This window comes from Oryza sativa, chromosome 3 (genome assembly GCF_034140825.1).
Source record: "Oryza sativa Japonica Group chromosome 3, ASM3414082v1".
Taxonomy (NCBI): Eukaryota; Viridiplantae; Streptophyta; class Magnoliopsida; order Poales; family Poaceae; genus Oryza; species Oryza sativa.
This window is the reverse complement of record NC_089037.1, coordinates 17,444,095-17,513,841: the sequence shown is the minus strand read 5'-3', so window position 1 is coordinate 17,513,841 and position 69,747 is coordinate 17,444,095. Positions and strand designations below refer to the sequence as shown.

The 69,747-nt window shown below is 44.3% G+C and overlaps 8 protein-coding genes and 1 pseudogene across 9 annotated transcripts; 5 read left to right on the top strand and 4 right to left on the bottom strand.

Moving 5' to 3' along the window:
* Positions 1-4,079: 4,079 nt before the first annotated feature.
* On the top strand, positions 4,080-5,191 carry LOC4333102 (uncharacterized). Its single transcript, XM_015773814.3, has one exon. The coding sequence runs from the start codon at positions 4,140-4,142 to the stop codon at positions 4,998-5,000; it is 861 nt and encodes a 286-aa protein (XP_015629300.1). The 5' UTR covers positions 4,080-4,139; the 3' UTR covers positions 5,001-5,191.
* Positions 5,192-9,140: 3,949 nt separating this feature from the next.
* Positions 9,141-11,361, bottom strand: LOC4333101 (uncharacterized). Of its 2 annotated transcripts, none has more exons than XM_015773674.3 (3): positions 11,269-11,361; positions 10,227-10,308; positions 9,141-10,152 (listed from the first exon to the last, which is right to left on the bottom strand). In XM_015773674.3, exons 1-3 carry the CDS (start codon positions 11,278-11,280, stop codon positions 9,437-9,439), a joined length of 810 nt encoding a protein of 269 aa, XP_015629160.1. In that variant the 5' UTR covers positions 11,281-11,361; the 3' UTR covers positions 9,141-9,436. The 2 variants fall into 2 exon arrangements, with proteins under 2 accessions (XP_015629160.1, XP_015629162.1); XM_015773676.3 differs by lacking the exon at positions 11,269-11,361 and adding an exon at positions 10,477-10,702.
* Positions 11,362-14,569: 3,208 nt separating this feature from the next.
* LOC4333100 (uncharacterized) lies at positions 14,570-19,062 on the bottom strand. The gene is made up of 3 exons (XM_015776957.3): positions 18,738-19,062; positions 15,362-15,459; positions 14,570-15,053 (listed from the first exon to the last, which is right to left on the bottom strand). The coding sequence occupies exons 1-3, from the start codon at positions 18,799-18,801 to the stop codon at positions 14,820-14,822; spliced, it is 396 nt and encodes a 131-aa protein (XP_015632443.1). The 5' UTR covers positions 18,802-19,062; the 3' UTR covers positions 14,570-14,819.
* An 11,666-nt stretch (positions 19,063-30,728) lies between these two features.
* Positions 30,729-34,536, top strand: LOC136355643 (serine/threonine-protein phosphatase 7 long form homolog; annotated as a pseudogene).
* Positions 34,537-35,613: 1,077 nt separating this feature from the next.
* LOC4333099 (uncharacterized) lies at positions 35,614-37,392 on the top strand. Its single transcript, XM_015772871.3, has one exon. It carries the CDS (start codon positions 35,804-35,806, stop codon positions 36,962-36,964), a length of 1,161 nt encoding a protein of 386 aa, XP_015628357.1. The 5' UTR covers positions 35,614-35,803; the 3' UTR covers positions 36,965-37,392.
* A 6,055-nt stretch (positions 37,393-43,447) lies between these two features.
* Positions 43,448-43,978, top strand: LOC136355642 (uncharacterized). Its single transcript, XM_066308471.1, has one exon. It carries the CDS (start codon positions 43,448-43,450, stop codon positions 43,976-43,978), a length of 531 nt encoding a protein of 176 aa, XP_066164568.1.
* Positions 43,979-47,112: 3,134 nt separating this feature from the next.
* LOC4333098 (zinc transporter 2-like) lies at positions 47,113-50,421 on the top strand. Its single transcript, NM_001417842.1, has 4 exons — positions 47,113-47,650; positions 48,297-48,355; positions 48,472-48,601; positions 49,745-50,421. Exons 1-4 carry the CDS (start codon positions 47,158-47,160, stop codon positions 50,137-50,139), a joined length of 1,077 nt encoding a protein of 358 aa, NP_001404771.1. The 5' UTR covers positions 47,113-47,157; the 3' UTR covers positions 50,140-50,421.
* Positions 50,422-56,115: 5,694 nt separating this feature from the next.
* On the bottom strand, positions 56,116-59,304 carry LOC4333097 (uncharacterized). Its single transcript, XM_015773044.3, has 3 exons — positions 58,899-59,304; positions 57,322-57,534; positions 56,116-56,607 (listed from the first exon to the last, which is right to left on the bottom strand). Exons 1-3 carry the CDS (start codon positions 59,169-59,171, stop codon positions 56,557-56,559), a joined length of 537 nt encoding a protein of 178 aa, XP_015628530.1. The 5' UTR covers positions 59,172-59,304; the 3' UTR covers positions 56,116-56,556.
* Positions 59,305-60,782: 1,478 nt separating this feature from the next.
* LOC4333096 (ATP-dependent Clp protease proteolytic subunit 6, chloroplastic) lies at positions 60,783-64,102 on the bottom strand. The gene is made up of 9 exons (XM_015773146.3): positions 63,980-64,102; positions 63,825-63,859; positions 63,068-63,137; positions 62,723-62,927; positions 62,496-62,561; positions 61,746-61,886; positions 61,481-61,534; positions 61,253-61,345; positions 60,783-61,154 (listed from the first exon to the last, which is right to left on the bottom strand). The coding sequence occupies exons 1-9, from the start codon at positions 64,045-64,047 to the stop codon at positions 61,107-61,109; spliced, it is 780 nt and encodes a 259-aa protein (XP_015628632.1). The 5' UTR covers positions 64,048-64,102; the 3' UTR covers positions 60,783-61,106.
* Positions 64,103-69,747: the final 5,645 nt, after the last annotated feature.

Here is a 69,747-nt window from a genome sequence, read left to right as displayed (position 1 = left end):
CTACTCTTGTAGGCATTGGATTTGAACTCGGCTATACTACAAGAAGTTGCTTTCTCCGGAAAATACTTTTCATTGACCAGTTTACCTAGAAACAAAAAAGTGTAGAATACAGTATGAAAGCATTGTTGATGACATGAAAGGTACAGATGAGAAACTAGTTGCTGGACTAGCTGTTGGTACACTTTAGTGTTGTTTACATTATATATGACAAGTTAGTTGTCAACAATGGTCCATTGCGCACTTAGTAACAACTTTACAAGATTGCTCCAAGTTTCTTAATCTACGTCACATACATTAACACCGGTGACCCAAAAAGCAGGATGAGGTCCGTTCTGACCTCTTTCTTTAATTTGCTATCAAATGTTTGATACCCAATCTTGGAGAAGTTTGGTGCTGACTTGTGGCAAATGCTAGGTCACAAAAAAAATGACTTGTACGTAGTTTTTGTTCTTTAGCAGTTCCGCGGCGAACGGCGTCCACAGATACCGTAGCAATGCCAAAGCGTGTTGAAGCTAGCTATAGCGAGTTATCTTAATTAATCAGATCGATCGATGAGGTCGTAATTAATAAACAGAGAAAGTACTAAATATTAATTAGCAGCTGCGTCGTCATGGGTAGCAGGAGCATGCGTTCCCACCTCGATCTGACAAATGAGGAGAAATTGCAACGAACAAACATAGGAGTACATCCTAGTGATTGATCAATCATGCAAATGCGTCTGACTGATGACGTATCAAGTGGAAGGAAAACGCGGCGAAATTTCCACGCGGTACATCGTCCTGTCCTACGGAGTAGAATCCTAGTATACCACCGTTGATTGATCTTTCTCTGTTTAATTTTATTTGTCGTTAAAGGGGTGTTTAGGTTCAGGGACGTAAATTTTGGCGTATCACATCGGCTATTATATAGGGTGTCGCATAGGGTGTTTGGGCACTAATAAAAAAATATAATTACAGAATCCGTCAGTAAACCGCGAGATGAATTTATTAAGCATAATTAATTCGTTATTAGCAAATGTTTACTGTAAAATCATATTGTCAAATCATGGAGTAATTAGGCTTAAAAGATCCGTCTCGTAAATTAGTCGTAATCTGTGCAATTAGTTTTTTTTAGCCTATATTTAATATTTCATGCATGTGTTAAATATTCGATGTGACATGGTGTAAAATTTTGGGGTGGGATCGAAACACCCCCTAAGCAGATGTTACACTGAGATAGAAGGTGAGACATACTTCCTCTGTTCCAAAGTAAGCAAACGTCGTACTGTGTAAACACAACGAATCTACTAGTATATGTCATATCATGTTGGTTTATTCTAGGACGGGGATTATTAATTACTACGGAGAATATCCGTCCTTGGAATATTATATTTTTTTCTACACGAATCCAAACAAACAACTATACAAATTCACGTAAAAACTTAATGTTTTTTTTGTTGCAACTTGTAAAATTTAAATTTGACCTTGCATATTTGTGGAATAATTTATCACATATTAATATATCTTGTTAATATTTTTTTAAAAAATTTCATATCCATTTGAATGATATTCAAATAACGAGAGAATATTCTCACACGAGTTTAAAATAGTTTTGTTTTAAGACTAAGGCTGCGTTTGTTTGGGATGGTTGGGAACCAAACTCCTCCACACGGAAAACGGAGCAATCCATTAGCACGTGATTAATTAAGTATTAGCTAATTTTTTTTCAAAAATAGAACAATATGATTTTTTAAGGAAAAAGTACGAATTACCCCCCGAAAGTATTGGGTGAGTACGAATTACCCCCTAAACCTGGAAACCAGTCATTTTTCACCCTCAACTATCGATACCGGACGAAACCCCCCCCCCCCCCGAGCAGCTTCGCAAGCTGTTTTGGTCTACGTGGCAGTCCAGTCAGCAATTATTTTCTTTTTAAATTAGTGGGCCCCACATGTCAGTCTCTCACCCTCTCTTTTACACCACACCTCTCTATCTCTCTCCAAAATTCTCTCTCTTCTCCCTCCCTCACCTCGAGGACGACGGCGGGTAGAGCACGGGGCGACGAAGGGGACGGCGGAGCTCGAGGGGGCGGAGGGGACGGCGTAGGACGGAGCTTGGGGGTGGCGAGAGGAGGGGACAGTGGAGGGGAGGCTAGCGAGACAGGCTGGGATGCCGGCGAGCGCCCGCGGAGGGGATGCGGCGAGCGCGCCGAGAGGAGGAGGCGGGCGGTGCTTCTCTCCTCTCCCCCGCCGTCGCGCCGCGCCGCGCGGCGCTCCTCTCCCCGAACGAGCTCGAACGCGAGGGGCGTAGGGAGGCTGAGAGATGAGGAGGCCGGACTCCCCCGCGGCCGCTGCCTCCAGCCAGATCCCAGCGAGCAGGTGTCGGGGAAGAGTAGCAGGGCACAGCGGTCGTCGTCGGGCCAGAGGTGGTCGTCGCAGCAACGACGATGGTTGGGCTCGTCGTACTTCGGCGGGAGTGGCTCGAACGACGACGACGGGGGGGGGGGGGGGGATGACTCCGACGACTCTCCCGGCCTCACCGCCCCCTCGCCGGCCTCCTCCCTTCTCGGCTCGCTCCCTGGCCTCCTCACCTCCTCTCTCTCTGGCCTCCCCCGCTCCGGCCGCCCTGCTATTGCCGGCATGCTTCGGCCGTTGCCGCTCCGCCCGTCCCGCTCTACCACTGCTGCTTCGCCCCACCGTTCTGCCTACGGCTTGCCACCACAGCTGCTCCACCTGTGGCTTGCCACCACCACCGCTCTGGCCATCGCTCTGCCGTCTCAGGGAGGCCAAGGAGGTGCCCGCTGCCGCCGGCGCGCGAGCCGCAGCCGCCTGCATCTAACGGGAGAGAGAGAGAAGGGGGTGAGAGGGAAAGAGATAGAGAGAGTTGATATATCTGACAGGTGGGCCCTACCCTTTTTTCATTAAAAAAACTTGCTGATCGGACTGCCACGTAGACCAAAACCGCTTACAAAGCTGCTGGGGGGTTCATTCGGTATCGATAATTGAGGGTGAAGAATGACTGGTTTTCAGGTTTAGGGGGGTAATTTGTACTCACCCAATACTTCAGGGGGTAATTCGTACTTTTTCTTTTTTTTAAACAACTTTCGAATAGAAACTTTTTGCAAAAAAAGCGCACCAAAATAGTAGTTTGAAAAGCGTGCACGCAAAAAACGAGAAAAGGGGAGTTGGGAAAAGGGGAAACTAACTGAGCCTAAGGTAGTATAGTATGACTGCATTGATAAATGTTACCAAGTAAAAAAAAAATACTTTAATACGAGAACGATAATAATTTAAATGCTAAAACGACAATTGAATTGAAACTAAAACCGACATTCTCCCTCTGTCGCAAAATGTAACAACTTATAGCAAGGTTTGTATCAAAATATAATAATTTTTTTCACCAACATTCTTTTCTCAATCAATAACAACTCTCCACCATTTAATTTTTTTTACCTACCTCCACTTCTGAATCAATTGTAGTTTTTTTTTCTATTTAATTTTATCTATTTCTCATACGGATGGAGGGAGTATATACGAATCTACCGAAGCGGAAGTAGGATTGAAAAAAAAGATGGTCTCTCGCTTGAGGGTGCGTGGAGCCTAGAGAGAAGACCGTGGGTTGACCTCGGCAAGCGAACATGCCGCGTTGCCATGTGATGTGTGTGATGCGAAGCCGAAGCCTGTGCTCTGCTCTACCGGCTGCTCTCCCTCCGTGGACGTGGACTTGGTCCGGTCTTCCTTCCCTTCCCGGGCGGCCTCGCCAGAAAAGACTCCACTCCAGCAGTCCAGCTCCTGCGCCCGGTGGGCCCACTAGACTTGGCTGATCGGGACCGGGACCCACCCAGACGTGGACGCGCTCACTGGAGTCCTCGACTCTAGTCTGACTGTGAGTTGTGTGACTCGGACTCGCTCTCTCACCCGACCCAACTCATCAGTCGTCGCTTTCAGAAATCTTTCATTAGAAAAAAATAAAATTCATCAGTCGTCTCCTCAGTCTTCACTATACTATTCCTATTACTAATAACAATCTCAAGGAATATTTTGTTTTTCTCTATACTATTAGGAGTACTATATATAAGGGAGCACAGTTGCAGTTAGCCTCGGCAGCTCAGCTCGATCGAGTAGTGCTCATCCATCTGCAGATTGCATCGATCGATCGACGATGGAGGGGAAGGCCGCCGTCGTCGCCAGCGCCGCTCTGCTCTCCACGCTAATCATCCCGCTCCTCCTCCTCTCGCAGCACCAGCCGCGCGCCATCGCCGACCATCTCTCCGCCGGCGCCACCGCCGCAACGCTGTTCGACGCCTTGGCGCGACTCCTCGGCCTGCTCAGCCCGAGGAACCACATGATCCTGCTCTGCAACGCCATCCTCCTCCTCGTCCTCAGGGACGCCGGCCTCCTCGCCTGCCCCGCACCACCTGCGCCTGCGCCTCCGCCTCGCCACCACGCCGCCGCCGACGACGACGCCTCACCACCTGTCGCCGCGAGTTCTGCTGCTTCCTCTCGCCGCCGGCCCCAACGACCGAGGAGCAGCGCCGCCGTCGTCGTCTGGCGCCCGAGCAAGCTCGCCGTGGTAGACGTGCTGCACGTTGACGACGAGGACGACGGCAGCGATGGCGATAGGCGGCGGCGACGTCGTCCAGCACAGCGCCACGAGCCGGCCATGGCGACGACGATGGCGCCGCCGCCAATCGCGCTACCGCCGGCGGGGGAGGAGAAACAGAGCTACGACGGCCTCGTCGACGACGACGATCATGTTTCCGCGGGAGCGATCGTCGTGGTGGATGATGATGCCAACAAGATCAGCTCCCCTGTCCCCGACTCCGATCACCATCGCTACTCCGGCGAGGACACAAACGGACGAGCCGACGACGAAGAGGAAGCCTTCGACCAGTGCGGCGGCGGCGACGACGACGACGATGTGGACGACATGAACAGGAGGTTCGAGGAGTTCATCGCCAACACAAAGAGGAAGATGCAGATGGAGAGCCTCCAGCTACAGCTAGTCATGATGAAGGTTTAGAACAATAAATAAAAAAAACTTTTTTTCTTTTTTCCCTCTCTTTCCAGGGAGAAAAAAAAAAGAATTGTAGGAGAAACTAATAGTGCTTGTACTTGTACAGTACTACCGGCTGCATGATCACTGTACAAACTTTTTGGATTTTGTTCACTGATGAAATTAAAACCAAACCGCCTAGTTTGGGAATGGCCGAATGAGAACTTGGTCCCAATTTTGATCTCCTATGATTAGAGACAAATTAATTGGCAATAACGAACAGAGCATCCCAAGCAAAATACACAAAGCAAGTAAATTCACTGTCATGAGAAACAAAAAATACTATGAATAACAAAGTGGCATTTAAAAGTGAGTGAACTCACATCTTATTTCACATTAATTGCCTTTTTCTTTTTAGTATCACTTCATGTGGGATTGTCCAGCAAGAGTCCATATATGATTAATTGCACACAGTCCATTTGCTGTTTGATAATACAGGAATCAATCGATTCGTTGTAGACCTTAAAACGGCACTAAATAACATGATATCACATCAACGTGAGACACAATCATGACAGTTTTTCAAACTTTGCGGTATGCTAAACCACAAATATAGCTATATTTTTTATTTATCTTTTATCAGCAGATGAAAAATAAACTAGCACGCGAGCTCTTATTTACATCCATGGATGTACCCAACATTGACAATACAAACATATCTATGGTCCTACATGTGTACGACCGATGGTTTATATGAGCAAGAATTACCGTTAGCTTAAAAAACGTGCACAATAGAAAATGAGAAAGTTGTATTTTGGAGTTAAAGAAGAAGAAATGAGATCATATGGTTTAATTGGCTAGAGGGCGACATAAATCTTTTTTTTTAGAACTACACAAATCTAACTTCAATAATTATTTTCTAAACTAGGAAGTGAGGTTTTTTTTTGTTAGATTACCTTTTTTTCTTCTAAGTTCAACTAGCATGGTGACCCGCACAGATTACGCGGCTAGCATCATTATGTTTTCTCTTATATAATAGTATATGTATTTTCTTAATTTATTATTAAAATATACTTTTATTCTAATATTTCTTATTTTTTTAATTTGGAATGTCTATTATTTCTTAATTGTACTCCCTCCGTCCCAGTATAGTGGACTTCCTAGGAGTATTTCATTATGGAAGGTATACTCTTCTTCTAATATTATTTATTTTTAATTCCGATTTCAGTTATTTCTAAATTGTATTTCTATAATGACTCTATAATCTTCTTTTAATATTTTTTTAATTCCAATTTTTCGTTATTTCCAAATTGTATTTATATATGAACTCTAACCTAATTTTAATTTTCTTATTTTTTAATTCTGATTTTTCATTAATTCTAAATTTTATATCGGCATGGACTCTAGTCTCATCTTACAATATTCCTTATTTTCTAATTCTGAATTCCAGCTATTTCTAAATTGTCTATATGGACTATAGTCTCCTTTTCTAATATTCCTTATTTTTTAATTCTAAATTTCAGTTATTTCTAAATTGTATTTCTATATGGACTCTATTTTTCTTTTTCTCTGATCAATATGAGAATTTCTAGACCGTGAAAGCGAACGTGGATGCTTATTTTTTCTATCACTTTAATAAGTTAATAGATGGGGATGCAAACAATCCCTGCCTGAATTTTCAATTACATGTAATGCAACGCGAGGCCTAACTCGATGGTACTTGAAGGGACGATGTGAAGCATTCCTTGGAACATTTTTCTTTTCCTTTCTTTCTTTTAGGATTTCAATCATATGCAAAAATAAATCATTTGACCCTTTAGGAACAAAAGAGTGACACTACTAAACTCCCAGGTTATTTCTATAGATTGCCTCAATTTATATGAATTTTGGAGGGTTTTTAACACAAGGTCCAACTTTATGAAAACTTGTTTCATATCTTTTCTCACTCCGAATTCCTTTACTCTTTCCCTTAATTATTATCCAAACAACATATTTGAAATCAATCATATGTTTTATGAATAATAAGGATCCGATAAGCTATGGCACCTCAATCTTTTTTTAATTTATTCCTGTTTTTTATACGTTCCAAAAGGAAATAGTTATACATTATGCCCAGCGAATTAGACAAAAAAAAAACAATCGAATTGCAAAAACCACTGTTCGAGATTCGAGAAAGACATAGCCAACCCTAAAAGATATATACTGGAGTAGTCGTGTGTGTTTTAGCACATTTACACGTGGTCGATTTCCTAGTTAATTTTTTTCTCTGTCTTTTGTTAGGAGGAGGAAAAAAATCGATATAGCTAAGTAGCGTCGACTTGGGTTGACTTTGATGAACCTGACCATACAGATGTTTGGTGCATTTGCATCATTGCATGTATCCAAGGAGACCATGGATACACATGCCTGGTGCAGATCGATACAAAGATTTGGGCTGAATTCTAAGGAATAATTAATTATTTGTTACTCTTATAAATAATGATAAAGGATTTACCATTGAACCCATATGTCATAGACGCATCTTAAAGTGACAAAAAGTTAAATGTTTCGAATTCTAAACATAAGTTCGCCTATTTTTTTATTTATCGTGAGCACACGTGTTTCGTGTTTAAAAATTTTCTTTAAAAACAATAAATAAATCTAATTTTAAGTTTATAATATTTTATATTTAAATATACACATTTCGTTCTCCGTGCCTCAAGTTTCGAACAAAGCTACTAGGAATTTGTCCTCTTGATTCGATTGGCAATGTAGTTCTAGGAATTTGCTGCTCGCCTGCTCGGGGCCACAGAGGGTTACGGGCTGGGCTGGGCTATGTCTGGGAGCATAGCAGACAAGGCTGCAGGAACCAAGCAGCACAGCATCAACAGCAGGTTGGCAGGCAGCCCATACACAGCCTGGCAAATTAAGTCGCAATTCCGTCCTCTCGACCTGTTTCCGAGAGCACCCAAAATTCCATCCCTAAAATTTATTTTTTTAATCCTAAACATAATTTTAGATGTGAAAATATTAATCTCTCCAAAAGATATTTTAAAATTAACTTAAAAAAGACCCACCCATTAGTATCAACAGAAACACAAAAAGAAATCGCTCCACCATACCTTCCCTACGCACGATCTCTTCTCACGTGTCATCCTCTTCCTTTGCTGTGCAAAAATTGTGAACGAGTGCCTCCTCACTTATGAAGAACGAGAAAGAAGGAGAAGGGGATTCCAATTTTGAGACACATATAAGGAAACGATTGGAGCAAGGTTTTTTTTTTAAGAAAAAAAGCCCAAATTTTTGGATTGGGCTTCAATTAGGGTTTGATTGAGGCCGTTCATATTAAATTTGAGTTGTTTCATACAAGATTTGTTCTTAAAAAAAACATGCTCACTCAAGACACTAATAAGTGATGTTTTAGACGTCATTAACACATAATTGGGAAAAAATATGTGGTAGAAACTATATATATATTGAAAACCTGAAAACTACCATTAGATAAAAATAGACATATGAGATTTGTCCATGTCATCACGAGTAAAAATTTTACTCGTAGATTTACTCTCATGATGATATGGACGAATCTTAGACATCCATTTTTCTTAGTTTTTCACTACATATTTTTTCCCCATATAATTTGAACCATTAACTATATCTTATAGATCTGAATAGTTTCATAAACAAACCATAATATTACAAAAGCTTTGGTTACAACATTTTTGGTCATGTTATTTTCATATGCCTAAAACCCATGTTAAAAATATAATTACAGTCAAAGTTATCTCCTATTAACGGTATGGAGTTTAAATGATGTATTTATTTGTAACTGAAGGGAGTACTTGAAATATATAGGGGTAGTTCAAAGTAGTAACCTGTTTGTTTTAAAAGTTTTTACAGTCATTGAGAAGTTATTGGAAGGTATCATATTTTCTAATGTAAACTCCGGTACTAGAAGGTTCCATATTTAGGTACCTCTTGTTATCCCTCGAAGACTGTAAAAATTTTTATTTGTTCTAGGAAAGTGGCATGGCGGCGTGTTTGTTATTAATTTGCGATTTTTACAAAATCTTTTCTTATTAACTAGATAATGCTTTAAATCCATTTTAACTTTTTAATAGTCCATCGATTGGTTTGTGCCCTTGAATAATTCTCACAAATACTTCATACAATCAGCATTCCGTTTCATTAGCACAAAAGAACACTCTTTTAAATAAAACATTGTACAAAGTCAAAATCTGATACAGCTTTAAATTAAAAGAAACCCTGATTGCATACTTGTTTTCATCATCATAAATACACCAAGTTGAAAACATTACATTACACAGTAACTCTACACACATGGTACTCAGCTAGCATTCTCTTGTTCAAATTTACACATGATGATATAAACGAACCGATCATGCATACACATAAATTTTTTTCCTTTTTTTTCCTTTTTCACACAAGAAGACTCGTGGCCTCATCGGTTTTGGTTCGTCACGTCACATGACGCTGCAGCCGGCCGGCTCCTCGTCGTAGTACGGCGGCTGGTACGGGCTCCGGCCGCCGTACCCGTACGCCGGCGGCGGCGGCGGCTGCCCGTAGTACATGGGCCCGCCGCCGCCGCCGTAGTAGCCGCCTGCCGGCGGCGGGGCCCACCCCGCCCCGTACGTCGGGGCGCTGTGCCCCCACTCCAGCGGCGCCGGCGCCGATGGCGCCGGTGCCGGCCAGATGGACGGCGTGGCCGTCGCCTGCACCGTCATCGGCATGGGCGCCGGCGCCATCGCCGCCGCCATGGCCATGCTCGGCGCCTCGGCGCGGCGGCCCTCCATCCGCGCGAGGGCGCCGGCGGCGTGGTTGGTGGTCGTCACCACCTTCGGCTTCCTGTTGTCGTGGTGGTGGTGGTGGCGGCCGTCGTCCATGTCGTCCGCCATCTCGAACTTGACGTGCTTCTTGATCATCTCCGGCTTTCCTCCGCCGCCGCCGCCGCCGCCGCCTGCGCTGCCGTCCTTCCCGGCCGGCTTGTTGGCGTGCGCCTTGGCGCCACCGCCGCCGCCGCCTGGCATGGGTTTGGCACCACCGACGACGCGAATGTCGGTGATGACCTTGCCGGCGCTGGAGCAGAGCCTGTCCGAGACCTCGTCGGCGTCGAACGGCCCCGCCACCGTCACCGTGTTGTTCTTCTCGTCGTACGAGATGGCCTTGATGCTCGCCTTATCTACATACACACAGTGATTAATTAGGCCAGTTCATGGATCAAGAAATTACAGTGTGATTAATTTGGGAACTAACCTTGGAGCTTGCAGAGGACCCTTCTGATCTTCCTGTAGCATCTGTCACATTCAAGATCCACCATCATCACAATTGTAGACATCTGAGGTGAGATCAACAAAGCAGAGATACAACTTGTTAGTATGACGACACAAACATATGTGGGTGATTAATCACTGTAACAAGAACACTAGACCATCATGTCCAATGAGAAGTAGAGAACAACAGTAGGCAATGCTAACTAAGATACAATTTAATTAGCCCTTTTAACCTGTCTGAAAGTATAGAGTTCTATGATGGTACTACTATTCTTTAAGATAAGTAGAAGAATTTTTTTTTGGAAGGTTAGAAAAGCAGAGGAGTTTCTTTTTCCCTTTCTTTGAAGGTTATAGAAGCAGAGGAGTAGACATCACTACATCAGTGAGCATTAATCCTAGCTATAGCTAACTCAAAACTGATTGAGGATTACAGCTGATTTGCATTGCACGAGCCACACATATCCATTCCCCTGATGTGCAGTTAGGTTGTTGGTCAATTTATCTTTAAAGCGCAGCACAAACAGAGGGAGAAAGAAAGAAAAAAAAGTGTCGGTTTGCTTGCTCTCTACTTCACTTGCCATTATCCTTTAAGCTGTCCCGACAAAAAAGCACTCACACGGTCATACATACAGTACTTCAAACTGAACCTGATACTCTAGTTGTGGAATCAGAAGTTGATAACTGCCGGAATTCCCAACCAAGATGAGTCGATCGAATCGAAATACAAAACACACAAGAGATTTAATTAATTATATATTGGACGAGAGGTTGTACGTCTTCACTCTGCCTCAGCTGTAAGTATGCTACTGTATATCATCTATCCATGGAAGAACAAGAAGATGAACTGGGCAAGTACTACTGGCACACAGAGCCGCCATTGCAGAGCTGAATTTGGAACGCACAAACCGATCGATCGATAGACGACAGTGCAAATTTGCAGCAAATTAAATCAAGAAATCCACAAGAGGAAGGCAACCACCAACTCATAATAATATACATCAGGGAGTTAACTTGCAGGTACCTACCTTGCCTGCCATGGATTATTCTCCCAAGCTAGCTTCTCTCAGTCACCTCGCTGTTGGTGAGACGAGGGAGGAAGAAGAGATGAGGAGGATGACAAGAAGAGAGAGAGGAAATGGTAGGGCTCGCTTTTTAAGCTGAAGAGAAATGGCAGCACAGCGCAGCGGATGCACGCGGCCGCGCAGCTGCACGCATCATTGCGCATGATTAGTTTACGCTAAACCACCCTATAAAGCGTAAATTTCAGAGGCCACGTGTACACGGAGACAGATCAAGATAGGCCATCGCCTTCGTCTCGCCCGTTACATACAACCAGCTGCGTGTACGTACGTAGTACGAGCCGGAGCTTTATACATGTCGGCTACGGCTCTTTTGGGTGTTTTTTTTTTCTTTTGAACGATCAGACACAATTCGAACTACTGCCTCCGTTTCAGGTTATAAAACTTTCTAGCATTGTCCACATTTATATACTCCTTCCGTTTCTAAATATTTGACACTGTTAATTTTTTAGCACATGTTTAACCGTCTGTCTTATTTAAAGACTTTTATATGTATACATATAAATATATTTAACAATAAATTAAATGATAGGAAAAGAATTAATAATTACATAAATTTTTTAAATAAGACGAACGGTTAAACATATTTAAAAAAGTCAACGGCGTCAAATATTTAGAAACGGATAGAGTATATGGTAACGAATCATAGACATATATGTGTGTCTAGATTCATTAACATCTATATAAATGTGGATAATAATTGAAAGTCTTGTAATATGAAACGGAAAACGGAGGAAGTATATATGTTGTATATCCACCGTACGATGCCGAAATTAATATGTCCCCATGGCTAGGATGTACCGTAAGTTATCCATGTAGGCTTCAATACAAGAGCTCGTTCTAAACAGAGGCGGGAAATGGCTAATTAGCCAATAGCCACACATGAAATGAGAAATATATGATAAATTTAATATGACTCCATTATAAAGAATTAAAAAATGTATTTGTTTAATTTTTTAAGCAACTTCTATAGAAGGTTTTCGCACGAAATATACCGTTTAACAGTTTAAAAAAACATGCTAATGAAAATCTTGAAAATAAAATTTAAATTATAGAGCTTGATTTTAGAGTTAATTTTAAGGTTTCTGTTTATTTTTCAACTTTTAAACAACTAGAACATATATAAATTAAAGTTTTACTATTAATGGTTGCATAATTCCTTTTTCCCACGGCTATATCAACCGTTGATGAAATGATCAGAGCATAATTGGTTGAACCCTTAATTAGACATAATCGAATAAGATAAGATTGGATCAAACGCGGGTTATGGAGACAAAAATGCCGAGATACAGGAAAAGCATGTACACGCAATCATCTGTTCATCTGCCACCCTGAATTAAAGTAACTGCCATTGAGCAACCCATCAAGCTGACAAATTAAATTATGATAAGCACTACTCCAAAATCTTTGTAGTGGGCACTGACGTCAATGGACCAATTCTACTACTAGTGTTGACCTGTGGAGTGGATGCTAGTAGCTAGTAGGATTAGGAAGATAACCACCAGAACATCAATAGAAGAATAAAATTACGAAAAAGAATGGGAGAATTATTTAAGAGAAAATTGGTTCCATGATAGTAAGTACTACCTCCGTCCCAAAATAAGCGCAGCCGTAGATATCCGTGCCCAACCTTTGACCGTCCGTCTTATTTGAAAAATTTATGAAAAATTTAAAATATTTAGTCACACATAAAGTATTATTCATGTTTTATCATCTAATAGCAATAAAAATACTAATTATAAAAAAATTTCAAATAAGACGAACGGTCAAACGTTGAATATAAATAATATAAAACTGCACTTATTTTGAGACGGAGGAGTATTAATTAAAGATTGGAGTGGTGCAGGAGCCAGTAGGCATGCAGCTTTCATGGGGAGCGGTCTGGGGGTGTGTGTTGTTGGGTTGTTGGGCACTAATTATTATCTTTAAGCCTAACATACCAATCTATCTTTGTCGTTACGATTAATTAATTAACTTTGCTCTATGCCTAGTGCATATTTATGCAGGAGTACATAATTACAGATCGGTGCATTTGTTCTACTACTAGCTAGCTATTGTTAGTGTCAAAGCCTGACGTAGCATCGATTTGATGTGCCGGTGCCGTTTCGCTCTCGGATGAAGACATACATGAATTCTGCAAATTTTACCGTTGATGCGGCCTCTCCTTTGAAAAAGCTAGGAACTTTTTAAAATTTGAGAGCAAGTTTAAATGGTTTTCAAAAATTGCCACAAAATTGGAGTGAAATTTCTGCGTGTGTGTACCACACAAAAGCACCAGACCATCAACAGCCTGCATGATGAAAAGCTTCAACCAAACTGTACGAATCTCGCACTTGTAGCAGCAGCCAACAAACCTATGCATGTAGCTGGACTGTGTATAGTACCCAAAAACCTTTGCTTACAAGCGAGCGATCCAACACGTCTTGTGCGTTGCTCAACGACCGCTGCTTTTGTATGGTGTAGTATGTACACCCATCTCTGATGCTATCACACCTATGCAAAGCAGCAAAGGTTACAGCTTCTAACATGATTGTAGCAGCTGTGCTTGGGGCTTAATTAATCACCTCTAATGTGCTTCAATAGTGGGGTAACAGCGGATTAGCTTTCACATAGCAAATATATTTGTTTACGAGTACAATAAAACGTTTTAGCAGACGATACTACATTCATGCTGCCGAATATGCTGAGTTGGTAAAAAAAATTAGTAGAGAGAGAGTGTGTGAGCCAGCGACTAAATTAGTGTGTGACCCACGCTCCAAGGCGATGGATGCAGCACCAGAATTTTTTTATTTATACATTTTTATTAAAATATTTAAAAAATATTTTTTTTTGAAAATTTACAAATCTAGTCGTCTCTCATCCTTTGGGAGGGCAAGCCTTAATTTGTTGTCAGCCAATCGAGAGAAGCAAAACCTCAACATTCATGTGGGAACTTTAATTAGCATCAACGAGCAGAACGCACGTAGCGTAATCTTGAAACAGCTTTACGTTCCAATCGTTGCTTGTCCTTTGATTTCGATTCCTTCGCGATGACGTTGAAGAATACAACCATCCATCCGTGCGTTGCGGTCCATGGCAACCCATAATCATCGCCAAAATTAAAGAGCACCAAAAAAATAACAAGTGAGATGTGACAATGCTAGAGATGACGACGATGATGTATTAGGCACATTAATCATGGCAATGACAAACGGAATAGACATGGATCTGCTTTGTAATGCTCCAGATACCTGTAGTGTCGGCGACATCCGGAACAACACATATTTTTCCATTCGAAAGAAAATCAGCAAACGCATTGCTCCAGCCCAGAGTAGCAAACAGACGGTACGTACATGGCCACAGTTCAGGTATACATGCCGCTGCAAGATAGGTTGTCCTAATTCCAGCAATGATATCCATCACACCGACAAATCGCGTAAATTTGGCTTCGTCAAGCTGTGTTGATATAGGAGAGAGAAAAGTTTCACAGGGAGCAAGCCTCAGTGGAGAGGAGAAGGTCAAGTGGATCTCTTGTAGGGTTCCTTGACATGGTGGCCAGCATTGTTGTAGCGGTTGAAGTTATTGCCCCCTTTGTTGTCCCGGCCAGTTCCAAGCACCTTTTGATCAGCTTCCTTCACCTTGCTCTTGTCGCGGTACCCAGTGGCAGCTGCTGCAGTGTCCTCTTGCTTCTTTGCTCGAGATGGCGGTGCGCCGTGCGGTCCAAGATATATCTTCTCGGTATCCTTGGTAGCCTGTAGGGGGAAAAAAAGATTATCGTATCTAAAGTTGGGGGAAAGTAAAGACAAATACATGGTGATTATGTACGAGTGATGGCCAGAGTTTAGCTTTGAAGCTGCTCTATAAAGTATAGTGGTCTTATTGCATCCAACTCTACTTTCTGTTGGGGCAGGTATGTTTCCTAAAGCATGGCACAGTCTGTTTGTCACTGTACAGTGTGGTTAAACCTTGTTCAAGGCGCAAGGAAATAAAGATAAGCCTGTGTTTGCTATTTTGCTTTGGTAAAGGGATAAACAAAAGAATAGTGTGATGTGAAAGAGACCTTTGGAGGTGGTTGAGGACGAGAAACCTGTGCAGCTTCCCAATCACCAAGATCAGATTCTTCAACACTCAAGCTTGGTATCACAAAGCCATCATTATCTGTGACATTACGCACATGTAAGAACATTTTCCTCAATACTGAACTGGTGATTGATCCTCCAAATGAAAGTATAATAATGTCAGGAGCAATTGACAAAGAAAACGTAAAGAAGCCTGGAAACGAAGGGGTGCAGACAAATCCAAAGACAGATGAACTTGAGCAACCAAATCAGCCTAAAGAAATCACCTAACTGATAAGAGAACTAAGAAAACAAATGCAACTAGTAACAAGATCTAGCAAGCAGAATCTTGGGAGTGGAAAGAACAGCTTCAGGGTAGGAGGCATAGAAATTAGAGATGCAGCCCATATTTCCACATTTAGTCAAATGCTACACTGCTTCATCATCTTGCCTATCAATTATCTTTGCAAAGCCGCAAAATATTATCTAACTCTACTTTTCATGGGAATATCTAACTATTGTTCCTGTGAGATCTGATGTCTAAAAGGGCATTTAGGTACAATTGAAACGGCATAATAAATATTGTAAGAGCAATTTCAAATGTGTTTATGTTGGTGACTTTAAAACGTGCCATTGGCTATAGCCTAGGACAATGAGATGGATTAGTTGTGTTTGTCCAACATTATGTCAGTCCACATCAAGGAATCTTTGGATGAGTTGACATACAGTTCCTTGTATTACTTGTTACTTCTTGGCTAGAAACTTGGAATCTGTGCCACTGTGCCATACCATTCAAGTAATGTATAGTTTAGTCCTTTCTAATGTGCCTCATTATGGCTTCTATTGTCACGGGCTAGTATAATAGATGAGGAAACGCAACATAAACTATATTTGAAGCTGGTTACAAGATGTGGCCCTGGACCTCGATGGCGTGGCGGAGCCATCATAGGCACTGCGTGGAAGAGGCAGGACGCAAGCTCAGCATAACCTAATCTCCAAGCTAAGCAAAATAGGCCGATCTTCAGCTTATACAATGCTGTTGCCAGCCACATTATTCTCAACTGAAAACTAACAAGCCCAGAAAGATAAAACTAACTCAATCTAATCCTGAATTTGTGCTGCGTCATTGTTGCCACATTTGTTCTGGTGCCGACGATAAAGGAGTCCTCACCTGACATCTGTATACATGCCGTCATGACCATAGCTTAACTATTGAGCTCACTAACATAAATTTCAGTTCCCCTATCCTAGATATGAAACTGCAATAATGAATATCATATATTACACCATTTATTATTCCTGGGCAATTCATCTAGTCATCATTGCTCTTGTCATTCTTTCTTAATCATGACTGACTAGCTGGTGTGGTTTCTACTGCATCAAATATCAAAAGCAGCATTAACATTTTTATAATTTATAATGTAACCCAAAAATTTAGGTTTCAGATGTGCAGCTCAACCATTTTCAAGGTAAAACCTGCAAAACTTATCAAACGAAACCACTCAAGACACATGAAACCATTTTTAGTTCTTTACAAGAGATCTTTGACCTGTGTCCCCAGCAACATGGATTGATAGAGCATACGTCACTCTTTGGTCTGAGTAATTATTTGATGAACCTGGTTTGGAGAGAAACTAGAAGATACAAAGTCTGGCACAATTGGAAGACCATGCTTGATTTTTTCTGTTCGTGGAGCTATGATTTTGATAAAGAACTACAACTAGCAATTTCAGTGATAACTATACTCCAAACTTTGTCACATAGTAACTAGAGATGCCACACCAATATTTTCTTTTGACTCAGACATCACTGAATGTTTTTTTTCTTACCGAGGTTCAGTTAAATTTATCTCCACTACAGTATATAAAAAGGACCTAGTGGTGGTGGCGGTGAGTCTGTCATCCCCCTACCACCTCATGAGTTGCCTTTTTCCTAAGAGAAATAGTCTTTCCAATGTAGAACTATTTGTCTACTATGATATGAATTAGTTTCTTTTTTAAAATTCATGCCATCAGTTTGTTTAGGTCTTTGGTTTTTCCACTACATTAGTGTAGTTTCCTCACATGAATCTGTAAGGCACAATAGTGACAGGAAGGAGAGAGATGGAGCAGATTGGCACTGAATAATGAGCAGGTAAATGAGCAATGACATGGAGAAGAAACAGTTCGATGGATAGACAGAAAGTTGGATTCTATTGATATTAGATGGGGATGAGATGAGAGATGAAAATGATAAAAAAATAATACATATGCAGATTAATTGCAGTTTAAGAATAAAATGAAAAATTCATAGTTTTAGATCAAGTTATTGAAAAAACTATCACGCAAGAGGTAGTGAGAAAAAAATGCTCAATGGAATCACAACAAAGGCAGCTATAAATTAAAGGTCACCAACATTAGTGTAGTTTTTTTCTTTGCGAAAATCAAGCCTATGTAAGATTCCGTACTGTCTGCAATGGCTATAAAAAACAGAGAACAGAACATCAACAAAGAATTAGCTGAAACATCAATTTTATTGTTACCAATAAGTCTAAATTATCCTAATGGACTGTATGGGTGAGAGGGTTTTTCTTTAGAGTTAGTTCAAATTTGAATCCAAATCCCCCTATCCAAAACAGGACTAAAGAATGAGTTGATGATAAAGCATCATAGTTCTTTACTGCTAACTCTTTTTTTTGTTGACCTTTCTGACCTATCATGGTCTTCAAGATTACTTAGAGTGGGTATATATCAAGGTATAATCATGAAAAGTACTTTGACAACAAATTAAGTGATACAAATCTCATACAACAAATCTAAATAACTTTAAACATGTCTGTAACTAGAATGGCTGACAGCTCAGATTATAGACTGCGAAGTAAAAAATAGAGGTATAGCAGATGACTAAAAAAAGCTCCCAAACCTTTTTCACCCGTTTATCATTGTAGTCGCAATTTAGATTCTATTAAACAGCTATTCATAATTTAGGTTCTATTAAACAGCTATTCGTAACTCAACAGAGCCACTGCATTACCTACAATTAAGTTTAAATAGGAGTAATTCCTTATCGGCACTATGAACAATTAGTAATAATTACCTACAATCACCTACGGGTACTTGCATATCTAGTCGTTGAAGCTAAAACTGTTAACCAAATCTCGCCATCTCTAATTGGTAATTACTAGTTATGGCTGTCTGATTTGATTGAGCCCCATGGCACCACAAACACAGCACAGACTAAATCACACCTCTAGTTCTTCCACATCCCTAAAACACCCGCGCATCAAGATTACAAGCCTAGATAAAGGTTTAAACAACAGGGAGAAAGAACGAGAGAGAGATGGCCGCCGCGGGTGACGGGGACTCGGGGAGGGGAGAGTGTGTTTTGGGGGCGCGTTACCCCAGTCGTCGTCGGCGGCGGCAGCGTCATCGGCGGTGGGGCGGTTCAGGTGATGCGGATCCATGAGATGCAAACGGACATCGAACTCCGGACGCCTCAGGGCGTGAGAGCCCGAGCTGCGAAGCTTCTTCCCCTCAGGTACCGGCGGCCGGGGAGGAGGAGGAGGAGGGCGGCCTGGTGTGTAGGCTCTGCCTGCCGGGTGCCGGCCGCCGGCGTGGAAGAAGGCCGGTGCCGGCTGCAGCGGCGGATTGGCGGCGGATGGGATGGGAGTAGATGGTAGTGAGGAGGGGAGGGGAAGCAAGATGAGATGGGAAGAGAGACTGCTGGAATTTGGAAACCGTGGGTCGTTTCCGATTTCTACCCCTGGCTTTGTTTTTTCTGTTCTTTGCGGATTCAATTTTTAAATGAATTTTAGCTATAATTTACAGCCCGTTCACCTGCCTTGAGGGACTTATTTCAAGTACATATCATATTATATCGGATGTTTGGATATTAAATTTAAAGTATTAAACACTAATTACAAAACCCATTCCATAACATTGGACTAATTCGCGAGACGAATATTTTGAATCTAATTACACCATGATTTTGACAATGTGATGCTACAGTAAACTTTTGATAATTATAGATTAATTAGGTTTAAAAAATTCGTCTCGCGGATTAGCTCTCATTTATAAAATTAGTTTTTTTATTAGTCTATGTTTAATATTCCAAATTAGCGTCTAAATATCCGATGTTACATGGGCTAAAAAGTTTTAGTCCCATCTAAACACCCCCTAAGGTTATTATTATCTACTCTCCTCGCAAAAAAAAACAAATCTAGAATTGATGGTTGTATTAAAATATATTATATCCAGTTATCTAATTTTATGTTTATTTTTCTAGATAGAGAGAGTGCGCTGGTAATGTTACCCTTCATCGGGAAAATTGATTTTGCAATGACATACATCCAATTAATCACGTGAATAATCCTAGTAAACGTGACATCTCTTTTTATCCATGTCTCTTCACTTGCTTATGTTGCTCATGTGAGATAAAGGATAGAGTGGACAAGCGTGTCCACCAGCAACGCTCGGGAAAATGCTCACACCCGAACGACCGGCGGGGTGGAGAAAAATCGGACGCTGTGCCACTGCAGCTGCAGCATGTAAAGAATCTTTTCTTTTCTTATTTCTTCAAAAGATTTTTTATCGTAAACTATTTATCTAATCTACGATCTGATTGCACCACTAAATTCGTTACAATTAAATCTTTACAACAAGACCACACATGATTATATTTCAAAAATATATTTTAATTTTTTATTGATTTTTTTAATGTTGCATGCGGTCTCTTTTGATGTTTCAACCAGTAGTTTTACAATGTTTCAGCTAGTGTACTCATGATGTTTCACTGTGTATGGATCAAATGTTGCAGTGGAACACGCCGTTGCAATAAATCACCCACATATTTTGGAAACCCTCTATTAAGGGAATTTGGTTTATTTTTTGTTCCGCAAAAAATGTTTCACCTAGTGCACTCACAATATTCCACTATGTATAGATCTAATGTTGTAGTGAACTGAAATATTTCATTGCAACAAAAAACCCACATATTTTGGAAACCTCCTATTAAGAGAATTCGTTTCATTTTTTTGTTTCACCAAAAAATGTTCCACCTAGTGTACTTATAATGTTTCACTATGTATAGATCTAATGTTGCAGTGAACTGAAACATTATTTCGCTATTTGCTGAAACATTGTTTTTAAATAAGGTGAAACAACACCAGATTAAAACGAGTGAAATATTTTTGATCTACTTAGTGAAACAATTCTGATATACCTGGTGGAACATCGTGCAACATTTAAAAATAATTCAATAATAAGCTATTTTTTTCACCGGAATATATCCATGTGTGGTCTTGTTTTGAAGATTTAATTACAAAGAATTTAATGGTGTAATCGAATCATGATTTGGATAAGAAATTTAAGAGAAAAATCAATTTAAAAGTAGTTTTGCACGTAAATCGGACGCTGACGTCATGCTGACGTCAGCGTCCGATTTTTCCCTAAAACATCGGACGTCCGACGCGTAGTTCTCTCCCAACGGTCGACGTCTAACGGTCTAAGAGAAGCCAGCACTTTCCCTTGCTCCTCCTTCGCTCCCACTCCATCTCCCTATGTCTTTTATCTTTTCTCGTGGTCGTCCCTCCTCCCTCCCAGCACCACTTCTCCTCCTTATCCGAGGACGGTTAGCCATGAGATAAATAAGAAGTGGTGCCGATAAGGAGAAGTAGCGCTAGACGGATCTATTTTTAGAGGAGTTTGAGACCTGCTAACTATCAACGTGTAGGAGGATCCGTGGGGTAGCCATCACAAAGGAGGAGCCATCACTGCCGCTCACCATCGAGAGGAGTCGCGGGGGATCTTCAGACTAGTGGTTGTCACTTAGTCATGTACGCTTGAGGAGACCGATGGAGCTCAGGAGATAGGGGTGAGCGTGGTCAGGTCCGGTAACGGAAGATAAAGATGGTGGCAGTATAGGCTAGTGTTAATGCCAAAATTTGGTACGATTCTTTAGTGGATTCAGTTAAGGAAAAGAAATCGATTGGTAGATGGACATATATATAGATAAAGCTAATTTTAAGGAGGAATCGTGAAGATCATGGCAAGATAGTTTCATATGTTTGATATATCTTTTTAAATAGGTAGGATTAGTTATTTCCCTTTTCTTATTAGGAAATCTTATATCGTATCTGATTTGGTCTTGTCCTAACCCGAGGGTATAAATATATATGCCTGTGATCTTTATAATATATCTATATATCAATACAATTATATTTTGGTACATCGCCAATCTTTCAATGGGTTCTTGTTTTCGAGCAGGGTTACGTCGGTTAAGTTTGATCTCCGTTGAGAAATCAAATTTGCTCATCAAGTCTCATTGACATGAAGATTCAATGAAAGATTGCATACAAGATTCCTTCCTTCACTAGCCTCTAGCTATTTTCCCAGCTTCAACCCACAGGGTTCAGACCTGACAACTCGCAACTCGTTTGGTTTGGGGGAATCGTTTCCAGGGAATGAGAGTTTTGAGGAGCATGGTTTTTAAGTATGTTGTTTGGATGGTGGACGTGCGAGTTTTTATGAGAGACTAGAAAGGGGAATTTAAGAACAATCCACTTTTTCAATATCTGAGTAGGATAGGTAATTGAGAGAAAATTCATTCTTAAGCACATCGGGATAAATATGGGATGTACATCATCACTTAAATTTTATTTCTCACCCAAACTCCCCTACTACTCCCTCCATTTCACTATATTAAGAGCAAGAATAATAATGGGCTAAACTTATTATGTGGAAGAGAGATACGAAGAAAAGTGAGGTGTATTGGCTTTAGGGTTTACCTTTTTTGTTTTCTAGGTAAAAACCATTCCCCGCCGATTTACTGAAAATAAACCAATAATTTTCTGTCAATACCGTACAAAAACCAATTAATACCAGCCGGGTTTCCACAAGCCGATGGTCGATTTTCTGCCAACACCTGGATCAGCTCCAATACCGTCCACTGCCTCTGTTTTTTTCTTTAGCTCAGCACGCCTCTGTTTGTTCTCCAGCTTCAGCACATGCATCGGAGATCGGACTAACTGGAGTTAGTCAGAGGGGTTGATTCGGTTGGAAAGTCAATCAGACTAGGCTGTATTCTTTGCCATATGTGTTATGTTCCAACTTCCTTTCCTTATTATTTTTTAGGTGCACGTTTTTCAAACTACTAAATGATACTCCCTCCGTCCCAAAAAAACAAAAAGATAAACCGTGGGTTCCCGTGCCAATGTTTGACTGTCCGTTTTATATGAAATTTTTTTATAATTAGTATTTTCATTGTTGTTAGATGATAAAACATAATTAATACTTTATGCGTGACTTATCTTTTTAATTTTTTTCATAATTTTTTCAAATAAGACAGACAGTCAAACGTTGGACACGGAAACCAGAGTTTGTTTTTTTAGGACGGAGGGAGTACGTGTTTTGTAAAAAATTTATATATGAAAGCTGCTTTAAAAAATCATATTAATCTATTTTTCAAGTTTTTTAAAACTAATACTTAATTAATTATGTGCTAATAAGCTTTGTGGGGAGAAAAAAATTTCCAACCATACATAACAAACACAGCCTTATAAAACAAAAAAAAAAACGATCCATCCGCTTTGCAACCTGGCATGGCATAGATCACGCCCGCAACGAGCAAAAATGAATAAGTTCACTTTGACTCCGACAACTATAGCTTCAATATGATTCATATCTATTAGATATCTCGACTCTCCAACTATTAAAACTAGAGCAATTTAACTCCCTAAGTAGTTTTGTAGAGTGGTTTCGCTGATGCGGCGCTTTGACTTAGTTTGACAGACTAACTCCACGTGTGGAACCCACATGGCAGTGATTCCTCCTTTTTTTTTTTCCTTTTCTTTCTTCTCTCTCTCACTCCTTTCTTCGCTAACAGGAGGCGCCATCGCTCCGCCTCATGGCAGGTCGCTGCGGCTCCGCTCGAGGCCGGTTCGCCACCATGCATCGGGGTTGCCCAACCGCGGCTCCTCCTAGGCAATCTTTTCGTGGCGCCCGGCTCACACCTCTCTCTTTCCCATCTTGCTCCCTTCCGGCCGCGGCCACTGCCCACCTCACCGTTGCCGCTGCGGCCATGGCCTGCAGTGCCACCCATGACACGGAGCGGGGACGAGGAGCGGTGGCTCTCCCCATCTCCTCCGACGCCTCCTGTTGAGCCATCTCCATCTCTACCACCGGAATTGTCCCACCTGCTAGCGCCCCACTGTGCAATGTGCAGGAGGTGGGCACCATCGCAGCGCCCGGCTCGCTCCTCCCCTGCCGCCACCGCCCACCTCCCCAACTGCTGTACTGTGGAGAAAACATGGGGTAGAGAGAAGGGAAGGATGGTAAGATATGTAGGCCCCATATGTCAGTAGGTCCCACAATATTTTTTCGTGAATGACAAATGTGTTCCACATATTTTTTTTATTCTAATACCACGTAAGCACCACGTTGGACGAATACCAGGTCAACACCACCACGTATGAGCCACGTCAGTGAAACCGCCGAAAGAGTTAAAATTACACCGATTTTAATAGTTAGGGTCGAGATAACCGGTATTACAGTTTAAGGATACGAATCAGATTCGGCCACTGGTTAGGGGAGTCAAAAGTGGACTTACTGCAGTAGAAAAGGAGAGGCCCAGTTAACCGGGCCGAAATTGCCACCTAAAGTTTGGGCCTAACTCAGCCCACTCAATACGGAGTAACTTACCGACTACGAATCAAATTTTTTTCATTTTTAGATTTTTTAAAAAATATTTACAGAAATAATCTATCAGCCAAAAAAAATTATAAAAATAGACCCTGCCGCCCACCACTTGGGCGGCAAGCTGACGTGGCAAATGGGGGAGGGACGGGCGATGACGGAGGGAGGGTTTTTTTTGCAGGAAAACCCTTGCCGCCCTCTGTTGGAGCGGCAAGGGGCCCCAATGCAAAAAAGCTAGCCGGGGCCGGCCATTTTGCAGGCGGCCCCTTGCCGCCCTCTGGCCGGGCGGCAGGCCTCGCTGCCTATAAAAGGCATGCCGCCCAGCCCCCAGCCCTCATTCCTCCCCCCACAAATCCAGTAAAAAAAAGAAGAAAGGGGAAGAGAAGAGAAGAAGGGGCGAAGCCCTGCCGGATTCACACGCTGATTTCAGGTAATATTCATAGATCGTATATGTGACTATTGAGTTAAATACTGTATATTTTTTAAAACTTTGTTTGAATAAATGCATTATATTTTTAGGGTTTTAGTTGTACTAATCTAGAAGTGCGTATTGTAGATATCGGTAACTACGTAGATCTGCTAGTTTGGAATCAGTACTTTACCGTTGCATTGGCATATACAAGAAGATATTACGTTGTAGGTGTTTATTGCATGAAAGAATAATATGATCTAATTATTTTGTTGACAGATATATCGAACAAACAAATATTCCAAGTTTACCATGGCCCAAGAAACGTCCGTTACGGGCCAACTGGGGTAGATATGTCAGAATTTATTGTATCAGAAAGGGGAATTGATAGACCGGCTGAGAGGAGTGTACCTTCTATAAAAGGATGGTTAATGAGGGGCTTGAGAGTTGATCCACAGACAAGTGACATAACAATCAATGTTATAGTAAGTCGGGCAACTGAGGGTTTTTATTGGGAACTAATGCCAGTTCAAAACTCTCGAGTGTGGAGATGGTATGTGGAAAATGCATTGCAACGCGGGTGGCCTCTAACTATGGTTCCATTTGTTCACCCAAAGGATCCAGGTGTGCAGATGAACATGGATGATGGCGAGGGACCAAGTGCTGAAGTAAATGAGACTTCTGTGGAAGAGGTCAACGCACGAGAGGACGGGGGCGTAGTAGCTCTAGTGGGCATTCAACCAGGTGGAGTGGCCGACGAGGGGGAGACTGTCGGTGCCATTGTGGATGAAATGGAGAGGGAGGATTCTGACAACGAGCGTGTAGAGGAAGGTGATTCGTCAGATGATGAGACGGATATTAATCTAGCAGAATGGGCTAGTGAGGATTTTTTTGGTTTGGTCGTCTCTGAAGAGGATAGTGTGAGATGGGAGTACAAAGAAAATGAGGTTATTCAGGGAGCGATTTATACTAGAGCAGAAGATATGAAGGAGGCGGTAAAACATTTTTTAGTGTCACTTCGTAGAGATTTTTGGGTTGCCAAGTCCAACTGGTTGCAATATGAAGTTCGGTGTGTTAAGGAAAAAGATGGTTGTCCCTGGAGAGTGCACGCTTATAAGGGAAAATGGAAGGATTATTGGACAGTGTCAGTTGTTACCAAGCATACATGTTTTCTACCTGGTGTTCAGAAATACCATAGGAACATTACATGTGCATTTGTTGCATCTGAGATGTATGCGCATGTCATCGATAATCTCACATATGAACCAAGGTCAATAATGCGACACATCGAAGAGACATACAAGTATACTATTAGCTATGCCAAGGCGTGGAGGGCCAAACAAAAAATAATAGAGATGAGATTTGGAACTTACGAAGCCTCGTATGACAATTTGCCATGCCTGCTTGGTGTTATCGAAGAAAGAAACCCTGGGAGCTCTTACGCGGTGAAGAAATTCCCCTCAATTGAACATCCTGGCAAGAGTGTGCTGCAAAGGGTGTTCTTAGCTCTACATGCATGCAAGATGGCATTCGTGAACTGTCGTCCTGTTCTCTGCATTGATGGGACATTCTTGACTGGAAAGTATCGGGGCCAGATACTAACAGCAATAGGGGTAGATGGGAACAATCAGGTATTGCCCTTGGCATTTGCTTTTGTTGAGAGTGAGAATACCGACAGCTGGTACTGGTTCCTGAAATTGGTTAAAACAAAAGTTATTGGTATGAGGCCAAATGTGTACCTGATACATGATAGGCACGCTGGCATTCTGCGAGCGATAGAAGAGTTGCAGTTTGGGAGTATGGAACGAGGATACCTTGGTGAGTGGAAAGATGTACAGAGTAGGTGGTGCATGCATCATATGGGAGCTGATTTCTTCAAGCAATTCAAGAACAAGGAGCTCATGAACATATTCAAGAGGCTATGCAATCAGAACCAGGAGAAAAAATTCAATGAGCTTTGGAAGAGATTAGATGAGTTGTGTCACACCCTGAAGTTCTTTCCCAAGCCTAAATTGAAGTTGTAAATGGTCTCAAGAAAATACTGGTGTAAAAGCAAGAGTAAACCATAATAAATCAATGCAAATAATAATCGGAATTGGCATGTGGAATTTTTTCTTGAGTTCTACATGTCGAAATACGCTAACAAGATTTTTAGTGGAATTTTCAGAGCTCTAGAAATAATTTTAATCAATTAAAAATTGAGCACAAGCAATATTTAATCCCAGGAAAATTCATTTCCTTATTTTTCTTTTTTCTTTTCCCTTTTTCTCTTTCGAATGGGCCGTCGGCCCATTCTCTCTTCTCTCCCCCTCCCCACTAGGCTGGCCGAAGGCCACGGCCCAGCCAGCCGCCCGAGCCCCCTCCTCTCTCCTCGGGTCGCCGACAGGTGGGGTCCACCAGTCGGGCCCGTCTCCCACCTCCAGCCGGCGCCACCGCGCCCCGCTCCCGCGTCTCCCGGGCCACGTCGCCCTCACGCCCGCGTCCCCCGCGCCCACTCCCCCTCTCTCCCGCCCGCGCCCGCGCTCGAGACGGCCGGAATTCAATTTTTGAATCCTGCCTCTCTCTCCTCCCCACCCCTCCCCACTCCGCCGGCGAAATCGCGGTCTCCCCGGCCACGATCGACCCTCGTGGGTCTATATAAAGCACCCCCGTTCCCTCCTCTCTCTTTTTCATTTTGCAATCGCCCGCTCCCGTGCACTCCACCGCCCTAGCGTCGTCGTCCTCCTCTCTGCCGCCGCCGCCGTCGCTCCGGTCGCCGCTAGCCGCCGTGCCGAGCCGCGCCGTCGACGTCATCACGTTCGCCGTCGTGCGGGCCGTCCCGTCCACCCCTCCTCCGTAGCAATCCGCCGCCGGAACCCCGTCTGTGCCGCGCGCCGGTGAGCTTCGCCGTGGCCGGCGCCTTCGGTCGCTGCCCTAGCCATCCATGGTTTCCCTCTCCCTCACTAACTCATCCCTTTTGATCCCTTAGGTGGTCCCGGAGCTCGTCTCGCCGTCGCCATCGCCCTCCGTCGCTCGCCGTCGTCGATCGTCGTCAGTGAGGCCCCTCCTCCCCTTTCTCCCTCTCTCCCGTGCCGCTTAGCCACCGCGCCGCCGCCTAGCCGCTTAGACGCCGCTATCGCCGCCCGCGTCGCCGCGACGCCGCCGCCCTCCGCCGCCGATCGGTCGCCACTGGTCGCCGCCTCACGTCGCCGCTGCGTGCGCGCCGCGCTGCCACGCGCCATGGCCGCCGGGCCGGCTTGAGCCGTGCCCGCGCGCACCGGCCGCGAGCCGCATCCACCGTCCGATCTACCGGGCGGTAGATCGGGGCCGTCCAACCCGGCCTCCCGCGTGGCTGCCGCGTGGCCGCCGCGTCGGCGCCACGTCAGCGCCACGTGGTGCACCGCCCCTTTCCCAGTCCATGGACCCGATCCACCATGGACCAGCGCCCGCAGCCACTGCCATGTGGGGCCCACATGTCGGCACCGCCCCTCTCTCTCCCGGGATTTATTTGTTGCGCAATAAATCAATTAAGGATTTTTCTATTTTTAGTAAAAACACAGTGAATCTTCTAAAATTCATATCTAATTCATCCGAGCTCCGTTTAAGCCCATTCAAGTCTCAGTAAATCAAGAAAAATGCATAGAATCTATTAAAAATGGTTTTGTTCTCTGTTTCAGTAGTCTTATAGCCTGTTTGTATTGTTTGCTTTGTATGTCGCTTAGATTGCGGCTCTCCCGACGCTCCGGTGTACTTTGAAATAGTTGCCGAGGTTCCTCCAGCAGCAGAGCAAGGCAAGTCATGCTTGTCACTTGAACATGTTGATCCTATATTGCAAATGCTCCATTGTTTTCCTTCAAATACTGCATTGTTTTATAATATTACCATGGGATGTTTACCTACTATTATAGCCATGCTATTTTGTACCATGTTCCTTTGTTAGTTTGGACTAGGGATTGCTTAGCCATGCTTAGTTCAACTAGCACACAATGGAGAAAATTATATTAATGTATAGACTTCAGGATCTAGTGTTGATGTTGGATTAGAGCCACCGTCCTGGTGTCGCTTCATTAAAATATGTTAAATGGTGGGCTGTGGGTGCATGGTTTTGCTAGTCGCGCCCATGGCACTTAAGGACCAGTTCGCGGGAAACCCTGGAAGAATTCCTCGTACTTACCACAAGCCAGCGTGGGCAACGGCTGGGCTTGTAGTGTAGCTTTCCTCTAGCTAACGCATCCAGGCAAGGGTGGGCGTGATGGAGTTTGGATGGGCCCTGCGACGGCCTATGCGGCTTTCAGATTCACCTAGGCACGAGAGGGGACTGCCCGCTGCCTTGCGAGGAGTGGGGGTGAAACCTGAGGTGTGGTGTGCTTGGTTAGAGGGGGTTATGCGAAGGGTCCTGTCACGGCCTCTATCCGGTATGTCGTGGTGGCATGTCGGCGCACGGAAACATGTTGTGGGGCTGTGTCTTGTGGGTACAGTTGTAAACCTCTTATCAGAGTAAAACTATTTGAATAGCCATGCCCGCGGTTATGGGCGGTCAACCAGATTCACCGTGATTAGTTTCACCCTAGTCTAGTCTAATGGAATTGAATAGTATAGGTGGGTGGTTGGGCCTGTTGCAACGTGGTATAGCGTTGGACAGTGGATGATTAATATTGATTAATTATTATAATTGTTTTACTACTTTCAACTACTGTTTATAAATGCTCGCTTTATGCAAACGAACCTCTATAGCTATCCCTTGATAATTCCCTGCATCATACCCCTATTCCGGTATGACTTGCTGAGTACAGTGGGTAGTACTCAGTCTTGCTCTATTTTCCCCAAACCCCAGAGTTTGAGTATGCGTCAAATGGTGGCTTCTCCGAGGAGTAGGCTTCGTCCGTGCCGTCGATGATGCCTGTGGAGTGGTGATCCCGCTGCGGTCCAAGTCAAGGCTTAGCTCCAGTTATCTTTTAATTTTCCGCTGTATTTATGTAAGACTTTATGATGTTTGTAAGACGTGGATCTGTATGTCAACTTTATCGTTTGTGTACCCCGGCCGGTCCTGGACGGGGGTTTTAATACACATTCTGCTTGGAATCCTATTCGGGAATTTCTGGGCGTGACAAGTTGATAGCCAAATGCAGTAATCAGCGTGCAGCGGCTCCATCGACCACCGTTGCTGACCCTCCTCAATCTCTTGGACCTCTCCCAACGGATAGTCCAACATTGGTTAGAAGAACTGGAGTGGAGATTCGGAAATTTTCTCAGTGGATTCTGCATGAACCAAAAGAGAAATGGGCCAAGGCGTATGACACAGGTGATGCTAGATATGGAATAATGATAACAAATTTGGCAGAAGTTTACAACTGGGTGATGCACGGTGTCCGTGGACTCCCACTAGTTGGCATAGTGGAGTTCATTTTACAAGGGACATGCAGGTATTTTAGGGATCGGTTCCAGGCAGTTCTTCCCTCTATGCCGAACAACAGCATTTTATTCGGAACTTTCATGCAGAAAAAGCTAGAGGAGTTGCGTAAAAAGGCCATGAAACATCGAGCTCTAGTGCAAGGTACCCAACAGCACAGGTTTGAGATACTTTGTCAAGATAAGGCAGGCAGGGGTATCTACCGTAAGAGAGTGAAGCAGGAATGTGTTCTCAAAGCCGACGGCACATGTCATTGCTCTTGTGCAAAGCCGAAGCTGCTCCACAGGCCATGCACCCATGTCATTGCTGCCGCAACGGAGTGTGGCATACCATATGCAGTATATGTGTCACAGTACTTCAGTAAGCAAGCAGTATATCATACATGGAGTGGCGAGATTTATGGGTTCGGCATAGCTGGGGAGTTCACAGAGACTAACAATGAAGTACTAAATATTCCTGACCCATCGAAGCTCCGAGGCAAAGCTGGAAGGAGGAAGACTCGTCGCATCCGCAATGATATGGACGAGTCGGAGGCTGGCAGGGTGAAGCGTTGCAGCAAATGCAATGAATGTGGGCACACCTACAAGCATTGTCCTAAAGACAAGGAGAAACCAAATGCGGCGGAGGCAGGACTATCAGGATCAGCAGCAAATGGAGCTCGCCCTACGGGTGAAGGCACTACCTCAACTCGACTACGTCCTAGGCGTCGTCGTGCCACGTCTGGCTACGTGGTGTAGTTCTTGTGTTCTATGTTGGCATGTGGCTTTGCTTGTAATTTGTTTCGAACTTACCGATGTGTTTATGTTTCGTCGTGTAATGTCAGACTTCGGCATGTCATGTATTTAGGTCTCGTGATGTAACGTCAGACTTAGGCACCTAATGTCTTTAGGTATGCTGATGTAATGTCGGACTTCGGCATGTAATGTTATGTTATTTTATGTTATATTATCGAACTCTACATATATGTTAAATTGCACGTCATCGTTATGTACCCTTAGTAACATTTGCTATATTTAAATAGCCTGTACTCTTGTTGTACATAATAATTCTTATGATTTTATTACTTTTTCATAATTTTACAAGTTATCTTTTGTTCTACATTACTACTTTTTGAATTGTTCTAACATAAAACACTATATTTTTCAGAGATAGCACGTCATGATACACCTAATTTTTATAATGACATATTAATTTGTTCTTGCAGGTTGCGTGAGGCCGGCCTCCTACCGATGTGTCGGCTGGTGGAGGCTGCAGCCGGCCACGCGGACCCGGCCAAACGCTGGAATGTGGACCGGTCCCTCCTAGCAGCTTTGGTCGACCGATGGAGGCCAGAGACGCACACTTTTCACTTGCCATGCGGTGAGGTAGCCCCTACCCTACAGGACGTATCGTACTTGTTGGGGCTACCGCTCGCGGGAGACGCTGTTGGGCCAGTGACCACGGGTGTGGACTGGAAGGATGATCTGACGGCACGTTTCACACCAGTACATCGCGCACCACATCTCCCACTCCAGCCGTTGGCACACCACCGCAACACCGGACCTACGAAGAGGTGGCTACTTCAGTTCATCGTGAGTGTTTTTGTACCGAAATGACAAGCGTACTACATATTTAGTCGTAAGGTAAGGTGCCTAACATTTTATCGAACGCTTACAGGTCGAGCAGCTACAGGCGGAGGCCGACGAGTACTCCTACAGCCGTTGTTTGGAGGCGTACTTGCTCTTACTTTTTGGCTGGGTGATGTTCTGTGGCGGTCACGGGCACGCGTTCGACAAGGGACTCGTGCACTACGCCAGGAGCATCGCCGACGCCGTGGTAGGCGAGGTGCCTCAGTGGAGCTAGGGTTCCGCGTTGTTGGTGGCTCAGTACCGTGGCCTTTGTGAGGCTTGCACGAAGTCGGATCCCAGCACGACCTTTGGTGGGTGCCCTCTCTTTCTTTCTATCTGGGCAGCTGAGAGGATTACGATCGGCCACCCTGAGGTGGACCAGCATGCGTACGAGGAGTCACTGTACGCGGAGCGACCGGAGGTCGACTACCCTACGATGGGTACTCTGTGGTGCCGTCGTCAGGTACGTTGCATCGATCTTCTCTTATTGTTAAGTTCATTGCTAAGTTCATTGTACATCACATCGATCATCTCGTATTGCAGCGCCGATGGGCTCACGTCCAGGTTAGGCGGTCGTATCCTGAGTTCGTTATGGAGTTCGACCGCCTTCTGCCGACTGACGTCGTGTGGGAGCCCTACAGTGCCGCGGCTACCCAGGCTCGTGCGCCGTTGGGTCTGTCCACACTCTGCACAAGGGACCACGCGTACTGGACGACTACGGTTCCGATGGTCTTCGATATCTATGTTGAGCCTCACGCCCCTTTCCACGTGATGCGGCAGTTTGGCTTCCGTCAACCTTTTCCAGTACCGTTTCCGACGACCGTCCCAGCTGCTGTTCACCGGTAAGATCTTTCACTACGCTTTGATTTGTTGCATTAAAATCTACCTCTCCACAATAATTTGCAACATCTGTTGATTCACACTAATATGATACATTAATTCGCAGGTACTCGCACAAGGGTCAGCAGTCAGCTGGCGACTAGCCCGCCAAGTTGGGGACTTTTGTTGAGAACTGGTTGCTCGCAACCAAGGAGGTCGTGGAGCACGAGGGAGAGCCACACACCGAGGAGGCGTACCAGGCCTACCTACGCTGGTACCAGCCACGCACCCGTACTAGGGTCACCTTCGCTCCCTTGGAGCAGCAGACCCACGTTGCGATCACTAGAGACCTCTACGCCAGGCACCGTGACTAGGACTTCGCTTGTGCTGTGAGTACCCTGCATCGCACCATTCCTTTATGTTTTATTCCTTTCTCTTCGTCAAATTTTACGAATATTTACGAACAAATTAACCATGCAGGTCATCGACATCAACAGGGTCGTCGTTGACGGTTCAACGACGATCCAACGTTTAGGCGCGGGGATTCCGATACCTGTAGAGGAGCACCTGACGACGTACACACTGATGGTGGAGTCGATGCGCTCGATTCTCCGAGTGCTCACCTGTCGTGCAGACGACGTTGCTCGGGCAGACGCAGCACCACAGCGGCCACCCGTACCGACTGGTCCCCGTCCAACTGCGCACGTTCCTAGGCCGACTCCCCCTCCGCACGAAGGTAAGTATTTTTAAGGATTTTTTTGTACATGCCTAGCACATCTATGTGAGCCGATTCATCCGATTGCTTCAGGGTTTCGTGCACCGTTCAGCACCCCGCCTTTCTTGGCTAGGCCTTCTGTTGTGCCCCCCACAGGTACTTAAAAAAACAACAGTACTTCGACAATTAATTTACATGCATTTTATGTCTTAGCTTACAAGAGTCCCGTTGTCGATGTGTAGGTTTCGCCCAGTTCGCTATGACACAGGCCGCCCACTTCTCCCAGGCTGCAGGGTCAGCGTCTCAGGCAGCTGCGTCGACTTCGCACTCAGCGCAGTTCTGGCAGTACATCGGGACTTCATCACACGCAGCTGGCACGTCGAGTCAGGGTCCACCACTAGACCATGTTGGGACCTCATCGGACCACTTGGTGGCTTCCGCCTTGCTCTTCGACATCACTGACTTCGACTTCGCTTCAGGCTCGACAGAGGACGTCATCGGCCCCTCACAGCTAAGAGGCGCACTGCCGGTGCAGACGCAGGACCAGGCGCATGCCACTCCGCCGCCAGACACTCGTGCTACCCATGCTGTGCCACCGGATCGTTTCACCTACTCCCAGGACCACATGCGAGCACAGGCCCGGAGGACCAAGCGTGGTCGCGGCGCGGGGCAGGGCCAGTAGAGCAGACTTCTCTTTGTTTATTTGCTTCGCATGCTAGTACTGTATGCTTGTGTAATGAATGCGTTGTTGTTATATGTGCATGATACCTTTCGGCGCATGCACGATACCTTTCGGCGCATGCACGACTACTTTCTGCCGCACCGATGCAGCCTCCTTTATTCGCGTGCTATACGAGTATTTGCCCGCCATTTGCCGCATACGACCAATGTAACTTTCGGCGCCAATCAGGCGTACCCACCATGCCCCGCCACGTTCACATGTCAGGGATATCACTCGATTTTTGGTGCCTATATAAGTCGCCTTAACGAGCGAGGCCTCACGATCTTTCAGAACTCAGTCACATTCAGTACTCTCTTCCCCACTTGCTTCATTACAAATCCTACCGGCTTTCGTCAATGGCTAGACGCCTGGGCGTTGAGGATCCGAACTAGCGTAGCGATCCTTATGTATACCTACTACCACCTTGGTGCCGGCGTCCTCTCTGCCTATGCAGTGATCGATGCCAACTAATGGCTTCGAGGAATCCTGATATTTGAGGAAGGCGCTTTTTTAGGTGCCCTAACTATGACCGTGAGGTATTTTATTATCTGCATATGCTTATTCATTCCGTATGGGCAATCGTTTTATTCTTCGTAACACTACTCTATTCGGCAGACCCGCACTACGGCTTGCGCATACATCGAGTGGGTCGATACAGAAAATCCCGTTCTCGACCTAACCACTTGTTTAAAAGAAGGTCGCTGGTATTTCGCATCCGAAAGTACTGAGCAATACTTGCATAGAAAAGCAGCTTACGAACGACAATGTCGTGAACAACAGTGCGACTGGTGGGTGCTAACTACGACACTCCCTCCATGGGAAGCCCGTCCAAGATGCAGGTGTGGTAATCGTTGTCAGGTTCTTCGTTCCATAAAGCCTACAACATTGGGTCGAAGGTTCTTTGTTTGTCCAAATATTCTTGTCGACGATTTCATGGTAAGAATATTTTGATTACATGAATCCTTATTTTCTCACAACATTTACTAACTTTGCTCGCTTCACATCTATTCTTTCCTCCCAGGAACGACCAAGGAGATGTCAATACAGAGAATGGATAGACACTAGAAGAGTTCTAACTCCACCTAGCCGTGTTGTGCAGCTTGAACTACCAGAGCAATACATGGTTACTAAAGCGCGGTTTGAGAGAGGAGAGGGATCCTCACGTAGGGGTTAGCTATTATCGGACAACTTGGCATATTGAAATTTCTACTGTCATGCTTCCTTGTCCCATTACTACATCGTCGTTGTGTTCAACTATTGCACTACCTCCCTCCTAGTTCAAATCTAATATCATCTATGTAACCGCAATGGAAATAGTTGTATCATGTTCAAATTATACTACTATTTCTTCATGTTACATAATTCTCCTTGTTTAAGTCCATATAATGTTTCTACGACCGAGACTGCGATAGGCCTATATCAATTCTCTGAGTACTAATACATCGAATAAGTTACAAAATAATACCTTACTTAATATATGAAATTGCGAAACAACCAATTTCAATACATTTTTATAACAATATTAACAAGTTTTACCAATAAATACTTCTTTAATTATTATTAACATAACATAGAAAAATCATTTGGCGATACTTTTTGCATCCGGGTACCTTGGGGCGGCAAGGGGCCCAAATGCAAAAAGTACGAACCCCAAGCTCTTTTGGCCGACAAGGGGCGGCAAGGGGCTAAATGCAATTTTGGCCGACGTCGTGTGCCACGTCAGCTTGCTGCCCACCACTGGGGCGGCAGGGTCTATTTTTGTAATTTTTTTGGCCGATAGATTATTTCTGTAAAATTTTTAAAAAAAATCTAAAAATGAAAAAAATTCCTACGAATCCAATGCGGAGTCCGACTACGTATCGAATACGGAGACCGTATCGACAGTAAATCAAATACGGATACCTATCGATTCCGTATTCTCCTCTGTTCCGCTCTCTCTTCCCCAATCCGATTAGGGTTTTACGCTTCCCCGTCTCCGCCTCCACCTCGAATCCTTCTCTCTCGCCGTCTCCATCTCCGCCTCGAATCCTTCCCTCTCCCCGCCTCCGATCAAGCTTCTCCGGCTTCCGATTCTCCCTGACGCCACTCCCTTCACCACTCTTCACGCCCGCTGTCATGGCGTACAGGGCGCCTACTCTCCGGCCGCAGCTCGCGGCGTCTCCGGCGAGCCGAGTTCCGCTATCTGATTCTCGTCGGCCGCCAGTATATTCCGGAAGTAACGGCTTCTGGAGCGGCAGAGGCAGATCGGGTCGCGCTTCGACCAGCTCGAGTAGGGTTGAGGACAAGGTACTCCGACGACGAGGTTTGGATGGTGACCAAACTTCAGTCCGCGCTTTCTCGAGCCCAAGAGAAGGGGCGAATTGGATGGGCAGTAGTCCCGCTTCCTCTAGCAGCAGCAGTAGTAGCCATGCTTCCTCCTCGAGCGAAAGTTGGATTAGAGATAAGCTGTCCGGTGTCCGTCCGTCATCGCTCGCCGGGCGGGCACCGACCACCGGCACCAAGAGGCAGTGCAGCAGTCCTCCGCCATCAGCTGATCGTTCAGAGAAGAAGGCGAAAGAAGATCTGGCGATGGAGGAGCCTCCGGAGGCTCTGGCAATGGAGGAGCAGCAGGATGCACTTGCAACTAAGGAGCAAGCTCTGGCAATGGAGGAGGAGCAGGGTGCCCCTGCAACTAAGGGGGAGCAGGAGGTGTTGCCCGAGATGGAGGAGGAGCAACTGGTGATGGAGGAGGAGCAGGAGTCGTTGGCGATGGATAAGATGGAGTCGGGGATGGAGGAGCAGCCAGGGATAGAGGAGGAGGTGTTGCCGGAGATGGAGGAGCAACTGATGATAGAGGAGGAGCAGGAGTTGTCGGCGATGGATAAGATGGAGTCGGGGATGGAGGAGCAGCCAGGGATAGAGGAGGAGGTGTTGCCGGAGATGGAGGAGCAACTGATGATAGAGGAGGAGCAGGAGTTGTCGGCGATGGATAAGATGGAGTCGGGGATGGAGGAGCAGCCAGGGATAGAGGAGGAGGTGTTGCCGGAGATGGAGGAGCAACTGATGATAGAGGAGGAGCAGGAGTTGTCGGCGATGGATAAGATGGAGTCGGGGATGGAGGAGCAGCCTGGGATAGAGGAGGAGCAACCGGCGACGGAGGAGGTGCCGGCGATGGAGACACCAGTGCTGGAGAAGGAATCTGTGCCGTACTTTGCTGGGCCGTCGTTCAACTTCGCACCACATCCGAGCGAACTCCCTTTTCCATCTTTACTTATTCACTTAATTCATTCTCACTGATCCCTTTCTTACATTGTGTTTTATGATGCGAATTCCTTACTGTTTTTTTACCTAACTAAGTGTCTTTATTCTATTTTCCTTAACAGGACGAACGTGGAGAGGTGAGGACAAGATGAATGTTGATTCGATGCACTGTCGGCGGTCAGCTTACCCAGCAGTCACTGCCTCAGCTCAGCCATCCAGGCCACTGCCTTCATGAGACATGCTCCAACTAGAACATGTAGTTATTTGTTTTCTTCCCCTCTCCCTATCAGGCTTCAGGGCTTGATCAGTTACTTTTTTTTCTTCTTCCTCCCTCCCTATTAGGCTTGATGTCAATACGTTTTGTAACTTGCTCAATCTTAACTAAATGGATGCAATCGTTGCCCCTAAGATTATGTAAATGGCTCAATCTTAATGGAATAAATAAATGGCAATCTTTACCCTCCCTTGTAAATTTGCAGCTGTGTGTTGTGTCTGTGTGTTCTCCATATGAGAGGAAATGCTTGGGGATAATGGTCTTTGCAGTAGAAAGAGTTAGAGGGAATAAGCTGTTCTGGGCTTGAAAAACCAGCTGCTATGCCTTCATCTACATCCTCCTAATTTAGGTAATATATCATATTTTACTGACATCGTTTCCATTTAATATAATGCTGATCATGTCCCGTGGATATTTCTCTAAGTTAAAAGAGTTTCTATGCACGATAAGGTTGTTTTTGTATGGCTGCAGTTGGGCGCCGATGATGCGCTCCCTAGTGCGAATACTCATCTGGATCTGGTCTCCTCCCATCTCCGCGATGATGGCAACTGGCTCACTGTGATGTCCTCTTTATGCCATCCCAGCAGGGGTTGGTGCCTCTGGGCTATCTTTGGGTCGCACGCTTTTGCCATTGACACCACCGCGGACGCAGACATTTTGACATTGGATTTGGCTGGTATTGTTGCCTTGACCTTTTGTTTTTGCTAATTTTTGATGTTGCATGATATATATGTGCTCGATGAAATGGGGCCCGCATGCAATACTTGTTCTTATTTCAGTAGATGGTTATACCATTTGCAGTGTATTTTCACCCTAAGTACTACTATTTGGTTACAACATCGTGTTTCTGTTCATGTGAAGTGAGCCAGAGGGTTATAACATCAGCTTTAATTCACTTTTTTATTTTGCTTTAATAGCTACGGTTGGGTCTGAAACTTAATTGTTGAGATATATGTGCAGCTCCATTTTGCACTAGTAATAATAGTTTGTTAGGATGGTCTGTCGTAACAATTTACTGTTACTTCTGTGACATTTGTTCAATCAAAATTTGATGCATTTGTGATATTTGCTGTTTAGGACTGAAAGAAACTACTTCTTGCCCTAGAGCAAAAGGTAATAATGTAAAGCACTGTGGCACTGTAAGTTTATAACCATAGCAGAAAGTGCAAAATGCATGACTCAGTTAGGAGAAAACAGGAACAGGCTGAGAAGAAGATGTGTAATACCCAGGAAACTTTCAGCAGCAAAATATAATTCAGTAACTATGCAAAATCACTACTTGGACCTAATGGGCTATTAATGTGAAATTGAATTTTCAGGTTATAGATGGTGTAGTGAGGTTAAATATATAGGGTCTGATAAGGTGCAAACACTGCTAGTGCTGGCCTTGAGGTTGGAGGATTAGTAAGATTCTGCTTCTCTCTGTTTTTTTGGGCACACACAGGAGAGCTGCGCATCATCATGGATCAAGCCAGGAATTCTGCAAGGTTAGGGCTTGTTTCCTATAGCTAGGGTCGCGGTGCCATAGATCTTTGTTTAATCTGAAAGATATTGCTCTTGTTTGGCTCTGTATGTGATGTAGCTATTGGTCTACGTTTCGTATTATATCTTGGATCGTTTTGATTTTGTTCTACCACTGCATGTTTGTTCAAAAATCTGAAACCGCTCTTCTTTGCGGGTCTTTTGTTGAACCTAGGCGTTGGCGTTTCAGTATTGGTTGCTGTGCTCTTCTAAAGAAAATGGCAAACATTTGAGGCCAAGGCAATTTGGGCGTCTCCTTTGTGCATGCATGAGCTTTGTGTCATGACCGGCAATGGTGACACTGAGAAAGAGGTTTAACTGTGAATGATAGTGTGTGTGTTTTGGGCTAGACTTTATCAAATAGAATGCGGCCTGCGTGCCTTAAATCATTTGGGCCAACGGTCCATGTAATCAGGAGATAAATACTCAAGAGAGAGAATGGCTGTGGCCAGCCTGGCAAAAAGAAATCGAATCTATCTCTCTCCAAACTGTCTCTCCTCTGCCTCAGCTCTGTTTCTCTTCGTCCCCAACTCCGATCTCGTCTAAATATCTCTCTCTCTCGTCGGCGGTGAGTTTCGCGGTGGCGTAGTGTTACAGTGGTATCAGAGACAGGTTGTGGGCGTCGCCGTGCGTTGGATTCTTCCTGATTCGCCACGGCGCCCACAAAACTTTCAGCCCCTTTGAAGCAAGCTATGGACTCCATGGAGTCCAAACTCTTGGAGAAGTTGGAAGGCATCACAAAGTGGATGCACGAGATTGATCAGCGGCTGGATTCCCAAAGTGGCAGTCTCGAGAAGGTGACTACCAAGGTGGATCTCGCCATGGATTCCGTCGGCAAGGTGCAGCAAGAGTGTGCTGAGTTGGCCCGTTCGATGAAGCGGGTGGCCAGCTGCTCTGATCAGGCCGGGATTTTGGGTTCGCCTTTCGGGATCTCGCAGGTTAGTGCAAGTGGTTCCGCGACTCCTCCGCCGTTGAATCCACTTGTTCCTCCTGTGTTGGATGGGGTTGATTTGGGTCATGGTTTTGGTGATGGGATTTATCGGCGTCATCAGCCACTTCCTAAAATGGATTTTCCTCGTTTCGATGGTTCTGATGTGCGGATTTGGTTGGATATGTGTGAGACTTATTTTGACATGTACCAAATCACTCAAAATTTCAAAGTCTCTGCTGCTGTGTTGCATATGTCGGGAAATGCGGCTCAATGGTATCATTCTTATAAGTTAGTGAATGAGGTTAACTCTTGGGATCAGTTTAGAATGGCAGTCGCAACAGAATTTGAGTGTGTTGTGGAACGTGAGAAAATGTCTGCACTAGATACTCTGACTCAAACTGGTACAATGACTGAGTATAAACAACAATTTGATTCTCTTGTCTATCAGATCAGAGTGTTTGATCCATCTATGGGGGGTAAAATGTTAGTGACTCATTTTATGAATGGTCTTACTGAAGAAATTCGAGCTGCTGTTGTTATTCAATTGCCTGACACTGTACAGCAAGCATCTGCTATTGCTCTTATGCAGGAATCTGTCTTGGCTAGTAGAGCTACCAAAGCTCTCAAAGGGAAATTTGTGAAACTTCCTCAGTACAAGAGTGATGTCAGTTCTGATACTACTCTAGGTCGAGTAGATAAAGGGGATCTATGGAAGGCTAAGCAGTTGAAAGACTATCGACGTGCTCAGGGTCTTTGTTTTAAGTGTGGTGACAAATATACTCCTGAACATCGTTGTGCTGTTGGAGGCCAAATCAAAGCTATGAAGTTGGAAGAGGTGCTCACTGATGACATATTGGATGCTGTTATTGCTGCAGAACAATCTGATGATGAGGAGGACTGTCATATTTCTCTGAATGCATTTACAGGAGCTCACCTTCCTACTGCTATTCATTTGAGAGCATTGGTTCACAGTAAAGTCTTGTTACTTTTGGTGGATTCTGGCAGCTCTCACAGCTTTATTGATTACAACTTTGCACATATGCTGGGTTTACCTCTAAAACCAATTCCTTCTACTCTGGTGAAAGTTGCTAATGGTGATTGCTTACCTTGTCAGTATGTGGTTCCTAGTTTTTCTTGGTGGATTCAGGGGCACACATTTACTTATGACATGAGGGTGGTCACTTTGGAGGGTCACGATGCCATCTTGGGTATGGACTGGCTTGAGCAATGGGGGGAAATGTCTTGTCATTGGGCTAATAAAACACTCAAGTTTCAGTATCAAGGGTCTTGGATTTCTCTTCAAGGAGTACAAGATGCTGCAGTCCCTTCTGAAATTGCTGCTGTCACTCTGCCACAACTTTTGAAATGGCATAAGGGTTGTGAAATATGGGCTGCTGCTTTGTTGGAACATTCCCAGGATGATGTCTAGCATGTGATTCCTTCTTCGGTGCAACAATTGTTAACTGACTTTGACGATGTCTTTCACGATCCTAAGTGTCTTCCCCCACACAGGGTTTTTGATCATGCTATTTCTCTAGTACCTGATGCTACTCCTGTCAACTGCAGACCTTATCGCTATTCTCCGTTACAAAAAGACGAGATTGAGAAACAGGTGAAAGAAATGATTGATGCTGGTTTAATTACACCTAGTATGAGTCCCTATACATCACCTGTTTTACTTGTCAAGAAAAAGGATGGTAGTTGGCGTTTTTGTGTGGATTACAGAAGATTAAATGCTCTCACCATTAAAAGTAAGTTTCCTATGCCGGTTGTTGATGAATTATTGGATGAGCTCTCAGGTACTAAATTCTTCTCTAAACTGGACTTGAAAGCTGGGTATCATCAAATTCGAATGGTGGAAACTGATGAAGCCAAGACAGCCTTTAAGACACATCATGGGCAATTTCAGTTTAGGGTTATGCCATTTGGTCTCACGAATGCACCCTCCACCTTTTAGTGCCTTATGAACTCAGTCTTTGCACTATTTATCAGGAAGTTTGTGTTGGTGTTTATGGACGATATCTTAGTTTATAGCCCTGACCTTGATAGTCATTTGCATCATCTTCAGCAAGTTTTTGTTATTTTGAGGCAGCACCAGTTATTTGCTAAGAGGTCTAAATGCTCTTTTGCTTGCACTCAACTGGAATACTTAGGACATATCATTTCTGACAAAGGAGTTAGTACTGATCCTGAGAAGACAGCAGCAATGCTGGCTTGGCCTGTGCCTACTTCTGTTACTGAATTGAGGGGATTTTTGGGACTGACAGGCTATTACAGAAAATTTGTTCAGGGTTATAGTATCATAGCATGACCATTGACACTCTTGTTGAAGAAGAAGGCCTTTCTTTGGACTGATGCTGCTTAGCTTGCTTTTGATCAGTTGAAGACAGCTATGAGTAACACTCCAGTGTTAGCTTTGCCCAATTTTCAGCTTCCTTTTACTTTGGAGACTGATGCATGTGCTTATGGTCTTGGTGCTGTTTTAAGTTAGCAAGGTCACCCTATTGCTTATTATAGCAAAACTTTGGGTCCTGTTAATCAGAAATTGTCCATTTACGAAAAAGAGTTTCTAGCTATTATGATGGCTGTGGATAAGTGGAGATGTTATCTGCAGAGAGGTCCATTTATCATTAAAACAGATCACAAAAGCTTGTGTCATTTGGATGATCAAATATTGGGGACTGAATTACAGCAAAAGGCAATGACTAAATTGATGGGTTTGCAATATTCTTTTCAATACAAGAGAGGGGTTGATAATATTGTTGCTGATGCTTTATCTAGAATGCCTTCCTCCTCTCAATTTTGTGCTCTTTCTGTGGTCCAACCGATCTGGATTCAGGAGGTGATCAATTCTTATACAGTGGATCCTCAAGCTCAGCAGCTACTAGCTGAGTTGGCTGTGCATTCTCCTAATTCTCAAGGGTATTCATTGACACAAGGGATTATTAGATTCCAGAATAAGATTTGGATTGGATCCAATGCAGGACTGCATACTAAGTTGATTCAAGCTTTTCATGCTTCTGCACTTGGTGGCCATTCTGGGATTGCTGCTACTTATCATCGGATTAAGAAATTATTTGCTTGGCCTGGTCTCAAGTTGGATGTTGAAAATTTTGTGAAGCAATGTCAGGTTTGCCAACAGGCCAAACATGAACACTGTCAGCTTCCTGGACTGTTAGCTCCTCTCCCAATTCCAAAAGAGGCCTGGCAGGACATCTCCATGGATTTTATTGAAGGTTTACCGCGCTCTGATGGTTATAATGCAATTTTGGTGGTGGTGGATCGTTTTACTAAGTATGCGAATTTCATTCCTTTGCGTCATCCATTCACTGCATCACAAGTGGCTCATTTGGTGGACAAAACTGTATTTAAAACTCATGGCATCCCTCGTTCTATTGTGTCTGATCGTGATCATCTCTTTACTAGCAAGTTCTGGACAACTCTTTTTGCTACTTGGGACACTCAATTACAGATGAGCACAGCATATCACCCGCAAACAGATAGCCAAACAGAGCGTGTCAATCAATGTTTGGAAATGTATTTACGATGCATGACTCAGGCTAACCCTAAGAAGTGGAGCCATTGGATTCATTTGGCAGAATTTTGGTGCAATACAAATTATCATACATCTCTTGGCTGTTCTCCTCATAAGGCTCTTTTTGGGGTGGATCCTCATTATTCTCAAGTTCCTGATCTGACATTGGCTACTCTGCCTGATGTGGTGGATGTTTAGACTGAAAGGCAGCACTTGTCTGAATTTTTACAGCAGCAGTTAACTCGAGCCCAGCTGCGTATGAAGAACAAGGCTGATAAAGGTCGTTCTGACCGTGTTTTTGCTGTGGGTGATGCTGTTTTCTTGAAGTTACAGCCTTATGCTCAGTCCTCAGTAGTTAATAGACCATATCCTAAGTTGGCTTATAAGTTCTTTGGCCCTTTTACTGTTTTGGAGCGCATTGGAGTGGCGGCTTATCGTTTGGATCTACCTGCCAGCAGCACTGTGCATCCGGTGTTTCATGTTTCTCAACTCAAAGCTCAGGTGCCAGATCATACTCCTGTTTATACTTCTTTGCCATCCCCAGTGGTTCTTGATGCTGCTGACGTTGTTCCTGAGGCGATTTTGGAGCGTCGACTAGTGAAGCGCGGCAATGCAGCTCATGTCCAGGTGTTGCTGAAATGGTCTTTATTACCAGCAGATCATGCTACTTGGGAGGACTATCATGTTGTGAAGACTCGCTTTCCAGATGCTCCAGCTTGGGGACAAGCTAAAACTCCTGCGGGCGGCACTGTCATGACCGGCAATGGTGACACTGAGAAAGAGGTTTAACTGTGAATGATAGTGTGTGTGTTTTGGGCTAAACTTTATCAAATAGAATGTGGCCTGCGTGCCTTAAATCGTTTGGGCCAACGGTCCATGTAATCAGGAGATAAATACTCGAGAGAGAGAATGGCTGTGGCCAACCTGGCAAAAAGAAATCGAATCTATCTCTCTCCAAACTCTGTCTCTCCTCTGCCTCAGCTCTGTTTCTCTTCGTCCCCAACTCCGATCTCGTCTAAATATCTCTCTCTCTCGTCGGCGGCGAGTTTCGCGGTGGCGTAGTGTTACACTTTGCTTATGCTGCCATGCAGGTGAGGGAGATGAACTTCCGGAATGAAATTCCCACACATGAGGGCTCTGAGACAATTTTGTGATGTTGATTTCATTTATACCGAGAGTAACGTGCAAACCAGCGGTAAGTATGCAATATTTTAACTAATCAATTCTTTCTAATTCAAGTATCAATTCAATTAATATTTTTCTGTCGACTTTGTGTGGATTGAGAAGTTATCTGTTGACTCTCCTGTCTGTGAAGTAGTATCAGTTACTCCTCTCAAATAATCACCATGATTCTGTTCTGCTATGCACTTCTCTGTCTCAGCTGTCCTGATTAATAGTACTTCACTAACATTCTTGTCTTGTACTCGCCATGGCACCCCTGTGCCCTGGTTCATAATGTTCGATCTACCCTTTAAAATAAACGATCGAGATTCATTCTACTTGTAGTAGAATACTGCAAGTAGAATGCACCAGAGCGTACCCCTCAATATAATTGTTAAATCTCTGCAGTAAATTAATAAAGCTGATAAATGAAGCCAGGTTGGAATATGACTGTTCAATATGATTGTTACTTTGGTGGCTGGAATTAATTTCCAAAGTCTGTATCCATTTTATATTTTCTCTGCGCTACAATGTGATATTGGATTTGGTATACCCAAGGTCTTCACTGTTCCGGCAGCTAACTAATTAGAGGCATCAAAATTTCAAACCACATACATCCCTATCTTTTTTCTTTTGTTTCTTAACTGTACTGGCGCACTGAATTTTGGGGTACTGATTTGGTGTGCTTTTGTTTGATATTGGTTACCTTCTTCTCTTGGGAGAAATGTTTAGTCTCTGCTCCCTTGCTACACTTGCAACCAAGTTTGTCTTCTGAGAAGTTAAATTAGCCTCCATGCATATGGCAGTTTGCTACTTGCTGGTCTTTGAGATTGTTTGCTTGTCAATTTTGTTGGGTATGTGCAATTAGGAAAATAGTTTCTGATGGAGCACCACTAATTTTGTTTAATTTCCAGTTCGGCTAGAGTTGGAACAGATCGTGGATTCGTGGTGATGATTCTATTCAGCAAAATGAGGTCAATGACAAATATGAAAGTGATACTCAGCAAATTCTGATTCTTTCACCTGACCAATAGTCAGCCCCATCCTCTTAAAGTTCAGATACTGCTGATCATGTTGTAGTGGATATCTATAGACATATAAGATTCTATAGATTTTAGGAGGGGCATCTCAGATGCTACAAGTGTAACAGCACCAAGTCATGGTTGTTGGTTGTTCATCTGACCTCATTGTTGCTTGTTGGTTGCTGGACGTACAGGGGGCGAACCATCAGCACCTAGTTCTTAGCCAGGAAAGGGTCAAGCTGGGCGATTGTAAGAAAGCGTTGGGCCGGCCGACGACGTAGCTGCCGGCGGCCGGCGACTGTGCTGGGGACGGCACCGCCGAGCCAATGGCCGCGGACGCCGTCGTTCATTGCTGCCTACCGTGGATTTGTGGTTCTAATTTTCATTCTTTGGATGTCATGACAAGTCACCCGGCAATCTACTCGTCCAAAAATATAAGTATTTTTAAATCCTGATACAGTATTCAAGATGCTACTTTGACCAGCAATATTTATAAAAGTAAAATGTTTTAAATAAAAAGAGTTGCATATTATAATAGTTTATTTAATAATAAATCTAGTAACACCAATTTTACATGATTGATTTTTTTTTTGTTATTAATAGTCAAAGTTAAAAATATTTGACTTATCACTATGCTAAACATGCTTATATTTTTGGAACGGAGGGAATAGATTTGTAGCAACCAACAGGCAACAATGACGTGCTTTGGTCCGTTGTCAGATCATTCATATGTCTGTTCATGTAGAGCTCGGTGGATTTTGAGGCTGAAAATGGACCTTCTAGCCTTTGCAGTTCCTATATTGGTATCTTCGACCGTTACAATGTGCTTGCTTTAACTTGGGTGCTTCACATATTATCGCATCTTCATTTTTTCTTTTCATGTGCCTTTCAGACCTGATGCTTGGCTCTGTTTACATTAGTGGTCAACAGTTTTTATAAAAAAACTTTCAAATATAGTGTAATTATATTATAACTATTATGTAACTACTATCTAATTATTATGTAACTTGCACAAAAGTGCAATGGAGCAACTGGTTAATGGAGGTTAACTAGCAAAAACCGTTGACTTAGTCTATAGCATTCCTTGTTTTTTTTTATTTTTTGGAACTGGTAAATTCCTGAAATTTGGATCGAACGGTGGTGAGGGCACGATGATTGCGCAGCGTACAAGTCAAGGCCAAGTCGTCGGGAACGTGGACATTCCGTAACGGACTTTCCAAACGCCGTCGCTGTCGTACTACTCCCTCCCGCTTCTCACGCCGTCAGCGCTCGTACAACCCGACCAGTAGTACTACTCCTAGTACAACCTCGCCTACCCGCTGCAACCATACCCCACCCGACATGGACCCACCTGTCTGCCAGAGTAGCCGACGTGGCACGAGTAATCTTAACCCCGCGAGCCAACCCGCAGTACAAAGTACATAAACGAAGAGGCCAACTATCATTTTACTATCTAAAATCATTTTAAATGCAGTCGTGTGTTTCTATATCCAACGTTTGACTATCTTAAAAAAAATTATAAAAAAAATAAAAAATAGTCACACATAAAGTAACATTTATATTTTATCATATAATAACAATAAAAATATTAATCATAAAAGTTTTTCAAATAAGATGGATGATCGGATATAAACTGTCTTTCTAGAACGGAGGTAGTAATTATCAGTGACAGATGGGCCCCCACGTCAGTCTTCTCCCGCCTTCCGTATAAAAACGGCCTCACCCGAATCGCGTTTCCCCACCATTTGGCGCACCCGTCATCGGTCGAACACCACACCTGCGTCCATGGCGGGAGGCAGGGGAGCCCGCGCCAGCCTCCACCTCCACCTCGCCTGGCTCTGCGCCTTCGCGACCACCGCGTGGGCGCATGGCGGTGGCGGCGGCGGGGGCGATTCTGACGCCGACGCCGACGGCGGCGGCGAGGGGAAGCCGGACCTGCGGGCGCGGGGGCTGGTGGCGGCGAAGCTGTGGTGCTTGGCGGTGGTGTTCGCCGGGACGCTGGCCGGCGGCGTGTCCCCCTACTTCATGCGGTGGAACGATGCGTTCCTGGCGCTGGGCACGCAGTTCGCGGGGGGAGTCTTCCTCGGCACCGCCATGATGCACTTCCTCGCCGACGCCAACGAGACTTTCGCCGACCTCCTCCCCGGCACCGCCTACCCCTTCGCGTTCATGCTCGCCTGCGCCGGCTACGTCCTCACCATGCTCGCCGACTGCGCCATCTCCTTCGTCGTCGCCCGCGGCGGCGGCCGGACCGAACCCGCCGCCGCCGCCGGTGCAGGTGAGCAGCCTACTAGGGTTTTCACGTGCTTGTCCGACTCTGTTTTTTTCACAGTAGAGATATCGTGAGCTCGCGGTGGAAAGGTGGCGGATGGCCGTTGGATTAGATGCGACTTTTTCCTTTATTGCTGCGTTAGTACATAATACCACACCGATTGATTGGTTGCTATTATTGGTTGGACTGGTCAGCGAAATGGGCCAAATTTACTCCTCTTGTTTTACAGTTTTACTACTACCTGATCAAAATCTTGTGAGTTTGTGTGACCTACCCTACCCTGATGCTTTCAGCGAGATAGGAACTGATTTGTTTGGTTGTTCATCTTTTTGTTGGTGTGGCTTGTACTCTACTCCGTTTGCAAATCAGTTAGCAGATCAATTCAATTGTGGTGCTTAGTTAGTTACTTTATATTTTTTTTGTGTCTGTCTGAATCGATAGGAACACCTTGGTGCTACTACCATTTTCCTATGATCTTATCTGAATGAAAGCATATATAGTAGGTGGTGGTTATTGCCTGTACTGCATAGTTCCTCTTAATTACTGTCCTACTCATAAGTTATTTTGTTTAGCCTGCTGCTCAAATGGCCAAAAGAGAAGTATTTTTGCTGCTCGCATTATCTAATTAAGCATTGGATTATCTGCCTGTCAGGGCTGGAGGAGGGTAAGCTGAGCAGCACAAATGGCAACGCCTCTGACCCACCAGCAGCTGTAAGCACCTTTCCTTATGAACTCGAGTAATTTATCCTGCGCAGCAACAGCGCAGGTTGTTGCGTTTGGTTTCCAAATGGAAGAAGGCTGTGAAGTCTCAACTTGTGTTTGTGCAGGATGCGGCGGCGCAAGACCACTCCGTGGCGTCGATGCTGCGGAACGCGAGCACGCTCGGCGACAGCGTGCTGCTCATCGCCGCGCTCTGCTTCCACTCCGTCTTCGAGGGCATCGCCATCGGAGTCGCCGGTAAGATTATTATTATTTTTTTGACATAGACACGCATGGATATACTCCCTCCGTTGATTCTTTTAAACATATTTGACGTTCGTCTTATTAAAAACTTTTTGTGAAATATGTAAAACTATATGTATACATAAAAATATATTTAACAATGAATCAAATGATACGAAAAGAATTAAAAATTACTTAAATTTTCTGAATAAGATGAACGGTCAAACATGTTTAAAAAAGTCAACGGCATGACGGAGAGAGTATATATATAGAGAGACCTCGTGACCTTGTCCGTTAGTCTCTTGTCCGGTTGTCCCTGCCTGCTCGACTTAATTAACACTCGCTTTCAGCTTGGAATTTAAATGGCCCGTACATATGTCTTCATGTGACTTTTTATATGAAGAACGAGTTCATATGGTTAATAGTTAATGGTAGTTCAGGTGTCTATAGGAGTAGGTGAATCTGTCCTTTTTTTTAAATTATAAGTGAACAGATGATCACGTATAAACACGACATATGGAAGTATTGACGGGCAGAGCTTTTGCGCGTTCGTGAAAAAAAAATGCTTGAAAGTATCATTTAAGCCCGGGGTTTCTTCCTAGCTTGTTTCTTGTGAAAGTCTGATAGATCGATGCCGCTGCTAACTGATTAGGACAAATTGGAATCGTGCGTTGTTTTCTCGGTCAAAATTGCACAAGTGCTTCACTATTTTCTCATAGCGAAAGCTCCGTGCGCATGTTGAAGATAGCCAGAATAAATGAAAAAAGTCCTAGGACTCGGCTTATATTCAAAGCCAAACATAGGCAGAATAATCACCCCGAACCCTTCATTTTTATTTTATTTTTATTTTATCTTGGGTTCACGTCTTATCGCCGTTTATCGCAATCAATGTTTCTGTTCACTCATTGTCACGCATACTTTTACTCGTTCCAGTCTAGTAGAATAGATGCTCTGACCTGAATTTCCCTTTCATCAACATCCATTTCGACAACATTTTAGTTTGCATCGATCTCAGCAAGCTTTACCAAACCATTCAAATCATGAATTCATGGATCACCGTAGTCCATTTAAAGATGGATGCAGATTGACTGACAGTGGCTGTTTGAGTTTCGACTGCTGGAAAATCAGAATCAGCTACTCACAACAACTAGCGTGCAGAGACGAAGGCTGACGCATGGAAGGCGCTGTGGACGATCAGCCTGCACAAGATCTTCGCGGCCATCGCCATGGGCATCGCGCTGCTCCGGATGCTGCCGGACCGGCCGTTCCTCTCCTGCTTCGGCTACGCCTTCGCCTTCGCCGTCTCCAGCCCCGTCGGCGTCGGCATCGGCATCGTCATCGACGCCACCACGCAGGGCCGGGTGGCCGACTGGATCTTCGCCGTCTCCATGGGCCTCGCCACCGGCATCTTCATCTACGTCTCCATCAACCACCTCCTCTCCAAGGGCTACACCCCGCTGAGGCCCGTCGCCGCCGACACGCCGGCGGGGAGGCTGCTCGCCGTCGTCCTCGGCGTCGCCGTCATCGCCGTCGTCATGATCTGGGACACCTGATGCCGCTCATGATTTCGGACGTTTGTTGGTTCTTGCAGGAATGTGTGTGTGTAGTAAGTTCGTCGTGAAATTAGCATGTGTAAAGTTTGTGCCACTCCAACCAAAGTTTCAGGATTATTTATAGCTTTGAATATATCATCAACGCTGGGGCACCATTGTTTTTGTTTCCATGGATTTTGGGGGTAAGAAATTGACCAAAATTTAAGTTCGAATGCAGATTGTCAAACACTTGAGAGCCACACATGAGAAGAAAATCGAATGCAAATATGTCAAACTTTCCCCTTTGCTGAGCTGATAGTACTGTGTTAAAACTACGAAATCGATCTGGCCAAGCTAAGAAACCTGTTTGCTCGCCTTTGGCGGTTGGCCCAGTCAGCTCGGGTCGGCCCAAGAACCAGGCAAGGCTCTTTTGCTGCCTAAAAAGCCGGGAAAAAAAATCAAACAAGCTTGAGAAAAGTTGGAAAAATATATTTTTTTTTAAAAGAAAAAACAGCCCGAAGAAGTGCCAGGCTTGCCAAGCTTGGGCCCGACTTTTTGGTCAGTTTAAGGCTCAGGCTTTGCATATTTCTCTTTCGATCGATCGACCGAGTTTCGACAGGCGTCGATGACTACTACTCCAAAAGTATAACTTTCTCCGTTAGCACGTTTATGTACGTTTTGTGTAAAAATTTTCTATATAGAATTTTTTTAAAAATCAAATAAATTTATTTTTATAATTTATGATAATTAATATTCAATTAATCAGGCGCTAATGAGATGTCATGTTTTCTGTGCTGCTGCTAATATGCTCCTCCAATGTGGAATTTCAAATGGGTTAGAATAGTTTTCATGCGTGTTTGGATGCTAATGGGATAGCTAGGTGATTGAGATTTGAGATCTTTCTCACACCGCATCCCAAATACTCCATTCATTTCAAAATAAGTTAACCTAGTATGAAATGTATACCATTCCAGAAAGGCACACGTACATATGCAGATCAGTATATAGTAGATGGCTAGATGCATTGCATCCATCTTAAATTACTCCCCCCGTCTTAAAATATAAGAATCTAGGATGGGATATGACACATCCTAGGCTTATGAATGCTACTTATCCATATTCGTAGTTTTAAGATGTGTCTCATTTAATCATCAGTTCTTATATTTTTAGGACAGAGGGAGTAGTAGATTAGATGGAGTTAGACGTAGCAGCAGTCACGATGCCGCCGCTGGCACAACTCCTCAACGACGTCATCTAGTTCAACATCCTCTCGTGCCTGCCTTCTCGGTGCTCATGTGCCTCGCCATCTTCTGTAGGTCCTGGCGCGACCTCATCCTCCATGACCCCCGCCTTCACCATGCAACATGCGCAAATCTCTTCCCGGCGATCTACGAGTTCCACAACGTCTTCTTCGACCACACTACTAGAAAAAGGGTTTTCCTTGACGGTCATATGAGAAATCCACCTGCGGAATTTTAACAAGGGGTGGAGGGTTCAGGACCACTAGCGAAAATCCATTTTCGCTGATTTTCGCTACTGGTTGCTTAAGAAGCCCGCTTGCAAAAAATAACCCTATTTTTATTGACGGGCCACTTAGCTCACCGCCAGCACGCACTAAAGAGCGACACCCTTGAAAAAATTCACGCACAGTAGAAAAATCACCGCCCATTAAAAAAAACGCCACCCACCACTCCTCATCCACCCACCGCTCCACCACTTACCCTCCTCCTCCTCCATCAGCACCCTCTCCTCCTCCCTCCCAACAGGCGGCGGCTCCGGTGGCGGTTCTCAGGTGGCGGCGGTGGCTCCGGTAGCGATGCACGGCGGCGACGGCGACAGGAGGCGGGCTCTTCTTCTCCTTCTCCTCCTCCTCCCCCTCTCCCTCCCACGGTCTCGCCGCCAACACCTCCTCGCCGGTGACTGTGATTCCCAAATTCGGTGGCTCCACTGGCAAATCCGACGGTGACAGCTACGGGGTTTGGTGCGACGGGAGGAGCTCGGCGGCGGCGGGGCTTCCCACATTTGTTGGCTCCCCCATTGGATCCAGCTATGGCAAGAATCAGCTGCTGCTCGGTCAGCGACGGCGACGACGACCTCCTTCCTTTCTCCTGCTGCTGATTCTAGCAATTCTCTTCGTGGGACGCCTCCTCTCTTCGCATGTCTCGCCACACACTATGCTCATGCCATAGGACGGCCTCCTCCCAAGGAGACCGCCGTATGCGAGCAGGCGTGTGTAGTGGTACTGGCTTGTTTCCTCAAACATACCATCGTTTGTAAGTTTTTTTTTCTATTAAGTGATTTATATTAGATTGAAAATTGTTTTTGGGTTAATTTTGATATTTTAAAAGACATTTTCAGATTTGAGTAAAACTTTTTAATATGAGTTTTCAACTCAAAGTTTCAATTCAAATTTGAAAAAAGCAATAAACTTTCCACTGAAAACTTGAATTTTGTGTTGGGTTTAGTCCCACATCGGTAATTGATGATGGGGGACCACGACTTAAAAGGTGGAGGCGGTCCTCACCCATCAGACTAATCTTTTGGGTTGTGTAGGCCCAGAATCTAAAGTTGTGGCCCACGGTTGGTGGGCCGGGCTGCGCACTCTAACAAGTGGGTATCAGAGCCCAAGGTTTGGAACCCGGAACAATTTCCATGGGTCACATGGTAGAGAGGCCAGGTAACAAGTCTCCGGGGTCACATAGGTTGATGTGACGACTTAAAAGGTGGAACCCGGGTCACATGGTGGAGAGACCAGGTAACAAGTCTTCGGGGTCACATAGGTTGATGTAATGGGGAGATTGTTGTGTTTAGTCCCACATCGGTAATTGATGATGGTGGTAATTGATGTAATGGGGAGATTGTTGGGTTTAGTCCCACATTGGTAATTGATGATGGGGGAGCACGACTTAAAAGGTGGGGGCGGTCCTCACTCATCAGACTAGTCTTTTGGGTTGTGTAGGCCCAGAACCTAAAGTTGTGGCTCCCTGTGGTGGAGCAGGTTCAATGTGACCTGGGTGGCCTACGGTTATCGGGCCGGTTATATAACATGTTGTAACTCAAATTTTGAAACTTTTAACTCAAAATTTAAAACTTTCAAATAGAGAAAGTTGGTAAAGTCAATTTGCAACTTATATGTGGTGGAGCAGGTTCAATGTGATCTGGGTGGCCTACGGTTATCGGGCCGGTTATATAAAATGTTGTAACTCAAATTTTGAAACTTTTAACTCAAAATTTAAAACTTTCAAATAGAGAAAGTTGGTAAAGTCAATTTGCAACTTATATTAAGCGTACATGCGCTCATCCCTTGCATGTTATGTGAATGATCATAGTATAAATTTTCTGACCCTTGGATCAAGATCCGACCGTGCACACCATATTCCTCATCCCTCATCGAATATTTAGTCGATCCAAACATCAGGACCGCCGGGCCGATATGATTTAGCGAAACCGTTTCCACTTCTACATGTCCATTGCGATCCAAAACATACGCAAGCGAATCTCCCGACCCGAAGAGATGACAAAGCATCGTTTCGTACTTTCGTATCAGTTTCGATGGAGATTTTTTTTTCCGCAACTCTCCGACGACCTTATCGAGTGCAACATCCTCCCGCGCCTGCCCTTCCGGCTGCTCCTGCGTCTAGGGGTGAAAACGGATTGGATAATATCTGATCCAATCCGCTCCGAATTCGTCCGAAACGAGGATATGGTATGGGATTTTAGAAATCCGGCAGATACGGATACGGATGCGGATAGTATAAAGCGGATGCGGATATGGTATATCTAAAATCCGGTAGATGTGGATTATCCGACATTGTTGTCAAATTATCCGATAAGCCGTTTGCTGGATAATATGAAATTATCAACATATATAACACTCTATCTATTGCATATAACATAAGTTGGTATATCCAATACCCTAATTCATCAATTAACAAAGATTTTTTAGTCTAAGGCTTTTATCGTCTCATGTCACACTCACTAGCTATATTTTTTTATATTATGGACATCATGTGTTCATGTTGTTTAGCACTTAATCATATAATTATTACGACGGGTCATTTATTGATTATTATATTATTGTTCCTTGGATTAATAACTCGATGTTGCATTGATTGTATATACACGTAACATCCGATAAATTTAATCCGTTTCCGAACCGATTCCGCACCGACCCCGCACCATTTCCGACATCCAAAACAATCCGCTCCGCATCCGCATTCGTACACTATCCGCACCCGCTTCGAATCCGCTCAAAAAATATGGTTTAGGATATGGTATGGCCACTATCCGTCCGAATCCGCTCTGTTTTCACCCCTACCTGCGTCTCCATCGGATATCGTTCGAAGAATTGCAGATTTGAGATTTTTGTAAAAACATAAATAGTATTTTGTAATAAATATTTAGACCCCTAAATGATCACAAATAATAAAATTGTCAATAAACAAAACTGTAGATCTCACCGAGTTTTATAATTTTGATATACAGTTTTTCTTCATCTGAGTTCGTATGCAAAAATTATGTATATATATATATATATATATATATGTGTGTATTTTCCCTAAAAATTGATCCCTGTCCGCGAATATAAAAAAAAATCTTGGATAGTTTCTTAATTTATTCATTTTTATTTAAAAAAATCTAAATTTGTTTCCGAATCCGAAAATATTTAGAACTATCCAACCGAACCTATCCGACTCCGAAAAAATAGTCCGAATGGACGGAAAGTATTTATACCAGTTTCATCCCTATGAATACCCAACCTCCACCGGATGAGGCTTGTGACTCTTTGCAGTTTGCAGTTGTGCCACTAACATGTAGATGAAAGTAAAGTGGAGCCCACATATAAGTAGCACAGCTCCATAAAGTTAGATGACCTGTTTCTCTCTCCACCTTTAACCTTGTGTTTTTAGGGATTACTCCCTCCCTCATTATAAATATTTGAGACTTAGAATATCATTTTATTAAACTTTTAAAACTAAGTAAAATTCTCTCTCTATTTTTTTTACTCGATGAGACCGTATTCTGTTTTAGGCTGAGTTCTTATCTCCACTTTCCCAACTCATATCTCTATTTTTCCACGCGCACGCTTTTAAAATTGCTAAAACGGTGCCTTTTTTAAAAAAAATTTCTAAATGAAAGTTACTTAAAAAAATCATATTAATCTATTTTTTAAATTTATTTTAGTTAATACTTAATTAATCATGCACTAGCGCTGCTTTGTTTTGCGTGCTAGGGAGTGAGGGGCTTTGCCACCCTTGAAACTTTGCGCTCCTCTATTTTATCACTATTTCGTTATCATTCATTCCACTTTTGGTAGTCAACGTCATTTGAACATACGATTTAGCCCTCAGTCTGAAACAAGTTATTAGAAATTCCAAAAAAATACGAAATTTAGTTTTCAGTACTTTAAGTTTTGAAAGGTTGTATAAAAATTGATGGTAGAAAAAAATTGGGTTAGTTAGAACGGTTTTAGTGCAACTTTAAACAAAATTTTCAAAGGAAAAATATTTCTGTGTATACACATATAAAATGTTTTACGTGTAACTTGGACCTTCAACTTTATATTACGTAGTAGAATAAATTTATGAAATCTAGTGAGTCAATGATATTATGATACTATTTTCCTGTTTTTAAACTAAGCATTTTTTAAAAAATTGATGATCAAAGTTGGTTTGAGAAACGTCAAAAGTTTCTCTCTGTGTCTCTCGCTCTTACTTTCTACTCCCCCCGTCCCTAAATATTTGACACCGTTGACTTTTTTTTAAACATATTTGATCGTTCGTCTTATTAAAAAAATAAAAAAATTCAAGTAATTATTAATTTTTTCCTATCATTTGATTCATTGTTAAATATACTATTACTACTCAAGTTTTTGAATAATATTCACAAAAGTTTTTGAATAAGATGAACGGTCAAACATGTTTAAATAAGCCAACGGCGTCAAATATTTATTTAGGGCAGAGGGAGTATATTACAGTTTGTTTCTAGGTAGACTACTGGAACAAACATACAGGTCGGTTTTTTCCTGTTCTTGGGACCTTTAGAATAAAAGGATGTTCTGAACCCTTTACAATCCATACACGTTTACACATATTAACAGCTAAAGTTTTCTAAGGTTGACAACAGGAACTCAAACAGCCAAACCCAACTTCCTGTATAGAGCAAGTAGCTGTAGTTTTATATTTAGATCGAAACCCGCTAAAGCGCAGCATGATAATAAAATAATTCGCTGTATTTTATCACGGCAAGCTTTTGCTTACCCACGTACCAAGATAAAATAGCGTTACAGAGGGCAAGAGACGCAATTTTTGCACTAGATGGCACAAATAGATTGAATGCCTGTAATACTACTACAAGGGAGCTCCCAATTCTGCACTAGCTGACGGGAGTGACGGCGCAAGATGTCTGCAATGGATCGTCAGGTTTAACTATAAAACATTACTTCTTCAACTTTGGACTACCATGTTCATTACTTCTAGTCTTTTCTTCCTGCAAAATGTTAATTGGGAATAAGGAAATCAAACCTAAACATCAAATAGATCAAGTGGCTAAATTCATATTAGCAACAATATAAGATTCACTGAAATTTGGCAGCAAAATGGATCGTTCTCTAGAAACTAAATCATTATGCCATTGTTTCTGGAAGCTTGTTTCAGTTGTTTGTATCTTGCTACATAATTTGTTCAGCTCCAAGGATAATTCAAGTCTGCCGACAGATTCATTCTATTAAATTTGCTTACTGTTCTTCTATTGAACTAATTATATGTTTGTTGTGTAAAGCACAGTGTATACAATTTACACTGCAAGACGTGAATTAGACCAAAAGCTATGAGGGATTATTGATGAAATTTAATACAAAATTTTTAAATATGCTTAGGGAATATTCATCACCTTAAATCCTAAAAAATTGTAGTTTTGCAGCATGATTTTTGGAAGGCGTTGTTCAGAACAGTTATAGATTTAAAAGTTCAAAGCCATCAGATTTATTAAATGCAAATGTAAACAGTTTGATACTTGCCCAGATCATTTAAGCCAGAATCTCTCATGAATGAGAACACCTTGTGTTCAAATTATCATTATCTGTTTACGTTGGATAAATTTATGAATCAACTAGGTGTGTCTCGAGTGCAAATAAAAGTATACATCGTGTTTAAGTACATAAGAAGAGGGATTGGCCAGCAATGAATTCTGGCATCATCATACCTCATTCACTGGCTGCTCCAGTTCAAGCCTGTGGGCTGACATTCGAGCTATCTCAGAGATGGCTGCATCACGGACCTGCATATCATCACCAGCAAGCTCTTCGTAGGCAGCCTCAAAGGCTTCCTGCCAGAATCGTGGAAGTCGGACCTCATCACCGGTGCGTGTGTACATGTCCCACATTCGACCCACTAATTTTTCCCTCTCCTCCATTTCCTGCGCACAATAACCTACCAACTCAGCTGCTTATATTACACAAAGAATTTGAGAATAGATTTCTGCTGCAAATATTAATACAAGGAGTAGCACGATAGTTCTTCAATAACTAGGAAATCATAGTGCAGGAAGTTTTATCGGACCTCCAGAAAAAGAAATGGATTTCAATCCAAGCTATATACAGATAAAAAATAATAATAATCACGCTTTATACACATAAAAACGTCATGCTCTAGGGTCCACACATACTAAAGTTAAACAATGCTGTTTAAGGTATGTTTGCATCTTAGGCTAGAGGATTCCAAGCCTTGCCTACAGCAGGAGAAAAACTAGCTTTGACAAGTGAGACAACAAACATTTACAAACAAATAAAAAGGCAAATAGTCAGCTGGGGCAAGAAAACCTTCACACCAAGGCACAACATCATCTTCTCCCATGGTGTGTGATCATTATCGACCGCATTCCTAGCAGCCTATGGCTTATGTTCCATCTCATCCATGGGCCATGGCCTGAGAAAAGCCCAAGCTGTCATCTGTGCCCCTAGCTAATGGCAGAGCCCTCAAACCTCGATGCAGACTTCGGTTTTGTTACCAATCAACCTTAGTACTTGACTATGTCGCTCTGCATGCCATATCTCTGACACGAATCACCAAAAGTTGGCTGCAGTCATAAAACTGCTGACTTCTATATTGCAGATCATGCAAGCCCGACTACATATTCAGGTTTAATCTCTATAATATGTTATGTAAGAGTACGATCTCCTGATTTTATTCTAAATCACATCTAGGGCCATAGGAACTACATATGCTTGTATCACATATCATACCTAATATCAGAATATAAATTACTGTTCACACATCTTGATTCTTGAATCACTATTTGTTATGTAAATGTTATGACAGTTGACCAAACAAACTAGCTTTACTCCCACGCCACAGTCCAAATAAGCTTTTTTTTTTTAGCCTAAGCTAAGCAAGTTAGACAAAAGAACCAAATGTACCCGTAGCATCGATACGCAGTTCCCTGTCGTAAACAGCCCCAGATTAGCTAGTACAAAAATGTTGTGAGGTCTTGAACACGAAAACAGTAGCATTTGCATTCAGATACAACCTTTCTCACTTAATTACGACGACAGTTGTGCAAATATTTTTTCCTGCATTTTCCCACACAACAGTCAAACAGCCAAAACAAGAACACACTTATTCAGAGACCTCCAAGCAATACCGATAGCAATTCACAACTGTTTCAAATTCAATTCCTACTCAAACAAGGCATTGCGCATATAGACGAGACCACGCAGCAAGCAGTTGGCAATAAGCAAAAGGGGAAGAAGAGGGGAGTGGAGTGGGAGGTAACGAGCGTACGAGCGAGTCGAGGTCGTCGAGGAGGGGCGCGTCGAGGTCCTCGGAGGCGGTGGCGGCGAGGAGGAAGCGGCCGGAGGACCAGCGGAGGGAGGCGGAGGCGGCGGACATGGACCAGAGCGCGAGGAGCGCGATGGCCGCCAAGGCCCACACCTTGTACCGCCCCTTCCCGAACGGCGGCCCCGCCTCGCCGGCCCCCGCCGCCGCGGAGTAGTACGGGATGGTGATCTTTGTCGCCGGGGATGCCGCGCTGTCGGCGGCGGAGAGGGCCTTCATTCCGGCGGCGGCCGCGGCGTCGGTGGCGGTGGCGGCGGCGTCGCGGCGATGATGAGCTGGTTTTTTTTTTTCCGTTCCGTTTGGTTTCCTCCGGTTTTTGTAGCGTAGTGAGGTTGGCCGTGTGGGCCCCGCTTCCGATACAACGCCACTAGTGATACAAGTGGTAGAGAGCCAGAGAGTGATAGTGGGAGGATACTGAACTTTTTTTTTTTCTTTTGGGGAGAATTGGAGGATACTGAACTGAACCACTAATCGGTGTGACAAAGATCATCATGCAATTGCAACAGCATTTGAATTTTTTGAATTTTTAGTTTTGATCTCACCAAAAACTCAAAGGAAGATTTTTTTTTTTATTCTCCCTCTGTCCCAAAAATATAAGAGATTTTGGAGGGATGTATCACGTCTTAGTGCTACTATGAATCTGGAAAGAGTAATAGGATGTGTCACATATGTCGGTGATATGGGTCCGGGGGTATGCGAAGTGAGGGGGAGTTACCTCCCGATCTAGCCACGTGGCCCTACAGCCTGGCCCTCCCCCCGCGCCTCGGAAGACGCAAAGGCAGCCAGGGGGCCTCGGGGTGCCACATCACACCCCTCGGACCCTCGCGCTGCCTCGCCCCGAGGCCCTCAGGCAGCTGCCATGTGGCGAGGGGAGCGAGCAAGGAGGAGACCCAGGCTGGGCAGCCATCATTGCGCGGCACCCCAACCGTCCCTCACCGCATTTAATGCGGTAAGGGCGAACATGCGGCGCGGCCCGTTTGACTCACGTCAATCAGGCGTGACCAGACTGTGACTGGCCTGTCGCCGGTCACGTCCGATCGGACGGGCAGCCGTGCCCCCACGTTTGCCCCTGTACCCAGCGGGGTGGAGGCAGGTATGTCCCGTCCCATCGAAGCATCATCCGGAGCTCCCTCCACGTGAGAAGGACCGCCACAAGTCTTCATTCATTTAAGAGGGAATGACAGGGCTGTCACCCGTGTCAGGTGGGGGGCGGCGCTGGGTCCCGCTCAAGGACGGATTGCTGCTTAGCTTCCGGGCGAAGGCACGGATCGTGGTCCGGTCAAGGTAAAGTGGGTCCCCCTCACGTGAAAAAGTAGGTAGAAGCGATGCATGTAGTATCCCCTTAGACTATAAAAGGAGGACCTTGCCCACCGAGAAAAGGGACGACGCTCAGTAGACCTGAACTCTAGGAGGGAAAGAGCGAGAGTGCTCTCCAGAGTTTAGGAATCTTTGTAACACTCGACCATAAATCCCACACACAGGAGTAGGGTATTACGCTCCATAGCGGCCCGAACCTGTATAATCTTGGCGGCCGTACGCGATCCAGAAGCACTCAGGGCGAATACGCGATCTCGACAAGCGAGTTTTTTTCCCCCGGCCGAACTCACAAAAGGGGATCTCACGATCTCCCGCTAGAGAGGATCACCCCTCGACAACATCTATCCAAAATCTCTTATATTTAGGAACGGGGGAGTATTTATTTAGTTTGACATATGTGAAGTGTAAAATCTCTCCTTTGTCAACAGCCCATCAGCCCATGTGTTGGGTTGGGTTGGGTTGCAAACTTTGCAATTGGAACACAAAAGTTGCACACAGTCTGGAATCAGCTCATGGGAAAATCTACGGAGTAATAACTGATGTTTTGCTGTCTAAAGGATCATCTGGTCTACACTAAACATTAGCAGGACCAATGCATTGAGACCATAGGCTGGCGGCATGTAAAACCAGATCCAAAAAAGAAGAGCAAAAAATCACACTCAACGCAGAGATGTTTTGCTCATAGGAGCGATGGCGATGCATTCAAGTCTCGCAGATCCAGCCTCCTGTCATTGGAGTCCTTGAACTAGAAGGACGGCGAAAATCTCAACTTCAGCTCCAGTTTCACAATCCTTGTACCAGCCTCTGCTAATCAAACTGTGCCTAAGTGTTTGTTTGTTAGTATCTTGTTTCCAGCAGGGCATCAACTAGTCCAAAGTCCATGGCCTAGGGTAAAACCAAAAAAAGAAGGGGGAAATAAGTTATAATTCACATGGCAAATGATGATTTACTTTCTTCTGATACATTTAAGAGATGAAAGTTACTTCAGATGAAGACATGAAACGATCCCTCTCTGTCCACTGTTGTACCATATCCAAGGTTTGCCCAGTAAAAGCAGCAAACATCTTATCAACTTTCTGCATCCAGATTTTTCAGAAGCTTTAATCGCTTAGAGAGCAGAATCAAGAGAAATTCCTTACCCTCATCAAACATCTAATTCAAATGTACACTGAAGAAAATATAGAACTTGTTATCTATCACAAAACACTTACATCACGAGCATAAATGGTTTCCCCAACCTGTCGCCTCACCTCCTCCACATTACCCTGCAAATCATCCAATTTTTAGAATAAAAAACAAACTTCAAGTACAACAAACACAAAGGCAAGCAAGTATGTCCTAGCAAGACTGTATATTGTAAGTTTCATGTGGCCAGCTAAAATGATGATGATTATTATTTACTGTAGTCACAATGTTAGAAAATCATAATGCACCCGCTGCAGTAACTCAGAAAGGCAGAAAGCCCCAGAATCATACCTCTGATACACCTTGAGGTTGATGAATCATTACTCTAGCATTTGGCATGGCATAACGCATTCCCTTCTCACCGCCAGCAAGTATAATTGCTGCCTGGCTAGCAACAACACCAAAGCACACTGTTCCAACTTTGGGCTTGATCTGCAATAAATGGTTCATGTGTTAGTGCAGAACAACAAAAAAAGATTAATATTCTGGGATTTATTTATCAGTAGGCGAAATTGTAGATAAAGTATTTGGTTATGGAAAACTGGCATAACAAGTAAAAACACAGCCAAATCTAACAACTAACAAGGCTGGTCCAGCTCAAAGCCAGTTTTAGAGACAGGCATGATTTCAGGAAATGAGATCTGTTGTCTGCAGTACCAGACCAAACCCAATTAGCACAGTCTCAGCATGGCAAATGCTCATGTCTAGTATGTACTACAATAAAAATATAAGAATACAAATGTTGCAAGCACTACCATTGATATGAGATATAATTTTTGCCTAAATTACATTAGGCTTTCCTGTAAATGCTATATCTGTGCTATATTATAAATATAAATTCACTAGCTAGGGGCATGCATAATGTGGAAGATACAAAATGTTGAGATGCATCTATAATGTGTTCTCATCCAACAATGTAAATATTAAATTAGATGAGAATAACTCAGAAAGCATCCACAAGAATAAATATAGGTGAATACAATCTCTGAAATTTGAATGCATGAAGGACATGGAAAAAGTAGCTCAACATAGATGGCATACCCAGGACATGCAATCATAAATTGCTAAGATGGAGTAGAGACTTCCGCCGGGGCAGTTCAGGTAGATCTGGCAAAACAGAATTATACAAAAGGAGTTATAAGATATAGAGCAACACACCTGTGAGCTAAAGGAGCAAGCCAAGGGAGTGAAGTTGAGCAATCAAGAGCTGCTGCAGTGAACAATAGGGTAACTGTTATGATCTGAAAAACACAAAAATAAACACTAACCAGAATATCAGCCTCTTCATCAACAGCAGCAAGTGTGACAAGCTGTGATATTACACGCTGTGCTACTTGCGAGTTAATATATTGACCAATGAAGATAATGCGGTTCCCCAACAATACAGTTGCCAGATCAAGAGCACCAGCAGGAGTCATTATGGCAGGCATTAAAGGTGGATTTTCATTCTCTGATGCTACAATTGTATTTTTCCTGTGAAAAAATATTTACAATATTACGAATGAATAAAACAGGATTCTGATACACAGCACAAATAAAACCTAGATGAGCAGTTTCAAATCAGGCAATGTATCCTCATTGTATATCAGGCATGACAGTTTCAAATATATCACCTCAGAGAAGAATGACAATGTATCCTCTCGTCCAACTTTGAAGAAATACCAGGTGGTACAAATTGTGGACCTAGGTGTGGAAATTTGAGTGAGAATGCAACTCAGCACATTTGCAGCAATATATCATGTGAAAGACAGATGGACTAAACAGTAAAGGAATCCAAAAAACATGTCCAAAGAAAAGTTTGTGCTCCGCATATCCTGTCATTATGGCATGTTGAGTTGTGCTAATACACCATACTGAGTTACTGACAAACACAATAACACATATACAGTCTGGAAATCTCATTCAGCAGTTTGCTAAAAGGCCCTAAACTAATTTCAGAATCAGACCAAACTGAGGTGATATGTTATATGCAGGTTATCGTTTTTATACATATCCGTTCAACCAAGCACATCCATTTTTCGTGTACTTAGTGAGCTAATGCTGATGCATACCAGACATTGGCCCAGGAAGGAGTTGACACTGGTTCAGATAACCCCAGGTCGGCATACTCTTGGATAATGCCGACATTCAGAGGTTCTATATGCTTTGCAAAACCTACCAATGACGACTCCATAAAAAATTGGCACAGAGAAAGACAACTAGGAGCTGATGGGACGGCTGCCCAAATGGTCATGTTCTAATATGTGCACCACCATGGACAACATCTCAGTAAAGCTTATCAAATCAACGATCAAATTCCACCAAACAGTCCTGGCCTAACGAGCTGACCAAGGGAAATGGTTTGCTAAACCAAGGGTTAGGAAATCTCACCTGGGAGAGCCACGCCTGATTTGGCTCCGCTCCGCCTGAAGAAAGAAGGACCAGACAGAGGGTGAGGGGACAAGAACGGGGGAATCCATGAAGAGAGAAGCGCGGGGCGAGCGAGCGAGCGAAGGAGGTGGAAGTTGTAGTTCCGTGGAGCTCACCTGCGGGAGAGGAGGCGGGTCGGGGAGGCGCGGAGGGCGAGCGGGGTGGAGATGGCCATAGGCGCCATTGGAGGCGGAGCTGGAGCGTGGGAGGGAGCCGAGCCGAGGCGAGGACTGAGGAGTGAGGAGGGGAGCGAACTGGGGATGAGGTTGGACTAGTATGGGCTTGGGTTGGGCTGGGCTGGGTTAGGGTTTTCTCATGGGCCTAAGTTCTAGCCCATCTATGTGTATGGGTTGGAATTATTATTATATTTTTAGGAATAAGTTCACCAGAGGTCGCTCAACTTAATAGCGAGATTTTTTTAAGACCCCTTAACCACAAAACCAGAAATGTATACCCTAAACTCATCTAAACCGTGCACACAAGGTCCTACGGCAGTATATATGGGTGGTTTCTTTGACGTGGCATCATAGTCAGCAAAAAAAATTAAAAAAAGTAGGAGACCACTTCTCTTCTCTCTTATCTCTTTTGTTTTTCTTCTCTTCAGCTCTTCTCTCCTAGGAGGCCGTCGGTCGGCGGCAGATAGGGGCGAGGCGATCCGGCGAGAGGGAGGCGACCAGCCACGTCGGCGTGAGATGGGGGAGAGGAGAGCTGCTGCGCTCGCCCGCCGCTTGCCGCGGGATTTGAGGCTTCCTCTGCCGCCACCAACACCAAGCCCATCTTCACCGGCGTCCTCCTCCCATTTTTGGCCCCGCCCCTCTGCAGGGACCCCACTAACAGGGGAGACGGCGCGCCCGCGATGGCCCCGCTGAGGCTGCCGAGGAGGCTGTATGTATGGCCTGGCATCGAGGGCTTCGCGCGACAAACCGGCTGACAGGATTTGAGGTCCCCTCCACCGCCAACGACGTCGAGTCCCCTTCGCCGGCGTCCTTCTTCCACTTCCGCCCCCGCCCCTCTGCAGGGACCCCGACCGCCACAATCACCCTCCACGTGCCTATACTCGACTCCTGCGAAGCAGTGACAACAGCGATGGTGCGAGGTGCGAAGCATTTCTTAAATGGACCTTTTCGCAAATTTTTGCTTTGTACTTTCATCTAAATTTTTTTTATTTTATTTGGTCTTGTGAATGTGTGTTCTTGTTTTGGTCTTCTGATTCCATGCAAATCTTTTTGTGATTAATGCCAAAAGGGGGAGAATATTTGAGGATCCCACATTTGATATGATCGTTGATATAAAGGGGGAAAATATTCTAGGATCCCACATTCATTTGGTGCATGTCTTGAAAAGAAGCATACCATCATCTACCATAGCATCCAACATGCACCATATGCACAAGCATCACATGCATGGATATAAATCAATTGTCAATTTCTCATATCATGTTGATTTATATCATTAATTTCACCTTTCATATCCAAATGTGATTATTACTAATGGATTTGTCATCAATCACCAAAAAGGGAAAGATTGAAAGTTCAAGTGCCATTGATTTGGTTTTGATGATTAATGACAAATCCAATTATGTGAGACTAATGTTTTTATAAGCATTTCTTTGCCTAGTCTCATGTGGATATGAAAGTGGAGTGTTGGTCACAAGGATGAAATGCATGGAGATCAAGCTATATGTATCACTCTTTCTCTTCATGTACATATTGATATGTTTGTATATAATATTTCAACGTGATTGGCATATGCATTTGAGACTAATGTTTTGTTTGAGTATTATCTCTTATTTAGTCTATTTACATTGAGAACGTGGAGATGATGAAGGTATGTTTTTATTTTAATATCTATATTTGAGAAATGCCTTCTATTCTTGTATAGGATAAGCTCTTAATGTTTAATATCTTATTATGCATACTCTTGCCTCACATAAATATTTTGTATGCATACATTTAGGGGGAGCAAATCCTATGCTTTAGTTATGCATGTAATCGATCCAAGTTATTCACCTTCATTTAATTGGGATCTTTACATTTGAACATATATTTGAGTATATGACACTTATGGTGTTGATTAATACTCATCATTTATTCATATCCTTTTATACATGCGATCGGTTGGTCAACATGTGGAGGTTGACAACATGATCATTGGGACTAATAATTTTATTGAGTTGAATGAAAGAAATAGGTCCCAAGGATTACAAAGGTGTTGATGCTCAAGTGATACAATTACACCTAATAATACCAAGAATGACAAAGTGAAGATATTGAAGATGTGTGATATGAAGTGGCTATTATGGCAAGACGGTGAAGGGCAAGCGATACTCGGTCGCGATGGACCATGCGGCGGTGAAGGGCAAGCAAGGGGCTTGGCACCGAAGAACCAAATCCGGTGGTGAAGGGCGAGTGACGACTTTGTCATGATGGACCGTGCGAGACCATTTGAAGCTACAAGTAACCGCATCAATCATTTGAAGAATATATGGTGAAACGGTATCGGCATTGGCGTCCCTCAAGACAATGAAAGAAAGATGAAAAAAAGGCATTCCTAATGGTATAATTATCTTCTTATTTACATTTGAGTTTAGGAATGCCGTACTATTAAGAGGGATGTAACGTCGAGGTGTTTGTGTATGCCTCGATGCTCAAAGTGAGCTATCATAGTACTACCTCGAGAGAAACCCAAGCATTAACCTATCATTTGAGTGGTTTTAGACCTTCTTTTTGGTTGAGTTGGGTAATCCTCTGAGTGAGCTTTTCATAGAGTCCAAGTTCATCAAAAAGGGACTCCCGGGTGAAAAGTTATAGTCGTTTTACTCTGTGCTTTTCGGGAAGTCCGAAAAATTACCGTAAACTCCGAAAATTTTTCGGATAACTCCAAAAATTTTCGGACATTCCAAAAATGGCTGCGAATCTGAGATTTGCTTCTGTAAGATTTCGGACTTGTTCGAAAAGCATTTTCGGAAACTCCGAAAATTACAGTCTTGGCCTCCAACGGCTAGTTTTTGAGAGGCTCGGGTATATAAACTCCTCCACCCCACCTTTGAGTGGCTGCTGCTCTTGGGGAGTATTAGACACATCCAAAGCCAAATAGCCATCCCCATTTCCCTACCTTTGTGGTGCCTCTTTGTGAGTGGGATTTGAGAAGGGAAAAGAGTTGGGTTGAGAGAGTGAGGAGTTGAGAGCTAGTGAGCTTCACTCCATCCTTTGTGGTGCCTCTTTGTGAGAGGGATTTGAGAAGGGGAAAGAGTTGGATTGAGTGATTGAGAAGTTGAGAGCTAGTGAGCTTCACTCCACACTTTGAGCACTCGAGTTCATAGCAAGTAAATCTTCGATTGTGTTTGTTACTCTTAGGGACTAAGGTCTCCTAGACGGCTAGGCGTCGCTGGTGAGCACCCAAGGTTGTGGTGTGCCACGGAAAGTTTGTGAAGGCTTCGATTTCACCTCCGCAAGGGAAGAAATCAAGAGTGAAACCGAGGAGTGCATTTGTGCAACCTCGTGAGGAAAGGGTTAAAATAGGCCCGGCCCTTGTGGCTCCTCAATGGAGACGTAGGATCCGTGGATCCGAACTTCGGAAAACAAATCACGCGTCTCCTCTCTTAGTTTGCCCATTTGTGCATTCTCTCATATTGTGCTTGAGCTTGTTTTTACCCGATCTACTTGCATGCTTAATTGATTTAGTTGGTGACCTTATATCTTGTTTAGATACCTTATTTGTCACCTTTTGATTCATATACATTTTGTTTATTTGAGCTACAAGTTCATAGCTAGTGTTTTATTTCATTATCCGCTGAACTTTTCGGTTGAGACCGGAACTTCCAATCTCATATCGAAAGTTCCTATTTGAACTGAAAGTTCTCTGAAGTTGTGATATTTTTTAGGAACGCCTATTCAACCCCCCTAGGCAACATTAAGGTCCTTTCAATTGGTATCAGAGCAAGGCAAGGTCTCTCATTCCGGGCTTCACCGCTGTCACGCCCTGAAGTTTCCCCCCTTTTGCTTGCTTTAAAAATTGGCTAAATAAATCGTCCGAAGAAATTATCTTAATTAACCTAGAGCTAATTCCCTAATTAATAAATGCAAATAATAATCAGAATCGGCATGTGGAATTTTTCTTGGATTCTACATGTCACAATATATTAACAGGATTTTTAGTGGAATTTTCAGAGCCTTGGAAATAATTTTAACCAATTAAAAATCACCAAAGTGCAATTTTTAAATCCCAGGAAAATCCTTTCTTTTCTTTTTCTTTTTCCTGTTTCCTCCTTTTTCCTCTTCTTGGGCCGTCGGCCCAGTCCACCCGTCGCCCGCGCTCGGCCTCCCCTTGTGGGCCGGCCCGTTCCCCTTTCCCCTCCCCGAAGTCCTCCCTCCCTCCCTCTCTCCTTCGGGCGCCGACAGGTGGGGCCCACCTGTCGGTCGTCTTCCTCCTCTAGCCGGTTGGAGCCGAGCCCCAACCGCCGGCGCCCCACCTCCCCACGCCGCCCGCCTTCTCCGTCCCTCTCCGCGCCCGCACCTCGCGCCCACGTCGCCGCCTCTTCCCCCGCATCTCCCGGCCCGCGCGCGCGCTCGAGAGGGCGGGATTCGATTTCGAATCCACCTCTCTCACTCTCCCTCCACTCCCCACGTCGCCGGCCAAATCGGCCACCTCCCCGGCCACGTCCGCCCCCTCCCGCACCTATAAATCGCTCCCCGCGTCTTCCTCTCTCGTTTTTCGCACTCGCCGCGCTCTCCCGTGCCTCCTATCGCGCTCGCGCCGCTTGTTGCTAGTGCCGCCGCTTGCCGCCGCCTTCGGCCGCGAGCCGCCGCCGCTAGAGTCGCCGCCGCGCCAAACCGCCGCCGCCGTTAGCTTCGCCGCCGCAAGAGCTTTCCCGGCCGCCGCCTCGCGTCGCCGGAATCCCACCGGAGCACCTCTCCCCTCGCGAGCCGGTGAGTTTTTCCCTCCCCTCCATCTCCGGCCGGCAATTCAAGCCGCCGTGGTCGTCGTCTCCTCTCCTAACGCCTCTCCATCTTCTCCTAGGGTGTCGCCGCCGCCCGTCCGTGCCTCCGCGTCGCCGGTCATCGCCGCTCGTCTCTTCCCACGCCGGTCGCCGCCATCGCCTCGGTGAGGAATCCCCTTTCCTCCTTCCTTTCCTCTCCCCCCGTGAGCGCCGCCGCCCTCCGCGCGTGCGCCGTCGTCTTCGGCTGCCGCCGCCGCCTTCGCGCCGGCCGCCGCCGTCTCCCCGCGCCGCCGGTCACCGCCGGCGGTCGTGCGCCGTCGTCGCCTCGCCATGGCCGGCCGGCTTGAGCCGTGCCGAGCATGTCGCCGCCCACTCCCTCCCCCTTGAGCCACTGCCCGTGGGGCCCGCTTGCCAGCCGCCCCCTCTCCCCCCCTTAGTGCCGCTGATCAGTGGGGCCCGCCTGTCGGCGCCACCCCCTCCCCTCGCTGACGTCAGCCCTGGGCTTTATTGCGCAATAAATTGATTAAGGACTTTTCTTTATTAGTAAAAACACAGTTTATCTTCTAAAATTCATAAGTAATTCATCCGAGCTCCGTTTAAGTCCATTCAAGTCTCAGTAAATCAAGAAAAATGCAAAGAATCCATTAAAAATGGTTTTGTTCCCTGTTTCAGTTGTCTTATAGCCTGTTTTGCTTGTGTGCTTTGTTTGTCGCGTAGGTTTCGGCCGTTTTGTCGATCCACGGTTTCTCGAAGACGTTGCTGAGGTCTCGTCAGTGCGAGAGCAAGGCAAGTCATGCAATACGTTTGATCATATTGTACCCAATTTACAAATATCCCGCATTTCTATTAAATGTTGCATTCTTTTACAATGTAATGTGGGATGGGTCCTATTCCTCAGCCACATATTGTTTACCATATGCCGTTGATAACTTGGGTATCAAAATG

Excerpts from the sequence above, each read along its gene's own strand:
- LOC4333101 (XM_015773674.3), bottom strand. Across the intron at positions 10,153-10,226 it reads GGTCCTCTGCAAGCTCCAAG|ATAAGGCGAGCATCAAGGCC; the intron begins GTTAGTTCCCAA and ends GTGTGTATGTAG.
- LOC4333099 (XM_015772871.3), top strand. The coding sequence starts at position 35,804 with ATGGCGTACAGGGCGCCTACTCTCCGGCCGCAGCTCGCGGCGTCTCCG.
- LOC136355642 (XM_066308471.1), top strand. The coding sequence starts at position 43,448 with ATGAAGAACAAGGCTGATAAAGGTCGTTCTGACCGTGTTTTTGCTGTG.
- LOC4333102 (XM_015773814.3), top strand. The coding sequence starts at position 4,140 with ATGGAGGGGAAGGCCGCCGTCGTCGCCAGCGCCGCTCTGCTCTCCACG.
- LOC4333100 (XM_015776957.3), bottom strand. The coding sequence starts at position 18,801 with ATGGATCCGCATCACCTGAACCGCCCCACCGCCGATGACGCTGCCGCC. Across the intron at positions 15,460-18,737 it reads CGCCGCCGACGACGACTGGG|ATAATGATGGCTTTGTGATA; the intron begins GTAACGCGCCCC and ends GTAATGTCACAG. Across the intron at positions 15,054-15,361 it reads GTCCTCAACCACCTCCAAAG|GCTACCAAGGATACCGAGAA; the intron begins GTCTCTTTCACA and ends TTCCCCCTACAG.
- LOC4333097 (XM_015773044.3), bottom strand. The coding sequence starts at position 59,171 with ATGAAGGCCCTCTCCGCCGCCGACAGCGCGGCATCCCCGGCGACAAAG. Across the intron at positions 57,535-58,898 it reads TCGACGACCTCGACTCGCTC|GAAATGGAGGAGAGGGAAAA; the intron begins GTACGCTCGTTA and ends TATTGTGCGCAG. Across the intron at positions 56,608-57,321 it reads TGGAGCAGCCAGTGAATGAG|GAAGAAAAGACTAGAAGTAA; the intron begins GTATGATGATGC and ends AACATTTTGCAG.
- LOC4333096 (XM_015773146.3), bottom strand. The coding sequence starts at position 64,047 with ATGGCGCCTATGGCCATCTCCACCCCGCTCGCCCTCCGCGCCTCCCCG. Across the intron at positions 61,535-61,745 it reads AACCTCAAGGTGTATCAGAG|GGTAATGTGGAGGAGGTGAG; the intron begins GTATGATTCTGG and ends GATGATTTGCAG. Across the intron at positions 61,346-61,480 it reads AAACCATTTATGCTCGTGAT|AAAGTTGATAAGATGTTTGC; the intron begins GTAAGTGTTTTG and ends ATCTGGATGCAG.
- LOC4333098 (NM_001417842.1), top strand. The coding sequence starts at position 47,158 with ATGGCGGGAGGCAGGGGAGCCCGCGCCAGCCTCCACCTCCACCTCGCC. Across the intron at positions 47,651-48,296 it reads CGCCGCCGCCGCCGGTGCAG|GGCTGGAGGAGGGTAAGCTG; the intron begins GTGAGCAGCCTA and ends TCTGCCTGTCAG. Across the intron at positions 48,602-49,744 it reads CATCGCCATCGGAGTCGCCG|AGACGAAGGCTGACGCATGG; the intron begins GTAAGATTATTA and ends ACTAGCGTGCAG.